Below are 69,725 nucleotides of genomic sequence, written 5' to 3' on the forward strand. Positions count from 1 at the left end.
GAAGCCAGTGAGCTCCCAAAAGGCCTTGTGCTAGGTAGGGATGAGAATATACATTTAAGGATCACTCCCCTGGGCGATGTGGGATGTCACACATCACAACAATTTCTTATTATTTAAAATTTCCTATTATTTTCAATTATCTAACTTAGTCTTTTTGCACCTGCCCATTGTACAGAAAAAATGAAACTTATGAATTGCACACTAACCATTCCACATTTTTTTTTGCTTGCTGATTATTATGGTGTCATTTTTTTTTTTTTTGTTGAGGACATGAACATCAATGCATAAGGGGAGTTGTAAGAGCAACTCCAGTGTTGCAAAGACCCCTAAGGGCAACTCACTATTGAATCCCCCCCAGTGAACAATAAATACCTTTAATGAACAGTAACTGTCTTTTGCATCTCCACTCTTAAACTGAATAGCCATAGCAATAGGCAATAAAATATTATTATTTTTTATTTTATAAAATAATAAAAAATAGTTTTATTTCAAATTTTGGATATGATTTTTAATCGGTCTCGTTGTACCATGTTTCATTAAATAAGAAATTACAACCCAAAGTATTTGAGAAAATATAAAATTGTGGTGTAAGATGGAAGATAATGATAAGATATTTATAGAAAAGTTATATCTTTTTTTTTTAATTTTTAAATATTTTTTGGATTTTTTATTAATTGTTTACATTTTTTATTTATTTTTTACATTTTTTATTAATTTTATAATGTGGCTGGCATCATCCTTGCATCATGTGGCCTCAGGCTCTCAGGCCACCAATTCGAGCCAGGCCACTCACTCGGGCCTCCTCGAGCCCCATTGCTCGAATGGGCTGGAGCAGATTGCTGGGGCTATTGGGTCATTTCTGTCGCTAGTCCATCAGGCTCTAGCTTCCGCTGGAGTTGCTCTAATGTGAAGCTTTTGATGGCAGAAGTAGGGGACCTTGGCCTTATACTTCTTCTAAAGCTTAATTTGATGGGCCTCAATCCCTAATCTCACTTTCCTAGAATTCAAGACTGCTGCTCAGCTGCAATGCAATATATTTCTACTCCAATCCAAACAACTTAAGTAAGGTCAAACCTAATAAGTTGCCACATTGCCCCACTCACTCTACTAAATGATGTAATTCAGGGTATGAACAACATGAAGGTTGGACCCAATAAGTGAAAATTAAAGGAAAAACACAAAATGGAGAACATAATAAATCTCTCTTCCTCTCTTTCTCATGCAAAATGTCAAATATCTACCCAAGTCCTTAAATCAAAATTTTCAGATTCATAAGTTTTCAGTCAAAGTTATAGGCTAGCTTGGGATGAACTCCTAATATATGAAGCAAAGCAAAATATGGACAACATGTGTGACAACCCATCCCGAATTATTTGTACTGTAGGTGTGAAATGATGATTTTGCCCTTGGTTATTAGTTGTCATTGTGGGGTGTTGTTTAGTTGTTTCTTTTTGGTTGTTGACTCATCTAGGACCACACACCCACACACACACACACCTGTGGACCTTTCTATTTCTCTTCTCTCTCAGACTTTCTTCCATTTCCGTCAAACCGTACGGACAACCTTCGAACACCATAAACCACTCACGGATCAAGGCTTTAATTGGTATCTTTGAGTTCTTGGCAAGCTCCTGAGTACATCCATACCATTTTTAGAGCTTGAAACACTCAAAAACCCTAGAACCCGAGATCCCAGTTCGAGGTACTGTTCATGCATACGTAATTACGAAGGTTTCAAAGGATTCTAAGGTTATAGTGAGCTTTAAGACACTCTCACGAAGCTCGGAGAAGTATTTTGGAAGAAATTGGACGTCAAGAAACTTGAGAATAGTGAGTTGCAGAGGTGACCAAAATATCGTGATTTTTTCCTGCGATATCCCATCATTTTTGGGGCTTCAAACAGGTAAGGGAATGTTTTACAAGTTATGAGCTTTAATTTGGTACTGATTTCATGAAATTTGGATGAAAAACGACTGAGATTTAAAGGTTTAAAGTTTTTCCCAGTTTCCGGTGATGGCGACGAAGTCCAGTGACTAGCCAGAGAAGAAAGTGGAAATATTTCGTTAAGATTAACGGAATATTCATAACGGCAGTTAACGGCGTCAGGTTAGTTTTAACGGTATATTCCATTTTTGGACGAAATATTCCCTAACGCCGTTAGGGTTTCCACACGTGTGCCAGGCATGTGCTCGTGCGTGGCCGGCACGTCTGGCCGTGCCTTAGTCGGCACGTGGGTGGTCAGAAAATTATTTTAAAAATATGGGGATGATCGTGAGGTTGAGTAGATCACATTGGTATATTCAAACACCCCATTTGAGCATTGTATGAGAAGTTGTTACCTAGTTTTGGTTATGTGCTTTAAATTGACATTTTTATAGTTGTTTCGCATATAGGTGAGACCTATTCTGAGGATTAGCGCAATCACTTAAGGCTCGGGGGTTACGACCCTTCCATATACTAGTGAGTGGGCTTTTGGTTTTCCGTATATACCTATATACTTGTGAATTTTCCCAGAAAATGAAATTGAATGCTAATACGTTTTTAAATGCCATGCATAGTGTTTGCCTATTTATTTATGCATTAGTAGTTGCCTATATTTATGTTTGGTGCTGCGGACGCACAGGTAAGTGCCAGGTAAGTTATAGTTTATGGTTGTGAATTAGTGGTTATGTGAGATGTATTGAGAGCTCATAAACCTGCACCCTGGTGTTAGTGCTCCTGCCCAGAGTTTGGGCACAGTCCTTCACGTGATGTTCACCTCCCGCACCACACGCTCATCTTGGATCCAAGTTAGGTGCACAGTCATGTCGTACATACCACTATAGGTGGTTCCGACATGTAGGTGATCAGCGATTATTCGTACAGTCTTCATGTGATCGTAGCCCTTGAGTGTATTTATTTACACGCAGTCCTGTCGTACAGACCACTTTAGGTGGTTCCAACTCGTATGCAGGTATAGTTGTTGAAATGTGGATTTCAGCTCTAGATTTAGCCGTACAGGTCATGTTAGGTGACTCCGGCTGAGATATCATTTGCATTGATTGACATTACCTGGATTACTTACATCTTATGTTGAGATATTCGATATGGCATATTTATGAATGTTGTTATTCTGAGCATGATTTCGATATATATATATATTCTATTTTCTGGGAAATTATACAGGTTTTACGGAGAGGGGTTAGAACTTTTGAGATTGAAATGATTTTGAAAAGCTTTGTTTTTGCCCACTCACACTTTCTGTTTTGCGCCCATCCAGGTTTTAGGTAGAAGTCCTTTGGTGGCTCACGAGGACTTTGACGGTGGTTCTGATAGAACAACATCAATGTAGGATCACCTTTGGGTGTTGTGTAATTAGTATTCGCCCTACTGGACTGCACTTAGGCTTTTTGTGCTCTGATTATGTTTATCACACTTAGTCTTACACTTGCGTATTACTTTAACTAGTTTTTCTAGTAGTTTGGTTTTTATTTATTTGTAATTGGTTTTATTATTTTGCTTCCACACTGTGCACATGGCTATGTCACCCTCACGTGATGGCCAGCACGCCTTGATTTCGGTCGGGGTGTGTCAACATGTACATATGTAAACATAGCGTCTATGTGTGAAATCAAAGCCATGATTGCCACGCATTTGCTTGCACTTGATACTTTAGATTTTCATGGTTATCTGCAAGTAATAATGATAAAATAAAAAGTCTAACTATAATGCACAATCCCAAATATAAAGGTTGTAAGCAATTTAACCTAAATACCTTTAACTTTGACAAATTTCTCATGGCAATATTTGTCACATCCCCGCCTGGGACGGATCACTTCCCGGGCCCGCTCCACCACCGTAGCACGATATTGTCCGCTTTGGGCTTACCATTCCCTCACAGTTTTGTTTCTGGGAACTCACACAAGAACTTCCCGATGGGTCACCCATCTTGGGAATGCTCTCGCGCGCTACTCGTTTAACTTCGGAGTTCCCATGGAACCCGAAGCCAGTGAGCTCCCAAAAGGCCTCGTGCTAGGTAGAGATGAGAATATACATATAAGGATCACTCCCCTGGGCGATGTGGGATGTCACAATCCACCCCTCTTAGGGGCCCAACGTCCTCGTCGGCACACACGCGGCCAGGGTTAGGCTCTGATACCAAATTGTCACATGTCGGCCGGGGGCTGATCACTTTCCGGGCCCGCTCCACCACCGTAGCATGATATTGTCCGCTTTAGGCTTACCATTCCCGACCCGGGGCGGATCACTTCCCGGGCCCGCTCCACTATCGTAGCACGATATTGTCCGCTTTGAGCTAGGATGTGACAATATTTTTACTCCAGTTACTTTTAGAATACTGAAAGATAAATAATTTGTCAAGTTTGAGGTAACAAATTGTAATCATGTTTACAAAATTAAATAATAAGAAATGTTATCTTAATCTTGTACTTCAACTTTATACTTTGAGACGGGTGTGATGCTTGTAAAACTAACAAAAATGCAATTTTATTTCTATTTGAAAATTGAATGCAATTTGAATTTATAGTATACTTCCGTATGAAAATAAGAGAAGACTTACCGTATTTAGAAAAGTTGTTTGGTCACTATTAATCTTTTTCCTGCAACCATAATTTATTTATTTATTTTTTATTTTTTATAATTTGAGATAATTAATTTGTAGATTTTTTTTTTAGTTTTATAATTTGAGATAATTAATTTGTAGAATGATATAGAGAATGACATTAAAAATAAATAGGTAAGAAATGGTGTTGTACCTAATTTGTTGGACTTTATTCCAAATACGTATAATGCGAGGAGTTGTTGAAGGTTTTAATTCTTCTACAGCCTTTTTCATGCGCCACATATATATTGAAGGTAAATATAATGTTAGAATTTCTTGTAACAAATTTAATAAAGAATTTAGAAAACATACTGCTCATGCTTTTTCTTTTTCCACTCTTTGACCACTCTTTGAGAAGCAATATAAATTTCTTAGATATTTTTTTAATATAATTTGGTTAGATTAATATTTTCTCTTAAAATGGAGGAGAAGTTATTCTGTTTGGGGCTCTCATTCCATATATCTATACTAGCCTTTCTGCATGCACTTTGAGCGTACAAAAGGCTTTTTTTACATCACGGCGCACTACGCACGACATTCAGAGTTTTTTTTCCTTTCGCATCTATGCATATGTAAGGACATCTTTACTACAAAAACAATTCATACTTGTTCTTCATGCCTTGTGTGACATCCCGTCCCGAAACTATTAGAACGTATTTGTGAAATGACCCTTTTACCCCTAGTTTGTTTTCGTTATGTTGTTTGGTTGTTTGTGTGGTGTTGGCATGTGTTGGGCCACACACACACACACTGTCACTCTCCCTCTCCCTCTGTCTTTTTCCCTGTCTCTCTCTCCCGTGCTCCCTTTCCTTTCCCTTTCAAACACATACGTACGGACACACCAATAACCCATCAAATCTTTGCAGATCGAGGGAACTAAACCTATATTCGAGCTCGTGAGGTTGAGAGGAGCACGATCGTACCATTTTCAGTAAGAACTCCGACATTTTCACGTCGATTTCACGAGGTCCGTTTGGAGTACTATTCATGCAAACGTAGTTTTTAATGTTTTAGGAAATTTGAAGCTCGTAGGTAGCTTGGTGGTGTCCCAAGGAGTCTCGGAGTACTTCGTTTGAAGAATTTGGACGTCGGAATCTTAGTTTTCGAAGTTGGCCGGATTTGAAGCTTGGTGACAAGTGAGATTCCATGATTTTTAGCCCTTGAAACTTGTATATCGTTGTTCTACTAGTTCTAGGCTTCAATTTGGTGTAAAAATCGTGGAAAATGGTTGAGAAACGAGTGAGAAAACACGGTTTTAAGATTTCCCAGTTTTCCGGCGCCGGCGACGGCGCCGGAGGTTCGCCGGAGAAGGAGACGGAATATTCCTAATGGCGTCAGTTGACGCCATCAGCGTGCCAAGCACGTGCCTGCGCGTGGCCGGCGCGTGTGGCCGTGCCTTGGCCGGCGCGTGGGGGCGCGCGCGGCGGTGGAAATTTTTTCTAAAAATTTGGGTGTGATCCTGAGGTTGTGTAGAGCACGTTGGTATATTCATTTGTCCAATTTGAGCAGTGTATGAGAAGTCATTACGAGAAGTTGGTTATGTGCTTTAAAATTAACGTTTTTATAGTTATTTCGCATATAGGTGATACGTACCCCGAGGACGAGCGTGGTCACTCAAGGCAGGGGGCTACGACCCTTCCACATACTAGTGAGTGGGCTTTTGGTTTTCCGTATATATCTATATACTATATTTTCCCAGAAATTGAATGAATGTTTATTAGTTTATGCCATGCATTACATTATCGTCATTCATGCATCGTTGGTTATGTTAGTAGATGCATGTATATATACATATGCATATTTGGTGCTGTGGACGCACAGGTAAGTGCCAGGTAAGTGGTATTCATGTTTATATTCAGTAGCAGTTTGAGATGCTTAGAGAGCTCATAACCTGCACCCCCGGTGTTAGTGCTGCCGCCCAGAGTAGGGCACAGTTCTTCACGTGATGTTCACCTCCTGCACCACACGCTCAGCTTGGATCCAAGTTAGGTGCACAGTCCTGTCGTACAGACCACATTAGGTGGTTCCGACTCGTAGGTGACCCGCGATTATTCGCACAGCCTTCACGTGATCGTAGCACTAGAGCGTATATATCTGTTACACCCAGGCCTGTCGTACAGACCACTTTAGGTGGTTCCGACTCGTGGGCAGGTTTAGTATTGAGATTGAGATTTGAGCTCTAGATGCAGCCGTACAGGTCACGTTAGGTGACTCCGGCTGCCGGATTATATGTTATTGATATGAGTTACACCTGAGCACTTGCATTTCATTATGAGGCTTTGACATGGCATATCCTTGAGCATGTTTGGCATTTATACTATACGTATATTTATTTTATGGGAAGTATACAGGTTTTTTCGGCGAGGGGTTAGAATGTATTTTACTAAATGGTTTTCGAAAAGCTTTGTTTTTGCCCATTCACGCTTTTGTTTTGCGCCCCTCCAGGTTCTAGTAGCTTAGCAGGTTCGGTGGTTTCCCAAAGGGTGTTCCCGGCATTTCTGACAGACACTCACCAGCGTAGGGTCACCTTCGGGTGTACTATCGTCGAGTCTTTTTCTTTGGACTGCTGTAGACTTAATGCTCTGAATTTAGCGTCTCACTTACGCTAGCACTTGTTTTATCACCTTATGTATGCTAGTTTTTAATTATTCGTACTTTTTATATTACTTTTCATTAGCTTCCGCACGTGCACATGGCTATGTCACCTCTGTATGACGGCCAGCACGCCCTGACCTCGGTCGGGGTGTGTCACCTTGTGTGTGCGAAAGTCCTTTTTTACATCACGCGTAGCTACGTACAAAGTTTCTTGCTCGAAGTCCCTTTATCTTTTAATTTAGATCAATCCATAATGTGTAATTTATCTATTGATTTCTTCATTTGTTAGGCTTTTATTTATTAAGGGGCTACGTGGCCCTAAAATCTTTTAAATATCCAATGTTTATATGTAATCTAGCTCTAACTTCCTCTATTTTTACTTTAGATTAATCCATAATGTGTAATTTCTCTGTTGATTTCTTCTTTTATTTTCTACTAGTAGCAAATTTTCACATTTATCTTCCTATCATATTATATTCTACACGTAAAAGCATAATTAAGATTATTAAAAAAAAAATTGGTAGAATGCCAATCATAGGTCTCTTGTGCCTAATAAAACAAACAATGATACAAACCAAATCAAATAGTCTGTAAAGAAAAGGAAAAACCACCCCAATTGAATACATTGAACAACAAAATTACATGAAAAAGCTAGCATATAAAAAATAACACACATCAACCAACGAAGAAAGGCTCACATTGTTTACAAAAAAGAGTCCTCGAGGGTGCTTTGGTGGATTCCGTATCCTTTTTTGCTGCTTCAAATCCTTGGTGAATTTTCACATTGTTTGCAATCAAACTACAAATTCTTTTTCAAATATAATTATATACATTAGTCTATTCAAGAATTGCTTTGTGCTTCATTAACATTTTCTTTTTAAACCAAGCTTTTTTTTTTTTAATCACGGGCGCTACGAGCCTCTTAAGATGTTTTACATGTGTTTAAAAATAGAAAATATAATATTTTAATAAACAGCTGATTGTATGATGATTTGATACAGTCATTGTAACTTTACATAGAGCTCTTATAAATTCAAAGAGTTGTACATGGCATCATTAATGAATCTATTATTGTGTGATAAAAAGAAAAAAAGAATCTAAAGAGTTAGACTGAAAGAATTGTACATGATCCATTGAATCGGTTACATAGTTACTCTAATGATAACTAATTGTCTCTACTTTCCTCTTTGAAGCATTATACAATAAGTCAAATAATACAGTAATTGTAGCAGCTCTTTCTTGATCAAAACGCTCATATGTCCTGCACCTATTTTTCAAACACTCAAGCGTCAGTGTATTAATAATTTCGACCCACAATCCAAAATAGAAAGAACCTTATTTGATGAAAATGCCATTTTTTTCTATTTAAAAATTGATAACATCAACCTCATGTTGGGACTTGGCTAAAATTATATTTTTAAGCATAAAAAAAAGTAAACTAACCATATATAGTTCTTTGTACCTTTGTATGAAGATCACACAGGAAAACATTAGTGTTCCTGCATGCTATGTTGGAATTTGGGGGCTTAGGTTAGAGCCACATTTGAGTTTGACATTGAAAGTGAGGAGAACCATCTATTAGTACCTGTTTGAGCCCAAAATAATATTATTGGGCCGAGCTTAGGTTTATATTCGGTCCAAAGCTCTTCCAAAATACTATGGGTCGTCCAGTGGTCATAAGTTGCCTAGTCAGGTTGACCGAGTCCTATTACAAGAAGGATTAATCTGGGTAGGAGTGAATGAGTCAAATCCCAGTAATATAAGAAGTCTCAATGGAATGACAATGCTGAGGTTTGAGAAGTGAATGTGGCCGGATAAAGAGGTTGGTTCAAAGTCCTAATGGAAGAAGGATTGGCTGAGATCTGTTTAGATTAGGAGGAATCCTAACCCAAGTATAGTTCTGTTTCGGCCATGACGAGGTTGGCTGCTATAAATAAGATGGGGGTGCATCATTCTAGCCCTTTCCAACTTAACACACTACAAACATTTTTTAGACATATAATAACCTTAAAAATTAAACTATAATTCCATCATTCATCTATACTATTATTAAGAGAACCCTCCTTGTCAACTTTTTGCCACTTTTTTTCCCTATTTTGCCCTCACTTTTTATACACACTATTGACAAAGGAGGGCAAAATAGTAATTTTGTACATTTTGACAAAATGACAATCATATCCCTATTTTTCCTATTTTACCCTCTTTTTATACTTATTTTTCCAATTTTACCCTCACTTTTGATACACAATATTTACATGAGAAGGACAAAATAGTAATTATGTAATATTAAAAGAAATATGCACTTATTAAGAGAAATTATTCACACACACAAAGTGTGTGCTCTCTGCTAGTAACTTATAGAACAAATAACACTACAAGTTACAATAGTCCCCGACGCGTTTTCATATTTTAAAAACGTTGCATTATAGATTCATTGTCAATAGAAGAAAAAACATTGCTCTCAATATAAACCATCATGCTATCACTTAACCATTGATCTCCCATTCGGTTACACAATGGAGTCTTCACAATATTCATATCGGAAAAAAGCTCTCTCCATTGAAGCAGTAGCAACTGGTAGAACCAAAGCCAATGTAATTAGCAAATACACATGATTATACACTCTATTCCTCCCCCTGTCCACCATTTTTTTTGCAAGGCAACCAATTCCTTTCAATTGAGAAAATTCACTACTCGAACGCATATCAAGAATATGATGCCTAATTTGATCTTCAAGTGCCAAGAGTTGACAAGTAGTAAATTCATTTGGATAAAATTGCGCAAAACATATTAGCTTTTGTTTATCAAAAGCCGAGAATGAATCATCCGGGCTCAAACTTGCCAAACAAAGAAGCAACTCTGTAATTACCTCATCAAAACGACTATTTAATTCCACAAGTTGCTTATCAACGATAGCAACAAAGAGCTCCACATGATAATGATGGAAGTTTATGATTCTTTGAGCTCCACGTCGTGATCTTCCTCGGGTAACATATCCATCATCCATGCGTTTATTTTATTGGCTCTTGGTGTTTATTTATTTTTTATTAAACTAAGGGTCCAAAACTATGTCATTTTGACAAAGTAATATTTATTAAAAAATAATAATAAGAAGCCACTCTTACAGTTGGAGGGCATGTATGAAGCCAACTCCAATCTTCAAAGGGGCACCACCAAAGTTATCAATAGACATTCATCGAAGTTCGAGGAGTCAGCACTCGAGTTATCTATGGAGATTCACCGATGTTCAGGGGTCAGTTGACCCCCCTGCCCCTCAATGCATCCACTTTTGCTAACACGTGAACAATTTTAACTGATCACGTGGAGTACATGTGGTTGTTGGCTTCATATATGAACAAACTTGCTCTAATATCATAAAAGATGAGATTCCACACCAAAACCAATTTGAAATGAGTAAAGCAGAAATTAGATTTTGAGAAAAGTAACAAGGGCTACCTCGAACGACCAGTAAAACAACACAAAATTCACAAGTAGCTCTTTGATCTAATCGATCAGTCGGAGGTGTCGAACAACCGGTGGGTTCTGCTCTGCAATTCAAAATTCTTCGTATACCCTTTTGAAAGTAAAGAGGCGCTCATTCGATTTTAAACTTTGTAACCCCTTATTTAATATGAAACACTTCAGAAACATATTCGACAAGCTATAGTTCGATTCATATATACAGACATGTTCCACCTGACGTGCCTCTTATTAAATGGGTGCAGCTGCAAACCAAGAGGTATATGGCTTGGCATGATTGTCGAACCATTTCAGAAATAGACACTTAAACCTCTATAAATAGAGGACGAATTCATTTACTACCCTATAAATCATATACAAGTGCTACAAGAAAAAGCTTTTAATTCTCTCCAACATTTCATTGATATCCAAAAGCACCAACAACAAAATTTTGCAACTTTTGTTCTTGTTTAACCTTGATGATCTTATTATTTTTGGTCCGGGTTTTGTATTAGGAGTGTGCACAACCTTAACTAAGCTTTGGATCCACAAAAATTCGTAACTTCCTTTGGCACACATGCTGTGGGGGTGAATTGTCTACAAATAGCATAAGCCTTTTTAAATACAAACGGTATTCTACACTAATCTACACTAAGGAGGAGGGAAAGAGTTTGAACTCGGGATGCAATGAGTTAAAAAGGAATGGCCGAACTACCATGACTCACTAGCCTTAAATATAAAATATTCAACAATAACTTTATGCAAGGTTTCTTAACCTCCAATATGGAACTTTAACTTCACATCCTCTAAACACTTAACATATGGACATTTGGTTTTGAGTGTATCTACAAAAACTTGTCAGCATCAAATAGTAAATTGCATGCATAGACTATTGATCTTTGACTACCTTGTTATTGAGATCATAATATTGGTCTTCTCAATGATAAAGAAATCGCCCAATAAACTATCCCCACCCTTAAGGACCTTAAATTATTTTCCTTCGATTTAATTTTGGCCCTATCTTGAATTCAAATTGGATTGGAGAATGGAAATCTGTTATATTGTATATAAATGGAACCGGATTCTCTAGTAAATTTAAATAACATTTTGTGGGATAAAGTTTTTTGAGTATTTAGGAAAAAATAATAATAATAAAATGTGGATGTTTGAGTAAACCCTCTGCAAGCAAATGAAAGAACGAAAACCCACCCAATCCACATTTGACATATTTGTAGGTATATGCTTTCTAAAAAATTAATTAGTGCCAATTTGAATATAAGGAGCCTTGCTTCTTTACCCAAGATGGTTTCAAAGTTTTAGTTTCTTTGAAACCATCCTTCTCTCTCTCTCTCTCTCTCTCTCTCTCTCTCTCTCTCTCTCTCTCTCTCTCTCTCTCTCTCTCTCTCTCTCTCTCTCTCTCTCTCTCTCTCTCTCTCTCTCTGGGACTCTAAAGCAGATATATATATTTTTATTTTATTTTATTTTATTTTAAACAGCATCAAACTATATATCTCTCTCTCTCTCGGGGACTCTAAAGCAGATATATATATTTTTATTTTATTTTATTTTATTTTATTTTAAACAGCATCAAACTATATATATTCGATAGTATCTCTCTCTCTCTCTCTCTCTCTCTCTCTCTCTCTCGGGGACTCTAAAGCAGATATATATATTTTTATTTTATTTTATTTTATTTTAAACAGCATCAAACTATATATCTCTCTCTCTCTCTCGGGGACTCTAAAGCAGATATATATATTTTTATTTTATTTTATTTTATTTTATTTTAAACAGCATCAAACTATATATATTCGATAGTATCATACATACATATATATTGTAAATCCAGTATTTACACTATTTTATTTTCTCTTATTGCACAGTTGCAAGGTTCCAAGAATTAAACTTTACAAGTATAGTATTCTCAGTTCTCACTACTTTTAGTAGCATCTACTGAAATATATATATACACACACACACACACGCACACATAATCAAACATCTCTTAATTCACTTACCAGAAGCTTGAATCAATAGTAGTCTTCCACCGTCTCAAAGCAAAGAGGGAGAAGCGAGGGAGGGAGATGGCCGGAAACGACTGGTTAAACGGTTATTTGGAAGCAATTTTGGATGCGGGAAATAACATGAGGAAGAGGGACGACGGGAGGCAGAAAATTTCAAAGTTTGAAGAGCAAGTAAAGGCCGGCAAGTTGTTCAATCGGACCAAGTACTTTGTGGAAGAAGTTGTCAATAGCTTTGATGAGTCTGAACTCCACAGGACATGGGTTAAGGTACCGATTGTTTTTAATTTCATGTAAAATTAACACTAATTTAATTAATTCAGTAACTAAGGTTTTGCAGTTCAGGCTGTCTTTCGTAAACTTATATCAGCGCCCTCCCGTACTAACTTTAGTTAACATTCGTTTTGTGGCCCTCAAAGTCTCACATCTCCTGCAAAACTTCAGGGTTTTTTTTTTTAATCTGAATTCATGAACAATGCATTTCCACGAAGAAATGAAGAAAGGCAGTGAATTGATTATTTCACTCGATGTATATATAATTGTAAGGATTTAGTGAATTGAGTGACATATAAAATAGAGAGAATCTGATTCACGAAAATGGTTTCAATATGGGATGGGGGATGTGATGAGCCATGAGTGATGAGCATATATTTGCGATTTGTGGGGGCCACAGATGGGTTAACACTGATTTTCTCCAAAGTTTAGTAGACCCCAAGTTAACAAATGGTTTTTGTATACTATTTGGGGCCCACACATGTACGTAAATATGACAATTTTTTTAAAGTGCCGGAAACATGGTCTAATACACTAACTCTATATATTTTCAACTAAGTATAATAATATAATCGGTTAGAAACTTGAAAAAAAAAATTCAAATAATTGTATTGATACACTTGGTGTACCAGGCCGTCTTCTCAGCACACTAAAGCATTTCTCATGTACATATATGTTCCCATTTTTTTGGTCCAATCCTAAAACTCTGATCTCATGAAAGGTGCAAGCAATATTCTGTACTTGTTTAGTGTTGATAAAAAACTAACTAGCTAATAAAACTCATGTTTTAAAAGTTAAATTAATGTGAGAGGTATTAAATTAATGGGTATGGTGGTGCAGGTAATAGCTACAAGGAATACCCGAGAACGCAGAAATAGGCTTGAGAATATGTGCTGGCGCATTTGGCATCTCGCCCGTAAAAAGAAACAGGTGAGTGAATCAAGTGCTCAACTAAAACTAGCTACTTAACGAAGGAAAAGAAGGAATCTGGTTCGAACTTGGTGTGTGGGTGAGTGAGTGCAGATAGCATGGGATGACGCTCGAAGGCTTGTCAAACGACGTCTGGACAGGGAGCAAGGGCGCCATGACGCGGAGGATGACCTTTCCGAGCTGTCTGAAGGCGAGAAGGAAAAGGGGGACGTGAGTTCTGCAGAACCAACCGTGAAGGATATTTTAAGAAGTAAATCCGACATGCCTGTGTGGTCCGATGATGTTAACAAATCTAGGCATTTTTACATTGTCCTGATCAGGTACGTATATATTTTTGCATATGCAGTTGAAAGTCAAAGTGTGTCGTACAATTTGATCACTCATAGTGCGTTTCTTGTTCTTGACATCAATGACATGTTGTAGTATGCATGGGTTGGTGCGTGGAGAAAACATGGAACTCGGAAGAGATTCCGATACAGGCGGCCAGGTAAGAACAATGATCTGTTGATTCAGAATGATAATATATTCATCAAGAAGTAATATCTTGTATGAAATTAACACTAATGGAATGTATATGGATTTACGTATGCATGGTACCTGCGATTTTCAGGTCAAGTATGTGATTGAACTTGCTCGTGCTCTGGCTAATACAAAGGGAGTCTACCGAGTTGATCTGCTAACGAGACAAATTACTTCATCGGAGGTAGACTCCAGCTACGGTGAACCCAATGAGATGCTCGTATGTCCACCTGATGGAAGTGGCAGTTGCGGAGCCTACATTGCCGCCTCCCCTGTGGACCCTGTGATAAGTAACTCTTCAATCCTTTTTTTCTTGATCCTACTGCCTTAGTATGTGTCTAGTAACCTAGTCCAACTCCAGATGTGAACATGATTTTGATTGAGGCATGCTGCCTGCAGGTATATACCCAAAGAGTCACTTTGGCCTCACATACCTGAATTCGTTGATGGGGCTCTTGGCCACATTGCGAACATGGCAAGAGCTCTTGGTGAAGAAGTCAACGGGGGAAAACCCACATGGCCTTATGTGATCCATGGCCACTATGCCGATGCTGGGGAGGTGGCTGCTCACTTGTCCGGGGCTTTGAATGTGCCAATGGTGCTAACTGCCTTAGGCCGAAACAAGTTTGAACAATTGCTCAAACAAGGGAGGTTGACAAAGGAGGACATCAACGCAACCTACAAAATCATGAGGAGGATTGAGGGTGAGGAGCTGGGGTTGGATTCTGCTGAAATGGTGGTCACCAGCACTAGGCAAGAAATCGAAGAGCAATGGGGACTCTATGATGGCTTTGACCTCAAGTTGGAGAGGAAACTTAGGGTTAGGAGACGTCGTGGAGTCAGTTGCCTTGGACGATACATGCCAAGAATGGTGGTAAGCAACACTTCACATTCTCTTCTCCTTCTCACTGTCAGTGATTGTGGATTTCCAAATGAAAGATTAATGACTTAACGTCATGTCTCATATTTCATTCTTTTCTTCCCAAAGTCTTGTACAGACTAATCACTACGTGGTGCCGACATTTAGGTTATACCGCCAGGCATGGACTTCAGCTATGTTACTGCCCATGATTCCGAAGGAGATGGAGATCTCAAATCCTTGATTGGCTCTGATAGAGGTCAAAGCAAAAGGCATCTGCCTCCAATCTGGTCTGAGGTTGCATATTCTTCCACCTGTTTCCCTTTCACATATTCCCATTCCCTTCAATTGGTTATACAGGTATATATGCATTTTGTCCACCGGAAATAAAACAATCTCCCATCTCCTCCATAGCATTTCCGATCCTCCATTGAAAGAGTGAATGGAGATCTTCCTATAAATAAACTAGGCTTAGACTGACTTACAATAGGCATGTTATTGCCTGCTGAGGCTGATTTCGTTTGTTGCAATGTAGGTAATGCGATTTTTTACCAACCCTCACAAGCCCACTATACTTGCATTGTCTCGTCCTGACCCCAAGAAAAATGTTACTACCTTGCTCAAGGCCTTTGGGGAATGCCGAGCTCTTCAGGAGCTAGCTAACTTGGTAAAGTTCATACTTTGATTTCCGATAACTGGATCATGTATTCTTAAACCAGACACTAATGCTAAGTTACACCTGTTGCTTATGCAGACACTAATACTTGGTAACAGAGATGACATTGAAGAAATGTCAAATAGTAGCTCGGTTGTTCTTACAACTGTACTCAGGCTCATTGACAAGTATGATCTGTATGGGCAAGTGGCCTATCCTAAGCATCACAAGCAATTAGATGTGCCAGACATTTATCGTCTAGCTGCAAAAACAAAGGTACACACACTGTATCATATAGGGCTTCAATTATTTCTTTAAAAATGAGTCTTGGTTGGCTTCACAAGGTCAGATGACCCTTGTATCATCGTCCCCAAATAATCTGTTTTCGTACTATGTTACCTGCTGGTCATTTATTTTCAACACTTCAATTTCTGAGACTAACAAATTACAGTGATTTCCATTGAAGGGAGTTTTCATCAACCCAGCTCTCGTGGAACCCTTCGGGCTCACAATTATAGAGGTGAGCTTTTCATGATCATCTGTTTCACTTCTAGGCTCTAGTGCAGATAATCTTATGAAACAGTAATTATTTGTCCTAAATTCCTCACTGCAAACAGTGTATATAATGTTCTTGTGGTTTTGTTTCCAGGCAGCTGCTTATGGTTTACCGGTGGTCGCCACCAAAAATGGAGGGCCTGTGGATATTCTGAAGGTAATTATATTATTTATACCGCATTTAGTTACCACATTATTTCCACAAACAGAGGTGAAGCTCACTTGTATTAGTGGTTCTCACGACTATCAGAGACGTGGAATACTTTATTGTTGCTTTTGTCTAATGAACTAACGGATAGTTGACTCTGTATTACCAGGCACTAAACAACGGCCTCCTAGTTGACCCACATGACCAGAAAGCCATAGAAGAGGCACTGCTCAAACTTGTCGGAGAAAAAAACCTCTGGCTTGAATGCAGAAATAACGGCCTGAAGAACATCCACCGCTTTTCGTGGCCAGAACACTGCCAAAACTACCTCTCCCCTGTTGAACATTCCAGAAACCGTCACCGCACTACCCGTCTTCAGATCACGCCAATTCCTGAAGAGCCATTGAATGAGTCTCTAAAAGATGTGGAAGACCTTTCTTTGAGATTCTCTGTGGAAGGAGACTTCAAGCATAATGGAGAGCTCGATGCAGCAACTAGACAGAGGGAACTGATTGAAGCCATAACTAGAATGTCGTCGTCCACTAGCAATGTAGGTGCTACTTATGGTCCTGGCAGAAGGCAGAGTCTATTTGTAATTGCCATCGACTGTTATGACCAGAATGGAGACGGCACCCAGGTATTTCAAGAAATTCTAGTGAATGTAAAGAAAGCAGCAGGTTTAGGCTATGGCCAGGGTCGAGTAGGCATTGTGTTGTTAACTGGTTCCAGCTTACAAGATATCATGAAAGAGTTTAAAGGGTGCCAAGTAAACATAGAAGATTTTGACGCGTTGGTCTGCAAAAGTGGGAGTGAAATGTACTACCCGTGGAGGGATCTAGCAGCTGATGCAGATTATGAAACCCATATCGAGTACAGATGGCCTGGGGAGAATGTGAGGTCCATGGTTCCAAGGCTAGCCAGGCTAGAAGTTGGAGCTGAGGATGATGTCGTGGAGTATGCCAGATCAAGTAGCTCGAGGTGCTACTCTTATAGTGTGAAACCAGGAGCCAAGGTGAGAAACTTGTATACTGTAGAGAAACTACCAACCTCAATGGAAAGTGGTTCCTTAAGACATATTTGTAGTTTCGTAGTAAAAAATATCTATGTTCTACTGTAACAATTGTAGACTCGATGGGTTGACGACCTGCGCCAATTGCTGCGGATGAGGGGCTTCCGATGCAACCTTGTCTACACTCGTGTAGCTTAAAGGTTAACTGTTGTACCCCTAGTTGCATCAAGAGTACAAGCACTAAGGTTGGGTTTCATTTGCTTACTATATTGTTATTATCCAACACTACACTGATGAAAGCATCAGAATATTTAGGTATTACTAAGCTGCTCTTCTATTCTCCTATGTAGATATCTTTCCGTCAGGTGGGCCATTGATCTTTTGAAAGTGGTTGTATTTGTCGGGGAAGAAGGAGATACAGACAATGAAGACTTGCTGACCGGCCTCCACAAGACCCTAGTTCTAAGAGGCTCTGTTGAGTATGGCAGTGAGAAGCTTATTCATGGTAAAGATAGTTTCAAAAGAGAAGATGTAGTCCCACAGGATAGCCCTAACATTGCCCTCGTGGAGAGCTACCAAGCCCATGAAATCTCAGCAGCACTTGAAGCACTTGGGATCAAGTGCTTTTAGTTTTTTCCATTATCTCTCCTTTACTTGTTTATATGGGGAATATATTTCGACAACTCAAGCAAAAGTCTGAGTGCCACATATAAGGGAATATACATCTCAACTACCTGTAAGTAATTTCTCTTTGTGCAAGCAAGCACATACATATAAAATAACTGAATTTTCCGTTTCCGCCCTTCCCTATATATCTTTTAATTTCATTACTGACTACTACAAAAAGGGCACCCTCCCGTTCATGAATGATGTCTACTGGACATTCAAACGCACCTTAAAGTGCCTTGTTTAAGCATTTGTTAGCCCATGTTAGCATGGAACATAAGAACTACCTAAGGTTACAGAACTAACCCATGTATATGTGGTGAGTTAGTGACAGATAGACTGCTATCCAAAACCAAGTTAGCTAGGTGAATGTCAAAGACATTTTTCCTTTAGTGTATATCTAAGAGAACTAATTTGTCACTTACACAAAGGCATTTTCACTTATTGTATAGTGTTTGTGACGGAAATTTGTACAATTTTAACCAACGCCAATGCACAAAAAGACAAATTAATTTCAAACTAAAGCAAATATCATTATGTCCCTGTTGCAAGAAAGGAACTAGATTTGGTTTCAGTTCTTGTTTGAACAGTTACCTGAAAAGCAAGCCAAGTATTCTAGGCTCTAGCCATTAGACAACTGATGATTTCATTCTCAGACTTCCATCTACCGCAATTCATGCATGTGTTTCAAGTTTTTTTTATGCACAGATGCCCACTTCCACTTTGTATTCCTCTCCGCAAGCACATTTAACCACATGAGATATTCCCTGTCAAAAGCATATTTCAATGAAAGGAAGGACACAGAATTTTTTCTTATTCAAATAAAATCATCTTCTTTCCAGAAAATATTCACTGAAGATAGACTTCAATTATCCTACATTTCAAAACCATCAAATTTCCTTGGAAACAAAGGCACCAAAGGCCAGATAATTCCTTTTCATGTCTATTTAAGTGAGAACCCTTTCTCCAACAAACCCAGCTTTGGCACTTTGATTGGCCATATCACCAAAAGGTCACATGGTTACAAATTTCTGTAAATCTGTAAACACCAAAGAAAAACCCGATAAACAGTTTACCCTCAGTTTCTCAATTTGGTCCTGCAGAGTCTTCAAGTACTCAGTTTCTCCAGCTTTGTCTGATAGAAGAGCACTGTATTCTTCTTCCAGGGTCTTTATATCCATTGCCCTTAGCTCTGGCTGGAATCACCCATCATGAGAAGAGAAATGAAAAATTAGTTCACTCAATTCAAAATCCACCAAAACTCCATATTCCGGACAGTAAAACCAAGGACACACACTAGCAGAAAATAAAGTAATCATGTGAGACCAACTTCCCAGACCATATCTTAGCTTCGAATTTTAAATCTTATGTTTCTGAAAGCACCCGCACAGGCATGTATACATCCACAAAGACATCAACCTATTTGTATTAGCAAACAACTGACCTTAAAATCATTTTCCCTCAAATTTACTTGCTCAATAGCCTGCTTCGTCTGAATCGGTACAAGAAAGCAGCATAAGAAACAATCACAACTCAAACTGTGAAGCAGATCTCAAAGAGAAGTCGAATAGTTGCAATATTAATTTAATAAAGGAAGTTGTTCTACAGGATGTGATGTGAAAAGCAGATTAAACTTAATATGATTCCTTTCAAGTCAAATTGTTTATCATATCAGTAGGTTCTCATGAAAATACATTGTCAGTTTTAGCTAAATATGTAAGCCTGAACATACCAAATAAAAAGAAAAAAACAGAAAACCAACAAAACTTTGTGCAAACAAGATCCACTCTAATCGACTCATGTATATAAACGGCCAAACCGGTCATAATCTCTGAGCAAAGAGTACAAAATATTCTGTTTTCAGAGTGTCAATCTGAATCATACATAGAACGAGAGTCCATCTAAATAAAGGTTCAAACAATCTGGCGACAAAGTATATCATACTGCCTTCCAGAGAATGTTTCCTACATATACATGTAGAGAGAGAGAAATTTCACTTGTCAGACTCTGACATGTGATGTTGCCAACCCGCAAGCCTAGACTGTTGTTTAGGTTGTCTAAATATCACCTCAATTGACTGTCTAAGAATGTAGCATGTCAAACTTTCTGGCAACATATACTTTATGTAACCCCACCTAAAAGAAAGAATCAATATATACTAATTTAATGGAAGTTGGAACCAAAAAAATCCTGTGGAGGCAACCTTGCAGTTCTCGATAACAAGTTCAGAGTTCATTTGTAAAATCTCATCAAGCTTGGCTTTAGCAGAATCCAACATGTTCATTAGGTTCTTCCTTGCATCATTGCCCTGTTATTACAAAATAAATCGAAAGGTTGCCACTACATAAAACTCCATACATCTTAAGGATCAACCAAAGTAGTTCCATACCTGGTTGTCCATGATGAGGTGGTTATCAAAACTAGCCTTCCCTGTATAAGACAAGTAAAAATAATAATATTACGAGTAAAATCACCATGTATCAGAGGCATGTCTTGAATTAAAGACACCTTGCTAGCATCATATGGAGCATGATATATTTTCCCTATCACTGGTGTATAACTAAGGCAAGTTGCTCTTACAATACCTAATTTGGTAGTGGCACAGCTTGTTCATAACCCATTTTATAGACTACAGTTTATATGCCAATTTAAAATAAAGAAACAGATCATCAATTATGATTGGCAAATTTGTTTTGGCAAGGAAGGCCTTGCTTCTTTCTTAAACAGAATGATTATTACATATTTTCAATTGGAAGGTAGGGTGCAAACTGCAAAGGCAGCACACGTAAAGAGGTTTCATCAGCTCCAGCATGATGCTTTTAGGTTCAACTGTGTTGCAAAATATTAACAATTTGAATGCAATAATTTCTAAATCACCAGCTTTCTTTCAGGACTTCACCTTAGAAGGCATAAATAACTTCACTAACAGATCACATTTTATTTGCTCTCATTGCCATTTTATTATATGCACAACAGAAAGTTGATGATAGAGACCCCAAACTCAGAAGAGCATCTAGTTAAGTAGTCTAGGGCCATACCTTGAAACTCACCTCTTTTCTCATCAAATCTATCCTTAACCTGCATAAAATCTAATTAGTCCTGTGACACAATAACTTCTATCTGCATTACTTTAAACTTTATGTCAGAAGCACAAGCAAGAAAGATGAAAAAGACCCAGCAATACATAATTACGCATGAGTTTCATATCTCCAAAAATCCAAATTTTTTATTTAGTCCAAGTCTGAAGAAATAAGCGGTTTTTATGAAGGAAGGGGGAAAAGGACTTGCCACAGTTGGAAACATAGATTCATGGGTTATTCTGGGGCTCCAGTTGAGTACTGGCTCACCCTTAAAATCTATTTCATTACTGTAGTGGGATTTTAAAGAAATGGGCTTCAATATTTAAGCTTCTCATTACCCACAGGAGTCCCACCTCCATAGCATAAAAATTACTCTTTCTTCAATCAAGAGTCAAGACATCAAGTCAAAGAAGTGAGGAAATTGTACACATATGTATTACAGTAAACTAGAAAGATAGCCAACAGCATTTAAGAAGCTATCACATGTGTAAATAAAGAAAGACAAAAAAGAATGAAGTTGTACCATTCCATGCTCTCCCAGTTCCATGTGAGTGCAGTGAGAATAGACCCATTCCTAACCAATATTGAAAAAGGGAACAATAAATGCAATGAACAAAGAGCACAATATAAATGAAGGTGACTCCAAAGCCAAACCTGTTGCTGCTGCAATTTGGCATTGACATCCTCTCTAACCTTCACGTAGTGAGTGCTGTTATGACAAACATGGAAAGTTGATAAGTATTTTTTTTTCTCGATTTATGTGTGTCCTCGCTGGGAATAATTTGATATATAATATCAGCTTCATGTTAAACAATTTAGCTTGCGTATTGAAATACCTCTTTTCTATAAGCTTGGAAGATAAGTTGATTCTTTCTTGTTCAATAAGCTCCAGAGTCTACATAGGTACCAAAATATTTGTTGTCATGACTCATGAGCAATTGAACATATGATAAACTTATTCATTTCTCTTTGAAAGTAAAATGGATACTAGTCAGGGATGTGAAATGATAAACACTACATGCATAATTCAACTCGCCTTTACTATTCCATTAAAGAGTCAAACGAAATATTTTTATGAAATAAATTTTGTCTTATACGAAACAGATAAACCCAGACTCCCAAATGAAGTGTACTCAGCAAAATAGTAATGTATATCAGAACTTTGAATTTTTTAACTTGTTAGATAGTCCCTGCGTTCTTAACTTCTTACAATCAGACATGCATGGCCGGAAAATAGAACTAAAAAACTTATCAACATGGTATTAACAAAATGTACAGAAAAGCATGGCTTATACGAACTTGAATATAAGCAAGGCTACCGCACATTATAGAGAAGAAAGGGCTTCTGATTATGAGTTATAAAGAAAACTAACGCAAAATAAATGACCCAAGTAAGTATTGACCTGAAAATGGAACACCAACACAAGTGTAATATCAAAAAGGCTTCTATTGGATAGAAGATAGTTATACCATTGACGTGAAGCTACTCAGAACAGGTCAATGTTTTTTATTTCAAGTAAAGTTTAAGCCATGTGTTTGGAACTTTGGTGGGCAATTAGAAATTCCATCTGAAACAGAAGACATAAGGAAGAAAATGACTTTTTCAAAAGTTAAAACCAAAGAAATGAGGAAGATGATGCAGCTGTCCACTTGGATCTAAAATGTTTCTACATTTTTCACTGTTTTACTTTATGAAAATTGATGATTATTACAATAATTTGCACACCTCACAACTTCCATTTGCAGATACTACATGTTGCCAAGTTGATTGCCTTAAGTTTTAACCTCATCTTGATTAGCATACACCAGCAGAGCCACACACAAACACACAATGGCTACCTGGATCAGTGTGGACGAATCAGACTCCAAAGAAGCCATCTTTCTCTGCTTTTCCAAAATTAGCGAGCATACTTGACCTTTCGCATTTTTCATCTGCTCAATGTCTTCCATGAATCGTTTTGTTTCTGATATTGCTGCAACAGAAAAGAGTCACAATTCAAAAGTGTAAAAGGCAACTAACTGAAGAACAAATGGCAAATAGAAAGTAGTTTCATATCTGGAACTCAATGCATTAAACTGCTCGAAATGTTCAAATGGAAGATGCTGGATTTTACTTTCCCAACTAACTACAAATTAAAAGGAAACCTTAATGACCAAAACATCTGGACCTGAATAAATTAAATTGCTCGAAATGTTGTAAAGGACTTATAATCAACAGAAATCCTTGAATAACTAGAATATTCAAACAAGTTGAACGCAGATCCAATCCAATTGAATACATCTCGTGCCTCAATCTCACTTCTCGCGGGTCTGAGAACCATAGGGTAGCAGCAAAGAGTCAAGATAGACTTGATTCAACAGTTTGAAGGCTGTCCTTTATAAATTGATGGCATTTTTGGTCATATAATTAGCATTAAATTTACATTTAAAACGAGTCTACTGTACGAGGAAGCTAGGAACAAAATTCGATGTTCCAACATTTGAGAAAAATACGGGTATTAGATTGAAGGGAAACGAATCAAAATTTTGCACTCATTAATTTTAAACACAGATTAAAAGAATGAGCAAACTGCCTGCACACATACAAAAATTGAGTCAAACTAAGCACGAAATGTAAATCCGAAGAAGAAGAGAAGAACCAGAATTGAGATCGTTCACCAATGTCTGAATGGTGGTCAACTGCATTTGCTCTTCCACTGAGACCTTTGCAGCTTGATCTTCCACATCTATACATTTTTCGAATTAAAAAGGAACAGATCAATCGGTCGAAATTTGCGTAATTAATTCAGAAAAAAAAAAAAAAAGGAAAATATTAACAAATTGAAAAGAGAGGGATTCGAAATGGAAATGCACCGTTCATCTGAGAGCGCAACGTCTTCATGTACTGCAAGTATTCCTCCATTTTCTTCTTCTTCTTCTTCTTCTTTACTTTCTTTCTCTCTTCACAGCTTTAGCTCACAGAGAGCGAGAGTGACATCCATCAACTGTGAAGTGAAGATTGGGATTTAGGAATCGCCGATTTTTGGAGGGAAAGTTGAGGAGAAGATCGAGGTTCTGGTCGCCTGATACATCCCCATACTTAACCCAGCCCAAACAGACATTGCTGATTTTTATTGGGCCCAAACAAATTTTGCTGATTTTTACTGGCCCAAACACAATTGACCGCTCACAATTTATTTCAGGTGGTGATTTTTACAAACCTCATTTTATGTCACATACACTTCTAATAAAGGAAAATTAATGAAAATGACTTGAAAATTTTGAATTTTAATCAAAATAACAAAAATGTGTTGTAAGTGAATAGTACCATAAGTGACTTTTTAGAGTAAAAATGTCATTAACGTTAAAAGTGAACAATACTATAAATGTTTCGTTACAACTCTCTTTTAATGATTTGATAACTTTGTATATAATTATTAATTATACATAGCGTCGTGGTTTGACACACCTCATTCACCTCACACAAAACCGGTCTTCTTCTCGGCCTTGTGGAAAAGTGCATTAGCACTGAACCCTATGGTTTCAAGCTAAAAGGCCGGTAAGTATTGCAGGGAGAACTGAAATATCATTTGGTAACTAGTTTTAATTTTTAGTTCGAAAATACTTATTTATTTATTTGTCCATCGAACTTGTATAAAGTTGACCATTTTTCTTTGGACTTTGATTTTAGCCAATAACCCTCTTAACTTTATAAATAGCCAAGTTTCCAAAAATCGACAAATACCTCTTTCAAAATAGTAAAAACTAAAAACCAAAACCAACAACTAGTTTCTCTAATTTTCAAAATTTCGCCTTGTGTTTTCACTTGTTATTATTAATTTTCAAAACAATAAAATTGAACTGTAAGATAAATTTATTGGAGCCTTATGATGACTATTTTGTTTTTTATTTTTAGTTTTAACTTTTTTAAAAAGTTCAACTTTTGTCGTTTTTAGTTTTCATTGGTGTTGGTGGTGTCCTCAGGATGGGGGCATGGGTTTCTGATTTTTGTGCTAATCTTGGTTGAGGTGAGATTCTATGCGTTGAAGTTCGACGTGTTTTTATTAGACTGCAACTTGCATGAAATTATGGAATTAAGAAGATTATGATGGAATTAGATTCTACTCTTGCAGTTCAATTGATTTCAAATGCAAAAGTGGATAATCACCCTCTAGGAAGTTTGGTACTAAGTTGTCGTGCCCTTATACACCAAAGTTGGTCTTGTGAAATTCATCATATCTATCATCAAAAGAATTTTGTTGGTGATGATTTGGCTCGTTTGAGTTTGTCAGTTTGGATCTAGTCTTTTTTGAGCAAGCTCCTCTTTTTTATTATCGGTTGCCAACTGCAGAAATAGCTGGAGTATTGTGACCTGGTGATATTCTTATATAATATTTCTTTCCTTTCAGGCTTATGCCCCTCGTCAACCAAAAAAACAAGTTCAACTTTCAATTTTTAAAATGTAAAATTAAAAGAAAAACAAAATAATTGAGAATTTATCTCACACTTTACCTTTATTCTTTTAATTTAAACTTTCAACTTTCAAAGTTTTAAACGTTGAAAACAAACTAGTTTTTAGTTTTCAAGAAAATGAAAAATGAAAATGGAATTAATTTATCAAATAAAAATTAGAAATTGGGAAATTAAAAATTGAAATAGCCTATTCTCCTATCATATATCATACATGTGGATGTTTCAGGTGAGTACGAGTCGTATGCCCAGAATGGCGATCTCAACGAGAGTTGGGAGGAGGCAAGCGTTGCTGCATCAGAGTCTTCAGAGACGGCAGCAGTGGAGATTTTCTTCAAAGAGAGTCTTGTTTCGCGCGATTCTCGTAAGCGTGGCCTTCATCGCTTTTGTCCCTCCCATTTTCTTCCTCTTCAGACTCAAACTCTTTCATCAGGTACTCTTTCCTTTTACATTTTCCACCTCCTTCCTCTTCTTTTATCTACTAACACAAAATACCCATCAATATCTTAATTTTGACATTTTTCATTCATATTATAAATTGAGAATGCCGGAATTGAATCGTAGGGCTGAGTGCCACCAGACAACAAACCGTAATATCTCATTAGGTTTAACTTGATTTGGGAGAATTCTTAAAGTTACTCACCGTTTTACAAAAGACAAGGAATTGTGTAATTTAGGCTTTATTGTACGGCATGGGTGCTTTTAGTTTGGCTGCCAACTGCTTAGATTATCAAGTGTTAAGAGTTTGATTGTAGCTACATAGAATCTGACGCCAGCGACAAACTTACTGATGCATATTTTCCCCATAAATATGCAAGTTGTGTATGCCCGTAATTCGGTATTTACAAAGGACGTAACATTTTTCATTCCGGAGGCTCAGATAATTTACCGTCTAAGTTTTTAATCTTTCTACAGATGCAGTCGAGAAAGTGTGGTTGGCTAAATGAGCCTCCTCTTGTATGTGCGCACGGAGGTGACTCTAGTAAGGCCTTTCCTAACACGGTAAGCTCCCAATCTTAATTAATTAGTTTCATCGGAACTTTTATATTAACTTAAAGCTCTGACTATTGAGTTCCCTATCCGGCTATCCCTGTCTCTCTCACACACTTTTATCCTTTTGTTCACTACTTCACAGATGGCTGCATATCGTTTTGCTCTTCACTCTCAAGTCGACTGCATTGAGATTGATGTTTCTCGTTCTTTAGATGGAGTTTTGCTTGCGCTCCATGACAGGTAGAGTGGGTCACAAACTTCACATAATTTTCCTAGTTTGACTCCATATCTGATTGTTGTCATCATGCACCACCTTAATATTAACAATGATTTTCACTGAGCTTTTCTTTTTCTAACAACAAAAAGTCTGCGATGAACTTCCCTTTATTACTTTACTATATTAAGACACTAGATGACCATCCTACTGTCCAAAACCTCACCAAAATATTATTCTATGTGATTTCATAAACATAAGAAAAATTATATTAATAAGACGTGCTTCAGTAATGAGCACAGTTTTTGCCCTTTGTGGGACATGATTTATCAAAGATATGCTATTGTATAAATTTTACATGTTCAATCGAGACATTATTAATTGATTTGGCATATACAAAAAGTTTCATATTTTATCCGTATGGTATTTCCAGCAATACAGGCAATTGCATCCTTGGAATACCTCTTACTAGTCAAATCCTCATCATTCCTCATATCAGAAGTCTAGACATAATTGTAACTAAACAAACATTGAAGCTTGGCTTTAAATGGTCCCAACCAAACTTGAATTATGTGGACTTGGTGTTATTGGATCTCTGATGCGACGTTGAAATACTATGTCAACTAAAAGTTTGATTTCAAGTTCTGAACTATCACTATGCCTTGCATTGTTAGAATTTTATTTGAAAGATTTGATTCTCAAATGCCACAGGCAGGGATTTGCAGAGGATAACTGGAAACAATACTTCTAAGGTTGGGTACTTAAGTATGAAAGAGGTGAGTTTGCTATCACGCTTTCGTTTGAACTATGTTAATAAATATCTCTATCCTGGATTTCTTGAGAACGCCATCTTGTCGTCATTTTTAATTATACTGTTAGGTAGTTGCGATAACGTTGATTGAGAATATACTTTTGGTTTGTGGTTGTAGATAAAAGATCTTGGTTCCATGGATCATTCTGGAAAGGTCCCTGATAAAAATATTCTTACAATTGAAGAGGCTTTGGAGGTATCTTTCATGATCTGCTTTTACATCAATGTAAATGATCCTTTTGGTGTGCCTTAGCAGCCCCCTCCCTCGAATTGCTCTTTGACTCTGGTTCTGATTGCTGTTTCAGTTAGTTTCAGGTTCAGTTCGGCAGGTGATTCTAGATGTAAAGGTCGGGCCTCCCTCATTTGAAAAAGGGCTTGCTAAGGATGTACTTTCTGTTGTAAGTTTGTCTGCTTCATCTTCTGCCCTTGTTATTCTTTATTTTTAAAATGTTACAATCACAATTTACACTTAGAAACCCCAAAGTAGTCAACATCTTCATGTTTACTGAAGTCATATGAAATATTTTTCATCACTTTTATAATTATTGTTATTGTTGTTATTATTCAGGTACATTTGTAATTTCAGTTAACATTATTATCCAAGTAACCTCAAGCTTCTCTAAAACTTTTTCCAGGTTAAGAGGGTGCAGTGTAAGAACTGCCTTGTATGGGCTAAAAGTGACAATTTAGCAAGGGATGTAATCAGACTCTCATCAGATGTCACGGTAACCAGCAACATGCGATTTTTCTTTTTCTGGTCTCTTGCATAATTTCTGCAGAAACACGTTTTGAATTAAAGGATATTATTGGTTTGTGTTCGTTTCTGAATTTGATAACTTGATTAGTTGGGGAATTTTATCTCAAGAGAGTGGTTTCTTTACATGCATAATTGTGGTCAAGTTGTAGGTTCCCATTTAACTGCAATCATCACATATCTTGAGTACCAGGGGTCTACATGTTAAATAAAGTTTCTTGTAAACATGTTTGTTTAAGAGCTAGAAGGTTTATTTCTCTGTTCTTTTATTTTTCTGCATTATTTCAACTCGTCAGGTGTACAGTTAGGGTCATCACTGCGCCATATGGCCTTTTGAGCGTGGGGAGACCTGCATTGAGTGAGTTAAACTAACCAACAAAGTATAAGTTGGTGTGTGATTTGTGTGCTAGGAAGAAAGCACGAAAACCATGATATGAAATATTGTTAGGCGTGGTTTACAAAAATATCATATTTTATTTACTTTGTAAGTTAGATAGTTTTGTTTCTCAAAACAGTAAATAGTAACGACAATAGTAACACTACTACCAAGAGTTGGGATTGATTGTCATTGCCCACAGCAAGTCACCACTTATGCTGACAAATGTAAACTCTTGTTGCAAGAGTTTGAGCAGATGTTGATAAATGTTTTAACACTTGCTGGCACAAGGAAGCGATTCTTCTATCTTTGTTTCTCCTTTCCGGTATTTGGATTTGATGAGGTCTCTAAGCTTCTGGACCTATCAAGTACTCTGAACCAGCCTTTTTCTTACTAACCAGGTCCATTCTATTTTTGTTTTCTTAGCGATAGAATGGCCTTTCTCTTACACAGATTGATGTTAATAATTATATATTAGTTTGTTTGTAGGTTGTCATTTGAAACCCTTTTCTTGCTCTTTGAACTGTTTTTGAGTATTAAAAGAACGAAAATTAAAAAAATCTGCAGATTGTGCACATCTGAGTGGCAAAACAACTTGCTTACTGTTTCTAGATCTTCAAAAACAAACCTGATGTACAGCACTATCCTGGCCCAAAACCTTCTTTTGTCCAGTGCAAATGCTAGTCTATGAACACCTTTATAGATTTAAGTATATTTTGTTTCAGTTTGTTGTTGCATGTCCCGGCAGGGCTTAGTCAATGAAATTGTTTGTAGTCACGCACTAGGGTAGTGGGAAAACATATTGATACTAATACCAGATGTTTCAGTTCAAAAGGCAGTTATGTTTTGAATGAGCATTTGGTGATATTACTGCAGGTCGGGTACATTGTTATGATGGATCCGTTGACCGGGGCCAGAAGCAACTTACTGAGGATGACGGGTGCTGGTGTTGTTGGTGTGTACCACCCATTGATTGATGAGAAGCTTGTGAGAATTCTGCATGGGTATGACTTCAACTTAGACGCTTTAGCATTGTAAGATACCTAGAGTGTATAGATGCATGTTAATGAGATTTCATGCTTTACGTCCGGGTTTCTAACAGGAGAAAGAAGAAAGTGTATGCGTGGACTGTCGATGATGTGGATTCCATGCAAGAAATGTTGTCTGAGCACATTGATGCCGTCGTAACGAGCAACCCAACTGTACTTCAAGGTATAATGCAAGATATCAAAAGAGAGTGTCTGGAGCACGGTTTTTCCTTATCAGAATAGCACCTGTTTATTTCAAGTAGCGGAACATTTGGGCCAAAAACAAAAAGGGAAATTGGTGTTGGACTGTTTTGAAAATCTCAAGATATCACCTGTACGTCCGTCCCTAGGAAAGTTGTTCAATACGCCAATGTATTTCACGTCATACATTGTGGTTTGGAATCGTTTTGTTTAGACAGGCAAATATGATGATTTCGTTTAAAATGTTTAAATCTTGCCCATCATTTGAACAATGCATGGCATAGATTTATACAATGTACTACCTAAAGTAAAAACAATTTACCGTCTCCTTTTTTGATGACTGAATACGATGCACTTACAATTAACTCTTTGTAATGCTATGAATTTTTGAAAAATCATTAGTGACACGTACGCAAAATGAAATGTGAGGATTGATGGGAGTCAATCAAACTGCTGCCAATAGATGAGGAGGTTGGGAAAACATGATTTCATACATCATGTGTCATAATATAAGTGGTTGAATACTTGAATTTTTTTTATAACTACTTATATTATAATACTTGATATACATATTTCTCCTTGAGATCTTATTAACTACCACATGTCTCATCTTCTAAACCTAAAAAACTTCCTCCTTTATTAAACATCCTAGTAAAATTCTTTTAATGCGGGTGATAATCTAACTCCATAGAATTGCTAATGGAACTCCATCAAAATAGGACTCTTGTAAATTCTCTACCACTTGTGTTTTTGATATAATTTATAATGTCGGCATGAAAATTATACAAAAAGCATAAGATAACAAAAAAATCCTTAGAGAGGCTTACTTTTTTAAAAAGAAGCATAGAGCATCAACTTGACGTTGGTTAATTTTAGCGGCATTCCAACGTCCACGTTGCTTTGCAGGTGATTATCCTCTGGTTCTGGGGCACATCCATACACCGTAGTGTTGTCCGCATTGGAATAAAACTCTCTTTGAGTTGTAATTCAAATTCACACCCAAGTACGGACCTCTCAATTCTCAACACAAGGACAAAGAAGGAAGGAAAAGGCAAGCCTAGAGCAGAAAATATCTCTCTGCTTTTCTGAAATTCAGAACCGAACGGAACCCAGTATTTTCAAAATTTCAATTTTGATTAAAACAAAAGCAAAAGTATCTACCGTGGGAGAAAGAATCAATCTGAATTCTGAATTATTTTTCAAATCTCTTGTTTTGTTTTTGTATTTCTTTCTTTGGCTTGTACTAGATCTGCCAGACAGACTAGAGGTTTTCTTTTCCTGAGCAAACCCTGAATCCATTCAATTTGTAAAGGGGTTGTGATGGCGGCAGCTGGTAATGGGGTGTCGATTTGGTTCAAGAACAAGGTGGTCGATCCCCTCCTCGAAATCCTCCGCAGGTACCCTGGCCTTTACGCTCTCTCTCTGATTTTCAGATTCACACTTTGTGGTTTTTTTTTTTTTTTTTGGTTTGGCGGTTGCTGAGAAAGAAAGAAAGTCGTAAAATTTGATTTGGATTTTGAAGGGGTGCAGAACCTAAGCTGTTGGCCTTCTCTGCAGCTCTTGGCCTTACCATTGGATTGTTTCCAATATGCGGTACGTATGCATCTTTCATCTTCTCAAATCCCATGCTGCGCTGCCTCTTTCAATACAATCTAGTAATTCTGCATACCATTATTCTTATTTTAGTTTAACACAGGTTGATTCCCCACCAGAACCAGAACAGATTTTTCTGTTATTCCTACACTCATCCGAACAGATTTATTTAGCCCCCAACAAAAACAATTTCACAATTCTATCGTGTCACACTTCACTTCTAAATGCCCAACATATCTCATTGTTAGTTGTTCATTACATCATTCATTAGTGAATATTTACGTGGCTCAGCAGTGTGGCAATAATATGCAATATAGGACCCTCCTTAAATAAAACTTACCAGCAGTAGTTGCCGCCTTTTTTCACTTCAGAGAACAGAAAGGAATTGCTATCTGAGAGTGGAAGGTTCGCGTAGGAAATTGTAGGCTGGATATAACTCGGCTGATGTTGATATGATTCCCCCTTTGTAGTTGTTGTAATGGATCTGGTATTTCTGGAGTTTTTTTTCAGAACTAGTGTTGGCTTCTCGAAATGTTCATAAGTATCTCATATTAACTGATGTTTCATTAATAGGGACAACTGTGGTTCTGTGTGGAATGGTAATTGCATTGCTGGGATCGCATTGCCATGCTCCAACTGTCATGCTGGCTAATGTCCTTGCTACACCAATAGAGCTGAGGTACTTGTGTTTTTATAGAAACAGCATATACAAAAGAACTTGTCTTGAAGCTTTCGGTTGCTCTTGTACCATGCCTGTTACATTTTATGCTACATATACGATTGTTATCTTATTGGTTTTTTTTTTTTTTTTTTTTTTTTTTTGTTTTTGTTTTTGTTTTGCTCCCAAGTTTGGTTGTACCTTTCTTGCGCTTTGGTGAACTTATCTCTGGTGGAGCTCATTTTCCTTTAACTTCTGACGCTTTCAAGAAAGTGTTAACTGGCCAAGCTTCATATGAGGTCTTAATAAGTATTGCGCATGCGGTAGGTTGCCAACATAACACCTTGTAGTCATAACCTCTCTCTCTATTTATGTTTATGAAACCATCACGTCTAACTTGTATCAATCTTTGCAGTTGTTGGGATGGCTTGTTGCAGCTCCCTTAATTTTTGCAGCTCTGTACATAGTCTTTTTACCATGTTTTAAGGTGCTGGTTCCCAAGTTCAGTGCTGTTCCTTTGAGCCCAAAGAAATCAATTTCACCCACAGAAGTCAGGCTTAAGGTAAGAGACGCCTGATTAACATTGTAATAACCATACAGTTATTTATCGTGGCATAAACAGGCTACTGTGTTCACATGTTTCTGACATTTATAGTACCCCATGTACATAGACCAGCACTGATGGCACTATGCTTACTTTGCTCTCTGCTCGTATACGTATGCTTTATGATGTTGCTGTTTCATATTTTAACCAAGGTGGCTTCTGGACAGCAGAAGTCCATCAAAGTCTGACGATGTGATTAACTAATTGACAGGGAAACTGATGCATTTCTCTCTATTGCTCTGCATCACCGGATATATTGCGGTGCAAGACATCTCATTCACGGAATGGGTATTAATGTATAATCACAGAGAGAGGGAGAGGGGGTTTCAGCGTTGGGCGCACAATAATGGAATATGGATGAATATATATATATATATATATATATATATATATATTTTTTTTTTTTTTTGCAAGTGAAAGTTTAGTTGATTACTTCCGAACTTCACAATACTGCCCGTTTTGTAGCCTGTTAACCTTTGTTTTTTTTTTTACCAACGTTGACAAATTACTGTGGGGAACAAATAAGTAAATACGAGACTGTTTGGCTATCTACAGTGTTGCTTGCAAGGAAGAGGAGAAGGAGATGGCAATGGATAAGTAGAAGGGGACATCTGTTTTATTATATTGTCAAACATGTTAGATTTTGCTGAATAATATATGCTGCTTGTGACATGACCAAGTAGCCCCAACTACCGAGCCAAAACTCATCCATTTCTATAATCTCTTAGAATCCTTCCTGCGCTAAGCTTAAGTTTAATTAACACCAAAAAATATCATCAAAACATTTTAGGCTTTTTATCCAAAATGGTTTTGGAGATTTGCACAACACATCACTTTGGTCTCTAAGACTGAAAATCAATAGAAATTGTCCCTAAGAGTGTCCACCATCATTATTTTGGTCATTTTGTTAAAAACTTCTTGAAGTATCCCGGAACTCTTGGTTGAAAATTTGGGTAATTTCAAATCTTTGTAACTTGATCATTTTTTAATCAAATTCGACCTATAATATATCAAAATGAAGATAGGAAAGTGTACAACAAGATTATATCTATTTGGAAGCCAATGGTTGCCGAAGATGGTCAGAAAATAGCCTCAAAGGTGACTGGTCCGCGAGGGAAAATTGGAAAACTCGTTGGAAACTAGGTAAATTTAAAACGTTCATAACTTTTTCTATACTCAATGAAATTGAGTGATTCAAAAATGAAAATCATACTTTTCAACCACACAAAGAGAATTGTACCTTTCTGGACGGCTAATTCGCCGTGGTTTGGCTGCAAAACGGTTCGAAAGTGGCTAACTTGAGACCAAGACAGCCACTTTCAAGACGTTTTTTGGCCAAACCAAGACGATCTAGCCGTTGAGAAATGTACCATTCTCTTCCTCTCGTCGAGAAGTATGATTTTCGTTCTTGAATCACTCGATTTCGTTGAGTATTGAAGAAGTTATGAACGTTTAAAGTTTACCCAATTTCCGGCGAGTTTTCCAGTTTTCCTCCGACCAGTCACCTTTCAGGCTATTTTCTGGCCATCTCCGGCAACCATTGGGCTTCCAAATAGGTATAATCTTGTTCTACACTTTCTTATCTTCTTTTTGATATATTATGAATCGAATTTGGTTAAAAAACGGTTGAGTTACGAAGCTTTGAAAATTGCCCAAACTTTCGGCCAAGAGCTCTGGGACACTTAATGGAAATGACCAAAATAATGGATGGTGGACAATCTCAATGACCATTTCTATTGATTTTCAATCTCATGGACCAAGGTGTTGTGTTATGCAAATCTCAAGGACCATTTTCGCTAAAAAACCAACATTTTAATAGCAAATAGTAGCACAATATGAATAAAAAGAGAGAATACAATAGTAAAATTATGTTAAATTGAATAAATATTATGTTTTAAATAAATTTCTAGTACAAGAGACAAATTCAGATTTCTAAATAATAAAAAATAAAAAAAAAACCCAAAATAGAATCTGGATGATATTTCATTAAAAATCCTTAAAAAATCCAAAATCGTACCAATGGTCCCTTAACTTTAACTCAATTAGAGCAATGGTCCTTCAACTAAAAATTCATTACCATTGGTCCCTCAACTCATCAAAACGTGCAATCATGGTCCCTCAACTAAAAATCCATTACCATTGGTCCCTCAACTTTAATCCAACTAGAGAAATCGTTCTTCAACTTTAACCCAATTGGAGCAATGGTCCCTCAATGATTTGGACATTCACAAAATTCATAAGCATATACCAAACTTTTATGATTTGTGTTAAGAGTTTTAGTTAAGTTTTAATTAAATAATTTTTAGTTAAGTTTTAATTAAATAATGTTGACTAATTATGTAGAGACTTAGTCAAGCACAAGTCCTAGTTTGTAGGAGTCGTGGATGAGGATGTTCACCACGATTAGGTTTGCTTCCGTTGCTTAGGGTTGAGATCTCCACGAAATCAACCTATGATTGGGGGAGAGAAGTTGTTATTTGTTTTCAGTATTTTCCCTTTAAAATTGTAATCTTCCTTCAACAAATTAATGAGAAGAACAGTTCAATATTTTACGTGAGCTTTCATACTTAAGAGCATTGCTAGGGTTCTTAAGTTCTGGTTATCAAAACCAACATTTGGTATCAGAGCCAGTTTTTAGGGATCTCAGAAAGAAACAAAGTGAGAAAGTGAACTTGCAAAGAAAGAAACAATGTCAAGTGAGAAGGCAACTGAAAGCTTCGTGCAGCCAGTCATTCCCAAGTTCGATGGTCATTACGACCATTGGAGCATACTGATGGAAAATTTCCTAAGGTTTATATAGTACTTTGACCTTGTGGAAACGGGAATTGACATACCTGAAGATATCTTGACAATGGCAAAACAAAAGAAGGTTGATGAACTGAAACTGAAAGATTTAAAGGTAAAAAATTACCTATTCCAGGTGATTGATAGATCCATTCTTGAAACCATTCTCGAGAAGAACACCTCCCACCAAATATGGGAGTCAATGAAGAAGAAGTACCAAGGATCGAGAAAGGTGAAGCGAGCACAACTTCAAGCCATAAGAAGAGACTTTGTGACTCTTCAAATGAAGAATGGAGAATCTGTGAATGAGTATATTGGAAAAGCTATGTCAATGGTTAACAAGATGAGAATCCATGGTCACAAGATTGAAGACAATGAAGTCATGGAGAAAATCTTAAGATCAATGGCTCCCAAGTTCGACTACGTGGTTTGCTCCATTACGGAGTCAAATGACATAGAGGATATGTCAATTGATGAGCTACAAAGCTCCTTGCTTGTTTATGAGCAGAAGCTCAACCGTGGAGGCTCCCAAGAGCAAGCTTTGAAGGCTTCCACCTTCACTGAATCTTCAAGTTCAAGAGGAGGAAGAGGACGTGGTCGTGGAAGAGGAGGTTGAGGAAATTGAGATGGTTGACGGTTTGGGAATATAGATGATAACAAATCATCTTATGTTTCCAAGAAAGAAGATGATCGTCAAGGCAAAGGCAAAGAGTAGTTTGACAAATCACAAGTTGAATGTTACATTTGAGGTAACTATAGGCACTACAAAAATGAGTGCTACACCAAGCTTCCTAAGGAGAAGGGAGAAAAGTCAAATTTTATTGAGAAAAAGGAGGAAGAAACACCGTTGATGGCATTTCATGTTATGGAGAACTTTGACCAGGAGACTTGGTATGTGGACACTGGTTGCAACAATCACATAAATGGGTGTAAAACATCCTTTGTGAATTTGGATGAAAGCTTTCGTACAACTGTAAGCTTTGGAGACAAGTCAATAGTGAACGTGATGAGAATGAAAGGTTCAAATCAGGATAAAAAATGATTTCATTGACAAATGTCTTTTTCATTCCTAATTTGAAAACAAACCTTCTAAGTGATGGACAACTTCAAGATAAAGGGTATAAGATCACCATATTTCAAGGAGAATGTGAAATATATGATACGAAGAGAAGCTCCATCACTGTGGTGAAGATGTTACCAAACAGGTTGTTCCTGTTGAAGCTTAAAAGTGTAAACACTTGTATGGTTGCAAAGGAAAATGATGAAAACATGGTTGTGGCATCACATGTTTGGTCATTTGCACTTCAATGGACTAAGAACACTCTATCAAAAGAAAATGGTGACTGGTTTGCCCAAAATCACAAACCAAACTAAGTCTGTGAGGGTCATAACAAAGCAGCCAAGAAAAACATTTCCAAGTAGGAAAGCAACAAGAGCTTGCTTAGTTTTGGAATTGGTTCACTCGGACCTATGTGGACCAATCAATCCACGTTCAAATGGAAGGAAAAGGTATTTTATCTCGTTTATTGATGATTTTAGCAGAAAACCATAGGTGTATTTCTTGCATGAGAAGTCAGAGGCATTTGATGCATTCAAGAGCTTCAAGGCTCTTGTCGAGAATGAATCTGAGAAGAAAATCAAGTGCTTGCGTATTGACCGTGGAGGAGAGTTTTGTTCAAAAGAATTTGAAGCCTTGTGTGATGAAAGTGGAATAAAAAGGTAGCTTACTGCAACCTACACACTGCAACAAAACGGGGTCTCGGAGAGGAAAAATAGAACCATATCAACATGGTTCAAACCTTGCTAGCAAAAGGAGAAGTTCCAAAATAGTTTTGGGCTGAAGCAGTTCTTTGGGAAATTCATGTTCTTAATAGAAGTCCTACATTTTTTGTTAAAAATGACACCCCAAGAGGCTTGGAATGGGAGAAAGGCATCCGTAAAGCATTTCAAGGTGTTTGGGTGCATAGCATATGCACACATTCCTGATGAGAAAAGGAAGAAACTGGACAACAAAGGTGAAAAATGTGTGTTTCTTGGTGTAAGCGATTTATCCAAAGCTTATAGGTTATGCAATCGTGAAACTGAGAAGATCATTATTAGTCTAGATGTGGTGCTTGATGAAAATGCAAAATGGAGTTAGTCTACAAACAAAACAACCATGCAACATATACAAGTTGATGATGACTTTGATGGTGAAAACACCACGGCTTAAACCTTACCTCAAATTGAAGAAGTACCATAACAAGTTGAAGAAGAGAGATACAATCTAAGGGGTAAATATTTGAGAAAGAGGTCAGCTTGGATGATGGATTACGATACAAGCTACATAAGCTCAGATGATGACAATGCTCATTTTGCACTGTTTGTAAATAGTGATCTGATCACTATTGAAGAGGCTTCAAAGGAGGTGAAGTAGAAAGATGCGACGGAAAGTGAAATAAGGTCTATTGAAAGGAACAATATATGGGAGCTAACACATTTGCCTAAGGGACACAAGACTATTGGCGTGAAATGGGTCTTCAGAACCAAAGTCAATGAGAAAGGAGAAATAAACAAGCACAAGGCTCGTTTGGTGGCAAAGGGATACAAGCAAAATCATGGCATTGATTACAAAGAAGTGTTTGTTTCTGTGGCTAAACAAGACTCAATAAGGTTGGTAATCTCACTTGCAGCTTAATATTCATGGTTGATTTATCAATTGGACGTAAAATCAATGTTCTTGCATGGAGAACTGCATGAGGAATTGTACGTCGATCAACCACAAGGATATGCGAAGAAGGGAGAAGAAGAAAAAGTATATAAGTATATAAACTGAAGAATGCACTTTATGGACTGAAACAAGCACCCCGTGCTTGGTACAGTCGAATTGATGATCATTTTGGAAGGCTAGGGTTTCAAAAATGTCCCTATGATCACTCACTCCATGTTAAGAGTGAAATTGGAGGTAAAATGTTAATTCTTTGCTTATATGTCGATGATTTGATATATACTGGTAACAATGTTGAGATGATGGAAGAGTTCAAGAAGTCTATGATGGAGGAATTTGAGATGACTGATCTCGGGCTTATGAATTATTTCCTAGGAGTTGAAGTCATTCAAAAGGCTGCTGGGAATTTTATTTTTCAGAAGAAATATGCACAGGAAATCCTTGAAAAGTTTAAAATGGCTGATTGCAAAGAGATTGGAACACCATTAGAGCCTGGAATGAAGTTATGTAAAGATATCAATGGAGTAACAGTGGATAGTTCATTCTACAAGCAACTCGTGGGAAGTCTTATGTATTTGACTTTCACACGACCTGATTTAATGTATGGTGTAAGTGTCATCAGTAGGTACATGGATATACCAACTAAAATGCATTTGAATGCAGCAAAACGAATTCTAAGATATGTAAAGGGAACAATCGATTATAGAGTGTTCTATAATAGTCAAGGAGGTTCAGATTTTGTTGGCTTCATTGACAGTGACTACGCTGGGGACATTGATGATAGGAAGGGTACTTCAGGACATGTTTTCATGCTAAATTATCGAGCAATTACATGGTCCTCAAAGAAGCAGCAAATCGTGACCCTATCCACTATTGAGGCTGAGTTTGTGGCAGCTGCCTCATGTGCATGTCAAGCTATTTGGCTGAGAAGGATGCTAGAAGCACTTGGTGACAAGCAAGAGGGTTCAACAATCATTTTCTGTGATAACATTTTTGCCATAAAGTTATTAAGAAATCCTGTAATGCATGGAAGGAGTAAGCACATTGATGTTCGCTTTCATTTTCTGAGAAATCTATGCAATGATGGTGTAGTTGAGCTCGAGTATTGCAAGAGTGGAAATCAATTGGCTGATATACTCACAAAGTCACTCAAGCAACCCTTTCCAAGAAATTGAGGAAGCTACTTGAAGTGCATTCACTCAAACATCTTGAGAATGAGTGGGTTGAAAACCTGGCAAGATATGTGATGGTTGAAGAAGCTGATGAAGATTTCGTGATGGTGTCTAAACCCTAAATTGTTTTCAATAGAAATCAGTTTAAGGGAGGGTGATATGAGTTTTAGTTAAGTTTTAATTAAGTTTTTTAATTAAATAATGTTGACTAATTATGTAGAGACTTAGTCAAGCACAACTCCTAATTTTTAGGAGTCGTGCCACAATTAGGTTTGCTTGCGTTGCTTAGGGTTGAGATCTCCACGAAATCAGCATGTGATTGTGGGAGAGAAGTTGTTATTTGTTTTCAGTATTTTCCCTTTAAAATTGTAATCTTCCTTCAACAAATTAATGAGAAGAACAGTTCAATAATTTACGTGAATTTTCATACTTAAGGGCATTGCTAGGGTTCTTCAGTTCTGGTTATCAAAACCAACAATTTGGACATAAATCTAAATTAATTAAACTAAGCAAATCAAATCAAATGAAATAGATGTCATTTAGTATTACGGTCTAGTAGTATTCCTCATTACTTATAAGTGAAAGATCTTAAGTTCGATTCTCGCAAAAGGAAAATTTGAATCACATTATTATGGCTCACTTATTGTGAGGCTTAGTCAACTCCCCTACCATAATATTGCTTGTTAAAAAAAAAAAAAAAAAAAATCAAATGAAGTAGGTGAGATATGGATGAAAGAATAAATGGTAAGTTTTATTTTTAAGTCATTCAATTGTTTTTCTTTTTCATAAAATATTTAATTAAATGCATAGGCAATTATGGATAGTTAAATTGACACATGACAATGACATGAAGAGGGTGATAATGATCACCTTGGGTTAGGTAACTAGGCTAGGGAGGGAGAGGTTGAATCAAAACTGGAGAAGGATTCTCTCTCTTCTTTTTTTTCCGTCCCCTTCTATTTGAATGGTCACGATTAAGCCACTTTAACATTTTATATTAATTTTTTATAGAAAGAGAAAGACAAAATAAAGAGTGTGAGAGGATGTAACATCCCACATCGCCCAGGGGAGTGGATCCTGTAAGTTTTATATGTATATTCCCATCTTTACCTAGCACGAGGTCTTTTGGGAGCTCACTGGCTTCAGGTTCCATCGGAACTCCGAAGTTAAGCAAGAAAGGGGCTAGAGCATTCCCAGGATGGGTGACCCACCGGGAAGTTCTGCTCGCGTGAGTTCCCAGAAAGAAAACCGTGAGGGTATGGTCAAGGCCCAAAGCGAACAATATCGTGCTACGGTGGAGTCAAGCTTAGGATGTGGTGGGGGCCCGGGCCGAGATGTGACATAGGAGGGGATAAAAGGAGATGGAAAGAGGAAGGGAGAGAATCCTAGTCCCATCAAAATTGATGAACACTTAAGTATGACAATTGCCCACCTATTGGATGGGCCTAACTCCCATGGACCAAACATTCGGGGTAAAATGGCTTGAGGCGATCTAATGTTATGCTGGCATTAGACACGCTTTATTTTATTTTGCGCTAGGCGCATGGCCTGCTCGTGTGATTAGGGGAGAGTGATTGACCAAAAAGTGCCTATAGGGCTCACATTGCAAGCCACATTAATCTGTGTTTCACGCGGGCCGTTGGATTTCTTAGATCTGATGGTCCATGTTAATCTACCTTTTTTAATTTGGAAAAAAAAAATCTAAAAAAGGGTTGAGCCCACGTGGCATAACTTGGGGTGTTGGATTGCAAAAACTTATAATCCAACGGTCTATGTTATTCATTTAGAAAAAAAAATTAAAAAAAAGCACAAAAAAGTGAGAAAATATCTAAACTTAAGAGAGTTTGAAATTATATATAATATTAATCTTTCTCAAATTTAAATTTTTTTTTTTTTTGGATGCCAATTGTTCGGATAATTCATTTACAGAGTAAAAATACCTTTTGACGATTAAGGTTCACTAAAGACAATAATTGCCGATTGCATGATAACCTGAACAATTACCGCCCTTAAGTGGAGTTGCTCGTACAGGAGCACTATCCCCACACCCACCCACCCACCCCGCCCTCTCCTCGCTCCTCATTCTTCTTTTTTTTTTTTTTTTTTTTGATACACTCTTTGTGTCTTGAATATTTTGAGTTTTGACCACCATCGTATCGTATCCGTAGATGAGATCTGCCAGCCTGCCTGCCTATTCACTTGCTACTTCTCACTTCCCACTTGCCTGCCTTTCTTTCTTTGCTTCTTTCCCTGTGAATCTGTAGACTGTCTGTGTACACTTCCATTAGACATCTTGGTCCCACTTGTATATATGCGTTCATTCTGCTTTTCAACAAACATTTCTCAAGATATTAGTAATAATTAGATTGGATTCGATTAGATTAAATTTGTAGTGAAGAAGAAGGAGGGATGTGTTATAATCATGTATAACCGAGGTCTTCTTCTGCTAATTCAGAATCTTGCAACAACAGTAAGTCATCATCATCAAAGGAGGAAAGTTGGTTCAAGATGTACCAATTCTTGGTGTTTTGCGTCCCCATCCTGTTCACTTTTATCCTCCTTTTCGTCTTCTACTTGTTCTATTTTCGCCCTCGACGCCTCAATTGGTCCTCCCGCGGAACGACAACATCTCTTCCGACTCCAGGGAATCACACTCACATATTTGCCACTGTAAGTGTTACCTCATTCTTTCATTCATTCATTCATCCATTTATATGTTTCATTCATTCATTCATCCATTTATATGTGTTTCTTAAATTGGCTTCCTGCCTGCAACTGTCAGGTTGAGTTGGGGTTGAAGAAAGAGCTCAGGGAGATGCTGCCCATTATTGTATATAAGGAGAGCTTCTCCGTCAGAGATACACAGTGAGTGGGGTTTCTTTTTCCTTCCTTAATTCTTAGTTAATATTGTTTTTTATTTTTTATTATTTAACTTGGAGGAATCGGAATGCAATTGATTGTTTCAGTATCCTGGAAACATGGAATGAATCAATGGAATTATCATTTTTATGATAAGGTAACTGAATTGTAGGCCAAGCTGATAAGAAAATTATCAGCTTGGCTTTCAACATGATATAATCAGTAAGAGCAATATAGATGATGAGTTCTAATATGATTAGAATTTGAAATTGACAGAAATGCTTTTCATTGAACATGGTAAAAGCAATATAGATGAGGTCAAGTTTGGTATTTTAAGTACAGTTTTTGGTGTGGGGATAATAGAAAGTTATAGCTTGCGTTTCGGTTCATCCTTCTTGACATATGCTATGTTTGGTAGTCGCCAAAAAGGAATATCATAGATTCATAGTGTAAATCTCATTCTTCAAGCTTGGAAGAACTTTACTGAAGCAAAGGGTCCATATTTGGATGTTTCCTGATGAGCATTAACAATTTGTCTTGTGTAATTCATAGAAAGAATCATATGGAGCTACTTCTTTTTATATTTTCTCATCTTTTAGTTTTCAGTTGATTATAACATTTTAAAAGCTACTGTTTTTACATTTCATTGATTTCAGTATGATAGCAATGAGTTATTGACATTTTTGTATGGAGATTTGACTCCAGTAGTGAGATCACTAGTCATTATGTTATTCTAAATAATCTCATATTATGCCACAGAAAGAGACCAAGAGTGATATAGTTAGTTGACAAGATGACTATCCACAAATTAGTCTTCAGAATTCCTAAGGATAATAATGCGAATCTTTCCAGATTCATGTACCAATTAGCCTATGAAGGGGGCTACTTTGTAAGCTTTTGAAATAAGTGTTAGAGAACGGAAATTCTAGGTTTCCTGCTTGTGTGTGAAGCACAACAACCTTGGAGTGATTCCAAGGCACCTTCCGTGTGAAGTTGAAGGCTGATGTGATGCCGGAATTTTTCTAACTTCTGTATTGGAGTGATTCAATACACCTTTGGTGTGATGCCACAGGCCTGAGTGAGTTCTGTTCTATTTCTCTATTCCTTCTTATTGTCCTACATCACAAGAGTTGTGAAACAATGAGCGTATAGGTACTTCATACAACAAAAACCAAACCTTATCCCACCAAGTGGGGTTGGCTGTATGAAAATCCATAAGAAGGAATATTGAAACAAACAATGCTATAGTAATGACTTATGTGAATGATTGTTTGTGCAAAATCAATAGTTGTTTGAGGCACAGGCTTTAGTTTCCAAATAAGTATGATTTAATTTCTCTGAATCATTTTCCTGCGATGCAATTATACCAACCAGCCAACCCCTCACCCCTACCTTGATTTCACATCGGTACTGAAACTTGATGATAAGGAATTATATTTTCAGGATATTACTATAAAACAAAACAAAATAGGAAAGTAACGGTGATGGTGACATCTTTTGGTTGTTTAGACTTTGGAATAATTTATCATATTTAAACTAGAACGCTTATTGTCCATAATTTTATATTTAGCATGATGTGTTTGCAGTAGTTTACAATAGCTTCAAATTTACTTCCAATATAGTGTGCTATTTTTAGATGAAAATAGTGCCTTCAAATCTTAGCTTTCTCTCAACAAATGAGGCACCTTTTGTATTTTTTTGCAGATGCTCAGTATGCCTGGGTGACTATGTAGCGGAGGATAGACTTCAACAGATACCATCCTGTGGCCATACATTTCACATTGATTGCATTGACAGCTGGCTTTCTACCCACAGCACTTGTCCACTGTGCCGCTCATCCCTCCTTTCTGCCCATAAATATCAAAATGAATCGCCTGATGTACTAGTGGAACCAAGTCATGAATCTTCTGTTGCGGTGAATAGGAGTGTAACATCTCTTCTACAGATGCCTCAGGCTTGTGAAGAAACAAAAGCTACAGAGTTTTCTGGGTTGAGGAATGGAGAACCAACAAACGCCCAAAACAGTTCCAAAGAAGATGCAAGTTCTGAGTGGGTTGATTGCAAGAGAGGATTGAGGGATGCAGGAAATGCAACTCAAGTGCATCAGCATACTGGTGGATCATCTGGTAATTTGTGATTTGCTGAAGATTAGCTTAACTGATTTTCTTTTTCCTGCCTTCTTGCCCCCCCTTTTCAGAACAGTTTGCTAAAATTAGGTTTTTCTGTTATTATTTAAATGCAATTAGCATAATTTGATTATTACATTTCCACTGAACGTCGTATGGTGATGCGCATTGTGCCTTTTTCTTATTTTTTGTCTTTAACTTTAAGATTATGAGACACAACTTCTTGTACTAACTCTCATTTGTGAATATGTTTAACAAATGCCTCTCATTTGCACTTGCAAGTAGTACAGAAAGTAATAAAGTAATTAATCTGTTGTATCCCCCAAGTCGAGTGAGTTTATCTAATTGAGCATCGGCCTCCACTGCTGATTGTTTGTCTGGGTAGATCGCCAGATAATAAAATCTGGTTTTAGTCATTTCCCAAACCAGTTGTCAGGAACATTGTCCAAATTGTCTCCTTCCCTGCCAGTGTACTAATTTTATTCCATATGATAAATTTTCAGCTAATGACATCTGGTTGTCTGTCTATCCATGCAGATGGACTTGAATTGAGGCATTAGAGCTGATGGAAGCATCAAGAATTCAATTGCTGCATTCTGCATGCTAGTATCCAAGTGAGATGCGGCGGTGAGTATAAAAGCTTCCAAACATGCGATATGTTGAGAGAATATTTGGCCATATGCTTCTGTATATAGAAGCCAAGAAGCAGCTAAAGTAAAACAAACAAGAAGATGTTGTTTCTTTTGATGTTGACATCCTAAACGTCCGCATCAGCAAGGAGGGAGGTACCAAGGACAACTGATGAATGCAGGAACAATCAAGTATATCGATGCTTTCAGACGGGAAACCACATCTTCGTTGTGGAGTTTCCAAATTGATCTGGCATTGGTCTTGCTTGGGTGGGAACGTAGTTAACAAATTTGGTTTGGTTGTAGGTAAGTTTATCCCCGTGCCCAAGAACATTGTGAGCGGGTACGATTCTCATTTGCTGAATGAACAGTATAAGCGACATCCACTGTTATGTGATTGTCAGTGGTTAGGAGTATGAGAATAAAGACGTGATTTGAACAAGGGTTTACCGTGCACTGAGAGCGAGCATTGTATGGTATTTTGCAAGGATTACGTAGTCTCACTAATTGAGAATATTGTCTTGTTTAAATCTTCCAATCGACAATCAGAAGATATATGTTTCTCTCAGACTCATGAGCATTAAGCATAGATTAGATTAGACACCCAAATAAGACCATTTAAATCTTCCAAACGAACAATTTCATCTCAAATTGTAATTACAAAATGTGAATATGGTCATTTCGTTCCTTTGTCTTTCTTTTATTTTTTTGTTAAATCATGAAAATGATTTTTACGGAGAATAGCAAAAATCAAACAAAAAACAACGGATATATTGAGTGTGAAAGGCTAGCATTTATCATGTCATTTTCAATTCGTAGTTACGCGTCCGTATTGTATTTGTGTTAGTAAGAAGACCCAACCAAAGTCGCCAAACCCAAAGAAGACGAACCAAAGCAAGACAGGTCAAATGTCAACCGGAGAGAACGCGTAGCATACTACATAACTTCACTTCTTCTGTAACTCGGATCGCATCGCATCGCATCGCATATTATAATCCTCTCAGATTGAACTTTGGAGTTTGGAGTTTGGCGTTTGAAGTTTGAACACCAGCAGCAGCAGCAGCAGCAGGAGGCACCAGGTGTCTGTCTCCTCAGTCAGCCGTCACGTGTCACCGTATCCTCAAGGCTTGTCTTGTTGGGAGGTAAATCTGAATCTCTGTGTTGTTAGAACCTTTTTTCGATCTGTTTGGTTGGTCGATGAGAAATCTGTTTCTAATCTTGTAAACTCACACCGCCCTGTGTTTGTACTATTTCTCCGTACCAATTACCAAACACTCATTGACTGCCATCTTGCTATATTGTTCTCAACCAATAACCAATTTGAATTTAGCATTGGATTCGATTTCGTATCATGCCTTTACTTAATTTGGGGTTTAGACTTGTGGAAAACCCCGAACCTGATGTCTTTGTTTAATTTGAAACCTTCCTTCCAATGTCCTGTCTTTGTTTAACTTGTACTGATAAGTTCAATTAGACTTTAGGGTCCTGTTTTGATTTCATTAGTAATTGTCTTTTGCTCTCTCTTCCTAGTACTCACGGATTAGGATTAGTGCCTTCGGAGACTAGTTTCTCATCTTGCTCCTGAGAGTCAGACAAGCCTACAACGACGCACCCTGAACTTCATTCCCGACGTCAACTACTTAGCTGAACAACAACCCTTGTTGCATTTTTCTGGATATGCTTTTGATTCTGTAGCGGATGTGTTGTTTGCATTTCATTTGGTCCTACTTCTTTGATGACGAAAATAGCTTATGGTCTTCGGATCCTTGAATTTGTGTTCAACATAAAATCATATCTTGCCCCCTTTAAGGAATCAAATTTTCAAATCATCGTCTGACACTAGGTAAAAAGAATGAAAGACCAGGGCGGTTTTGGTGATGCTGAGCATGAGGTTCTACTATACTTGCTTGCAGACTACAAGTGGAATTGAGTATCAACTCTAACGGTGTACTAGTGATGGGTTCCGTTCAAAATACAGTTTACTACTGTTGTGTGTCAAGGGGTGACCGGATCCTCTACGTGTATAGTGGCGGAGAAGGTGAAATTGAGAACTTGGCTTCCTTGTGTTTGGAAAAGACTCCTCCTTTTCATAGGTGGTATTTTGAGACGGTGGGTAAAAGGACTTATGGTTTCTTAATTGAAGATGCCTATGTTTATTTCACAATTGTTGATGATAGTCTGGGCAATACCGGGGTTCTTCAGTTTTTAGAGCATTTGAGAGATGAATTCAAGAAGGTAGCCAGGAAGGGTTTAAGGGGAAGTTTGTCAAGTGTTATGAGTTCTGTTGGCATACAAGAACAGCTAGTTCCTGTTATCCACCGCTTGATCACCTCCTTGGAGAATGTTTCTCATGGTGGTAGTAATTGGACAGCTGAAGCTTCTCCGTCACTTCATGCTGGTCTTTCTCCTTCACCAAGTAGTGCAAATGGTCAAATTGAAGTTGCCAATTCTACAAAAGCCCCTCTGTTGGGGAAGTCCAGCAAGCAAGACAAGAAGAAGGCTAAAGAGCATGTGATTGCAGTGAGAGACATCGAGTTGGAGGAACATAGGAAATCTACGGATAGAGGAGTCAGTATTGACTCAGCTAATTCGGGTTCCAATAACCAAGCTGGAGCAGGTTCTTCAATTGCATTACAAAAGGATTTGGGATCAATGAGGATTAGGTCTCAAAGCATTCGAAAGAAGTGGTGCCGCCAAGTGCGAATTGTCCTTGCCGTTGATGCAGCTGTTTGTGTTATACTGTTTGTGATTTGGTTACTTATTTGTCATGGTATCGAGTGCATCCGTTGAATATGTTGTGATCGGTGTCTAAAGTGGAGCTTGAGATCGTGACTGGAGAGGTGGAAAATCATGTCATCAAGAAACAGTTGTCGCAGAGAAGTCTACGGGAGTCACATGTTAACCTTCTGAATGATGTTTCTGCGTCTATTTGACTTGAAGGTACAGATGGTGGAGGAATTTGTTGTATAGTTGGTTCTACAGTTTCTGTGCTTCTTGTGCATATGCAGATTTAGAAAATTATAAACTTGTGAGTCAGTCGGGAGCGTTTGGATGCCTTTATGCAATTTCATAATATTCTCTTGTACTTGCTGCTGGGATTTTTGGTAGTGCTTTGTGTATCGTATCATCATCACCATGCAATGAATGAAGCGTTCTGTTGGAAAGTCGTTTGCTTAACCTTTTTCTTGTTTAATATTTGTTCATTTTAAAGCCATCTATGTTTCCTATTTCTTGGTTTCTTCCTTGACCTAACCGTCAGGGAAGAATGGATGGCTTCCAAGCAACAAGGCAAATACTTATAATCTTTGCATTCCGACCATTGCATTAACCGGTCATGTTCCTCGCCCCGAGAAGGGTGGCTGGCATGCACAACCGTTCGAGCAAACCGTTTCAAGGGGAACATTTGCTTACTATAATGATGATGCGGCATCGATAATATTGCAAATAAATTAAAAGAGTTGTTAAGAGGGAATCGGATTTTTTACGACATATTTTCAATGGAGAGGAATGCAAAGTAACACGAACCCATCAAACCATGAACTGAATATTTTAGATAAGAGCCGAGCCGGGCCGATCCGATCCAATCCACTTCAGTCCAGTCTGCTGAGAGTCAGTGGTTTGTAGCAGTGCTAAAATGGGGGAGTTGAAGTTTCAACCGTCCGTCCCTAATGAGACCCTGAAAACAGCATAGTGATGATTCAAGCTTCTTCGGCCTTGTAGTCTGTGGACACTCCCCATTGCTCCTGCTTTTGCATTTCGGCATGCGAAGAATATCCACATGATCCTCTGGTGTACAAGTGCCATTTCACACCTTCACACATTCACAATCACAGCAGCATCATCATCATTATTATTATTACTGAACCATATAGACAAAGGAATCTAAACTCAGGGCTCGATCAGTTTCAATAACTTACAATATGCATGGCTCCCAAACTAGGTACATGTGGAAACCTGTGCACAGGCAAGGCCTCGCTGATAATGACCTGCTACAACCTTCGCTATCTACATCCAGATTGTCGTCTCCATTAACCTGATGAATACGTGATAAGACGACTCTTTAAGAATAACTACTGTGAGGTAGCAATATCAGGGACATAAGAAATTAAATTATGTGAAGAAGAATGAAACAACTCACATTAGTACAGTTGGCCTTTTGTCTTTTTGCCAAAAAGCCTGCCGAAGAAGACTGCTGGGGAAAAGAAGTCTGTCCCTGGCAGCAGAAGATTCAATAGCAACAATGCAGTGTGACGCAAAGGGTGGCAATAATGCAAACTCGTGTCTGATTCTTGCTGAGACCATCCTCAAGGATTCAAACAAGAAACATCACTGTACAATTGTTCTGATTTATCTGGAAAGCCATTTGAATGCTCTTCACGGCTCAATACACCGTTCGTATTGCTATGACAAACACAAGTTTCCCGCTTTCCACTGCAGCTGGTGTCAAGGGTGATCTCCTTTTTGGGATTATAACAAGAACAAGTTTGATCATATGCTTTAGCGATTACCTGTTTATAACTGCAGCATTGACCTCAACAGTTATGACACAAGCACCGAGCAAAGACTCAGTGGTGTGCTGATAATGAGTTCTTAGTCTCCTTCCCTATCACTCAACCTAATGAACACTTGGCAGTCAACAATACAAGTGATACACCAGATGAGGACTCAAATGTAGGTCAGCTAGACGAAATTGAAACATAAAAACCTGTTCAAATGTTCCGACGACATTGTTTTTCATTTAATATCAAGAAAAAGTAGAGACATCCCCTGCAACCCCAGACTTAAGTTTCAGTGTAAGATTGAACCAAAAAACCATTCAGGAAAACCTGCTTATATGTCCAATCCAAAGCCAGAAGGGGTATCTGGAAATGAATACTCTTCTAAAAACTCCTAAAAGGACACTTAAAAAGTCAATAAGAAAAAGAAAAACTACACGAGGTGGCATTCTGTGTGCGTTGGGGGAGTGGGGGAGAGAGGGGGTGCCTCTGCCTGGGAGAATTTAAAACAAGTTTCAATTAATGTTAAATCCTATATCGAAAATTTAAGGCCTTGCATTGCACAAAATGAACTCCTTGGACCCTCCACCCATTGCTGTTTAGTTTTAGGTTGGATTGCTTAACTTTCACAAGATATGATATCAGGTAATCCATCCACGTGCTAAGACCAGTTTGGTCACACATGTTTTACATCACCCAATCCACGTGTTTTGCTTAGGGAAACCACTTGGGAACGGATGCGTCGGTAATAGGCCTAGCAAACGGGTCGTGTCTGTCGTGTTCGTATAACACATATTATCTTAATGGGTGCTTAACAGGTCGGGACCCGACCTGTTATGAAAAAATATTTGTTTTCTTAAATTTGCACATACCACACATTGCCACATAAATATTACTTCAAAATATTAAAACACATTTGTCGTTTAAGTACTACATCTACACTCGAAAATAAGAGCCTAATAAAAAAATATCCATACACTACTAGTCTATTACAAAATATTAAATGTGCAAGGTTATGCAAAATGAAATAGTTTTTATTTTCAAGGTTGTGACGTCTTTCTCAAAAGTTTAAACCTTGCCAATGGAATTCAAAGCTTGCATGTTATTCCTTTTACAAAATCCTCAATTTTCATCGATCATTATGAGGAAATTGTATTGGAACTTTGGCTTGATCTATTGCCTTCAACAGTTATGTTGATGATGTTTTCAGTAAGGTTTTCCACGTCAAAACTCTCTTCCGCATAAACTAAGTATAGAAAAACCAAACATTAAAAACCATATCCATATCCATATCCATTCAAATTCACATATCCATTTCAATTTCAATTTTACATATCCAATTCAATTTCACCTATCTATATCCATTTCAAATTCACATATCCAATTCAATTTCAAAATCCAATTCACATATCTACAAATCACAATCCAATTCAAATTTACTTTCAAATTCACAATTCAATTAAAAATACCTTGCACTTGGAGTTTGCAGCCTTGCTTGCTTTGCTTGTTCCAAATCTCCAAACCTGGAAAACAAATATAGACCCCACTTATTAATTTCAAGTAAATAGCCCCCAAATGAAACATAGATACAAATAAACTCGCGACGTTCACAATAAAAAAAAGGACCTTCCTACCAATTGTCAATATTTGGGACAAATAATTCCATACAAATAATTAAGACATTGCATCTACTACAGCAAAACAAAAATAGGTGGGGCGTCACTACTCTGTCATTACCTGCCTCACAGGCCACCTGAATTCTAACCTCCCCAATCCCCTGATAACATATCCCCAAAAATACAAAATTCATACCTTTAGCATGTGCTTGCTTGTGCGTGGTTCTCTTGTGGCTGCCGGAGTCGAGTTGAAGGAAGTGAACGGAGGAGGATGCGAGAGAGATGCGGATTAAGTAGACGGCGCATGAGTAAGTCTGGAATAGAGAGATTAGAGTGAATGAAAGAGAAGAGAAGGATAGCCTCCGACCTAATGCACAATGGACGACTGAGATTAAATCTCAGCCGATCTAATGGTCACCAAAATTTTAAATTTAATTATATATATAATTATTATAGTTTTTAGGGGTATAAAATTGTTAAATTAATATATATATATATATATATATAATTATTATAGTACTTTTTTAGGGGTATAAAATTATAAAATTAATATTTTGCTTATCGTGTATCGTGTTATCCACATATATACCCAAACAACCCGTTATCTTAACATGTGCTTATCGGGTTTATCCGATAACGATCCGATTTGTAATCGTGTCGACCCTTCATTTTGTGTTGTGTCGTGTCGGATTATTGGGTCGTGTCAGGAATTACCAGACTTAGTCGGTCAACATTTTGTTGTAAAGCGTTACATCAACTTTTACAAGTTTAGTATGAAAACATAGCGTAGAATAAACTAAGAATCAAGATTATGATCAACTCCTTTAAGGTCATTTATCTTTTATCATTATTCTTAAATGGAAAAGTAAATATCTCCTCAATTGTATGCTATTATTGTCCTCAAACTGATTCTGATCCATGCATGTCGAACAGCAGTAGCACTAAGACTACAACAGGGTACTGGCTGAAAAATAAGTAAATAACAAGACTGCAAGAGAGAACAACAATAAATTCATCCTAACCCTTCCATTTCATTTAGGAATTTTTAAAATAGTAGCGTCATTTTGAATATTTAAAAGCATATCAGAAAAGCATGACATAAATACTACTGAAAGCACATTGCTGATATGAGATCGAGCAAATATAATTGTGTGTGTGTGAGAGAGAGAGAGAGAGAGAGAGAGAGAGAGAGAGAGTAATACTTTACCGAATTATCACCAGACTTTGCCAACTGAATAGCATACTTCATGAAGCTGAAGACCGAATGTGAGTCCTCTTCACTGAATCCAGTAATGCCTTCGATATTACTGTATTTAAAAGGTAAAGGACAAACAAAAAAACGAGTCAGGACAATATTAAACAAATATGATTTGGCATTTGTGTGCTGGGAATGCAGAACGAGGAGCCCCCAGCAGAAAAAGGAAGTAACAAACCCACACTGCAGAGGTGCAGATAAAAAAGAACTTTTATCTAACTATCCCATATAATGCCTTATACTTGTGCCATAGCTTGCACTGTTCTTCCCACTCTTCTTTTGATGATGCTGCATACTTGCAGACCTAAATTTAGTGGATTTAGATGTTCGCCATATTCTTGTTCAACGATAAATTTGGAGACTACCAGAAGAATAGTAGTTTTCAGATACTATTATTAATAATAAACACTCAAGCAAATCAGATTCAATGTCCAAAATGGGATAGTAAGTTCATGCGGATGGGATCCAAATCATTGTATATACAAGACAAGGTCTACGAGGAATTGCACAAAAGTGAAGTATTAAGTAAAAAAAATGCTAAGACCAGATTGGAATTCAGTAAAACGCAATTAGCATAACAACAACAACAACAACAACAACAAATCCTCATCCCACAAAGTGGAACTCAGTAAAGTGGAATTAGAATGATGCCATTCAATTCTAAGATTATACCGAAGAATAATAATGGTCCTAATTAATATCTTACAAATCCACGGATTTGTCTCTTATGACTACCTTAGGGGAACACTTTGATCATACATCCCCAAAGCCCACTAACTGCTTATCCATGGCTTAACAGCAACTAAAGCCATACAACTACCAGTCCATCATCAAGAACGAGCAAATTCTTTCTAAGCATCTTGAGAAAGAAAAGAAAAGTTCTCAAGTAATCAAGTAGCCATACCTAATGTAAATTAACAGGAGGCCTAACTTCCATAAAGAAAACATAAGCAAGTAAACAAATTAATAGATGATTTATAAGTCATATAGTTTGACAACGAGCTAATTAACTTGTAATGTAAATTTATTGATTGTGCAATATTTTTAAAATTGAAACATTGAAGTTTACATTCTGAAATAAAACAACAACAACAATAACAAAACCTTATCCCACTAAGTGGGGTCATTATAATGTCTAAAATATTACACTAGATAATAAGAATGGACGATACAGTAGATAATCAAACTTAAAGAGCTAATTAATTAGTCGTTATAATGTATTGGATCATGAAAGAATAAAAAAATATTACACTTAGATAATAAGAATGGACGATACATTTGTTCAGATTATTTGTTAATTGTGCTTTTATTACTTTGAGAAAAAAAAAAGTAGTAATTAAACATGATTGAAAGAGAAAAAGGAAGACACACTTTTGTGATAAAGGGACTCAAACTGGTAGGAATTCATCAGCTCCCGTACATCATTTTGAATGCTGTCCAACTGATTACCATTCTGAGAAGCAAGACATAAGATCACAAACGACTGAATTTCTCCTGTAAAGTAAACTAATAGTCAACGGTGTATTTGATACACCCCAAAGATAAGATAGTAAGAACAATGTGGTCACCATGACCCCCCATATCAGGGCAATATCAAGTAGGAGTTGGAAATGTGCACAATTATTAGACAGATTTTTGTAGATATGGTAGGATAACAAGAGATTCATACCCCATTTGGTCAAGCTGATGATTATTGTGTTCTGATAGACACGTTTGCAAGGATATTAAAGGTAACGTAGGACATAACGCCCCAATCCACCATAGAGAGGAGTAGTTTTGTTTGACTAAGTGCTTTGAGCCTTGTGGTTAGGCAATCTTCTACGGCCCTTCCCTCAGTAAATAATCTTTTGTCTGACCAATGAAATGCAATGAAGAAAATCTTGTTCATTGGTTAAGAATATGAACATCTCCGATTTGCTACCGATGAACCCTTTTTAATCGAGTCCAGGTCACACTCAAACATAACATTTTAATAACTAACTAGCATAAATTTAAGATTTATCATTTTTATTCAAAATCATTAGAAAAGTTGCAGTGAATAAAATGAATACTTAATGAATCACAGAATAAACCGCATATGGTATAGACCGAAAAACACAATTCGCAGTAAAAAGATGTTCAATGCATCAACTATACTGAATTGGTTTCTTGTTTTTGTTGTTTGTAAAAATTGAATTGGAAAGGAATTAATTCTCATAAAAGGGGGTTTAGGGTTTAAGAGATAAAAGAGAGAGAGAGAGAGAGAGAGAGAGAGAGAGAGACCTCCTTGAACAAATTTCTTGTGCACCCTGCTTGAGGTGTCGGAGATTTTCCTGCGGCGCCATTTGGTTCAAACAATAGTAAGAAAGAATGTGAAGAATTGGGACATAGCCTGCCGGCAGTAAAGGAAACCAAGCTTACCAAACGAGAGTGTTGGCAAAGTTAGGGTGTATGATTGAAGCAATGGCATCCACCGTAGGCTGTTGGTCAGGAGGGATTGGGATTGGTGGGTTATCCGACGGGTCACTCAAACTAAAATCGTTGAAACATATTAGCAGTTTTGTTGTTTTCTTTCGATTGCTTAATGCATTGAGAGCTCAATTGACTCACAAGAATTCACTCCATCACTTTCTTGCTTCCTGTTGTTGGATATATAACAACAATTGGTGGCACTTGAACTATCAAAATTCAACAAGTACATAATATCATATAATTAGATACCAACCGAATCTATTAACTCACTTTAAACCCCCTACTTTTAGCTTTAAAGTTACATATATATATCATGCTGAAAATAATCACTTAAGCGTTCTAAGCCAAAAGAAAAGCCTACACCAGGTCAAATAAGCTTTTGGCAACACAGCAAAATACACCATACACCACCATAAGTCCATAACAGGTCCATCCTAGTAGGAACCCAAATTTGCAAGTCCAAGTTCCTTTAGCTTGTCATAAAGATGAGATTCGAGAGGCGGACTTCATCTATCCCACTCCTCCAAAAGCTGTGGAACCGCCTTTGATTCTTGCCCTCCTCCACCACCACCACCTGCTGGCATCTTGTTCGTCAATCTATCCCAACCCATGATGTGGGGCAATGCAAACTGCATGAGAAATATTCATTTTCTTACAAGCATTACAATTTTATTGAAATATTAAAGTGCATATCAATCATTGTTTTTCCAGTTATAGAAAACTTCAAATTTATAGTCATGTCATACACTGCAAGCAGTCTTCATAACAGCAAATTCAGCAGTCGTGACAGGAACTGAGAAACTCTCTCTGGTCTTTAGCAGGTTGTTGACAACAGCTGCCAATGAAAACGGGAGGAAAATGTCAACTCAGATAGCATCAATCCCCACATCAGCAAATGACTCAAAAACTTAATTTTATATTAAGTTTCAGTAACCAAAAAGCACACGTATGTGATAATCAATACATCAAAACTTCCAAGTCACTTGGTCAGATTTTAAGTCGATGCCTGGATATATCGCAACTTCAAATATTATTCTTATTATATATAAAGCACGTACAAAGTAACAAATACGAGAAGATAATCCACTTATTAGGGACTTCACATTCATTAAGTACACAAGAGAATATGAGAAGATATAACACGCTTACTTAAGGAAACAAAGTAGCCACTGCCATCCGCATGAGGCTTAATCGATAAGCTCTTCCTCACTTGACCAGCATTACTGTAGCACGGATTGCTCATTAAAGTCTAACTATCTATTTCCAAAAATAATAACAATTTTAGGAAAAAAAGAAAGGATAAAAAAGTGACGCTTTCATATTAAAGCACCATGATCGATATTATGCCATCTGAAAATTGGTTTGAACTTTGATCAAAATCCAGTTCTTTCCATGACGTATGAAAAAAGAAATAAACCCTTGTTACATATGTTTCCACAATAGTGGGAGGAAAATCAACCTTGATTTCATTGAGGGATCATGAAATAGTTCACAAGAATCATTGGGACCCAAGCTTATCAGAGCGCCGACCTCTGTAGCTGATAAAGCAAACATCTGGAAGCAAATGTCATTGAAATTATAAGTCAAGCAGCATGAAGAGAGAGAAGTTCGGGAAGTAAACAATATATAAATCTACATAATGTAAATAAGAAGAGGTACAGAAGTTACCTGTCTCTTTTCCCAGTCATACTTACGTTCACCAATGGCAGGAGTGAACTTCAACATGACAGAACCACGCCGATCAACTACAAGACTTCCAGACTATGCAATACAAAAGGAGACGAATGAGGAGATATGGTATTGTCTCCCTTCAAAAGACATGAGATCAATGAAATTACGAATGAAAAGAGACGTGCGTACTTCCAATTTAGTGAATGTTGGAAGAACAGGAGTCAAAGAGAGGGCAGCTTTGCCTTTGAAGATATCAAAAGAAGCATATACTTGATGAGAACTGGGACCTGAAGGTTCAGGATCAAAAGGTAAAACTTGATCTGTGAGGAGAAAACCATATAAGAGGTAAAACTCGAAATACTAACTGCATAAACTAATTACCTTTAACAGAAAATTTCTGAGTGGCAGTTGAAAATCTGGTGATATGAGTAAAAGCATACATTGATAAAGCATCTCTAGTGCAGATATGGCTCCTGGTTTCCACAAAGAAAATCAGAACAATAATAAGAGAGACGGAAGAATGGAGCGTAATCTTAGGAACGGGATTCAATGGAAGAACCATTCAAAAACCAACATTCTTAAGAAAGAATTATCGCATGATTTTCACCTTAAATTAAAACAATAGCAAAAAGGCTGGAGATGTTCTTCTATTACAAGAATTGGGTTTTACGGATTTACCAATGGGAACCAGAAATAACTGGAAGTAGATAGTATCTAGTATCAACACAGATAAACTGGCAGAATTTAATGATACCAGATTAAATTAGATTTTGAAATTTACAAAACATTGCCACTCAAAGTTTCAGCCTTCACATCCAATACACCTATCGATTTGCAAAAAGGAACCAAATTTTCATTTCTTGGCAGCCAGATTCGATCAATCATGCTTACATTTTTCAGGGTTTTAAAAACAGATAAATTGTAAGGGTTTTTCCTTTTTCTTTCAAAGTAAAACAGAAATTAGTACAAGAAAAAACGGGAAGAGAAATGGTACCTGAATTTCGCGGTGGAAGAGGACAAGACGCGCAACACCTTCAACATCTTTGTTGCTCGAGAGAGAGAGAGAGAGAGGGGGGGGGGGGGGGGGGTGGGGTGGGGAATGCCACTGCTCATGCTTCTGCACTTCTGCTTTGATACCTTTGGAATATCGAGACGACTTGCCGTTTTTCTCGACTCAACCGGTCCACACGAGCCAGGGCTTTTTGAGCTTGTTCGGGCCGGCCCGTGACAAGATGGACCGAGCCTTGACTCGCCCCTTTAATCCCTTATGTATTCTCCCAAAAGCAATAGGATTTACGATAACAACGAGGATTCCAAGGATTACAACTACATGGACTAGAAATTTCTGTTTTGCAAAGTAAATATCAATTTGCTGAAAAAAATATCAATTCTTCTATCTACAATAGGGCATCATTTGAAATTTTGATCCGGGCCTTAAAAAACTTAAGGCATATATTGAATTTGATTTGATTCGCTTTAGACTAAAATTGAACTTCTCACATACACATGAGAAGAAATTAATACCATTAAATCGTAAGGCCCTAAAAATGTGTTTTTTTAGTTGATTTTCGATATACTTCTTAAGAGTTTGTTTTACATATTATGCATGCGATGAGGAGCCATTTCATTACAGACTCGTCCACAAGTGTCAGCTTAGGTAGTAAATTAGGACATGCATGACATGAGTAATTAATTGGCAACCCTTTCTCTCACAAAATGTTTGTCAAACTCTATATGTTTTGTCCGTTGATGTTGAACAGGATTCAATGTTAAGACTATAGCTGAAAGATTGTCACAGTACAAAGTTGGCGTATCAGAAACTGAAACCTGCAGAAAATTCAATAACTGTTCAATCTAGTCAATCTCAATTGCAGTAGAAGATAATGCCCTATACTCGGCCTCTGTGGATGATCGAGAGACTGTTTGTTGTTTCTTGGAGGACCATGATATCAGATTCAACCCTAGAAAACAACCAAACCAGTGGTGGATCGTCTATCATTAGGATCCCCTGCCCAATCTGCATCACTAAAAGCTTTAAGATCCAAGTCTCCCTTAACATATTGAATACCACAGCCCTATGTTGCCCGAAGGTATCTAAGAATTCTCTTGACTACCAGAAAATGAGATTCCATTGGTGCCTGCATGAATTGACTCACTTGATGTATTGCAAAAGCAATATTAGGCCGTGTGAAAGTGAGATACTAAAGAGCACCCACTAAACTTCTATACAATGCTGGATTGTTATACGGTTTCCCATCATCCTTCAATGACCTATTGTAAGGTAAACAGGAAGTGGCACACGGCTTGGAAGACAACATGTCAGACTTGGTGAGAAGATCTGTGACATACTTATCTTGAGACAAAAATATCCCATTTGGTTGCTGTACAATCTGTATGCCTAGAAAGTAATACAATGGTCCTAAATCCTTGATATCAAACTCATTTGCCAAGGCATGAATAACCTCACTAACACATTGACTTGCACTGCCTGTGATGATGATATCATCAACATACAATAAAAGGATCACAATAGAACCACCACGATGCTTGACAATTAGGGAAGAATCATAGTAAGTGGACTGAAACCCTAATGATGGTAGAAACTTGGTAAATCTTTCATTCCATGCCCTAGGGGCTTGTTTCAAACCATATAATGACTTATGAAGCTTGCAAACATAATCACCATGTTTAGAATCAAGGAATCCAGGAGGTTAGGACATATATACCTCTTCTTGAAGAATGCCATGTAAAAAAGCATTTTTCACATCCAATTGTCTTAAAGACCAGCCATAGTGCGTAGCCAAAGCAATAACTAGTCTCACAGTTGTTGGTTTTACCATTGGATCGGAATTCTCCCCATAGTCTATTCCTTCTTCTTGATTGAATCCCTTTACAACTAATCTGGCCTTATATCTTCCTATAGATCCATCAACATTTTTCTTTATTTTGAACACCTATTTGCACCCCACTAAGTTTTTGTGAGGAGGAAGAGGTACCAAGGACCAAGTACCTTGATTATGTAGTGTTGTGAGTTATTTTTTCAATGCATCACACCACACATGAGATTTTAAAGCAAATTTATAGGTAACAGGTTCCATTTTGGTGAGATTAGCCCCTCCATGTTCATGTATCACAGACAGGAATGCAATTTTCTTAGAAATGCCACTCTTCGATTTAGTTTGCATGAGATGCAAATTGAATGTTGGAACAAGTATGACTACTTGGAGTTAGTCAGGCTGGAATTCAGGTACCACAAGGATAGAATAGGATAAGGATTGATCTGCAGTGCCATTAATGGTTGCAGCTTCATTGAGATCACCAGTGAGGTAATTGCTAACTGATATGGCAGATGACATAGACAGACTAGATTCATTTGACAGGTTGTTTGTAGGTATAGGGTGACTCCTAGTGTCCATGAAGGAAATATTTGTGAAAATAAGTTCATTTGAGCAATATCTATGCATGTTATTAACAATTAAAAGGCGGAATCATGCTTGTATGCACTAAAAAAACAAAACGTAACCCATGAAATTCAAAACCTAGTAGTTTTGGTGAACCAAGACTCAACTCAAAACAAAATGAGTTGAGAAATCTTATACCTTTGTTGATTCCTCTTTGCATAAGCAAAAGCTAATCACCCAAGAGAGAGGGTCTTCATTCCTTTCTTCTTATCTCCATGGATTTCTTGAAGGAGGATGGTAGAATGGATTCTCCAAGTTCCCTAAATGGAGAACCTTTAAGTCTTCACACCAAGGAGAGCATTGATGAAGAGACGAGTGATCTTGGATGAAATAGATGCTAGTAATTTCTCCAAGGTGGCCGGCCTCCTAGAGAGAAAATGAGAGCTCGTGTTCTCATCTTTTTCTCCTAAAGAAAACCTTAAGGATGAAATGGCTATAAAGTTGCCTAAACTTGCAATTAAGCCAAGTTTACTATCCCTCACTCTTATGGCCGGCCATATTGGGTTTTTTGGGCTTTGAGGCCCTTTGTGTTTCAGGTTGTCATACAACTTGAGTTAATGGGCTTGACATTCAAATCCCATTAGGCCTTGCGGCCCAAAACTAACCCAAGGTCTATAACGAACATATTTGTTTAATTAATTAACATATTAATTAATCTTAGGCATAAATAATTAAACCATTTAATTATCCTTACTCATCTCCGTTGTTTCTTCAATCTTTACCTTACTTGGTGTACGATCCATTAAGTTCCTTTTAGCGAGGCAGTGAACGATTAGAACTCTTCAAATTGATTGTGAATTGAAACTTACTTTCAATTCTCCCTTTAGTGATTATACACCTGTAGGGCTTCCACAAACCATGAGTGACACCTAATAGTATGTTATGGCTACCCAAGCTAATCAGAAGAGGTGGAGAACCTATTCAGTTTAGGATTATAATGCAATACGGTATTTCTCTAATACAATACTCTTGACCACATTGTTTGGTTTGATAGTTTATTCATGTCTATTATCTAATGTGATTCTCTTACTTATATGATTACCTTGAATGTGATTTGGAACAACTTCCTAAATCTCATTCATACTTTGGCCATAGATTCTCAATCATATCATAGAGTATTCTCCCTCAAACAGTTTGAATGTTAAAGATCCCTTGTTGCGCATTCACTTGCCTCCATGGCTAAGTGGCTTAACCCCAACTATGTCGTGGACATCCTCTGACGGAGTGACTTTGACATAGTCAAAGATCAAGGACCTAACCACAAGACAACTATGATGCCTCAAGTCAAATGACTACTTTGCATTATCCCAACCATGAGTTCTCATGTGACATGAATATGAGAACTCCTTGTTAATCGTGTTCAGTGGACTTATTCTCTATTGAGCACTTACATGCTTGTCTTGGTGTCAATCATACCAATGACTCGAGACCAATCACTCTCCCTAAGAGAAGACATAACACGTACTGATCTTAACAAACTGTTAATGCCCAATTGGCAATCCTATGATCAGGAACGTTTAAGATATGTACACAAAAGAGAATGGTCTCATGAATCTAACTTATTTAGATCACATTCTCCCAATTACATATTCCTTGGACTTATCGTTTAAGTATATAACATTTATATGAGACGACTTAAAACAATAATCTTTGCCCTTTATATTAAACTAGATTAGTTTAACATGTGAAATGTCCGTAAAGTATCATCATATGATTGGTTTTAGGGCACATTTCCAACAGTCCGTTGAACTATTTGAATCAAACTGTGAGGAACTAGACTGAACAAGACTAGGAGAAGAAGCAGAAGGCATAACCATCACATTATCATTGTTTGGCACCAAAACAGGATGATAAACTATTGAGGTAATTACTGGAGAAGTGACTGGTTAAACAGAAGACACTAGGTTGGAATAAGGAAAGTCAAATTCATCAAAGATCACATGCCTTGATATATAAACCCTTTTCTTAGTAACCTCAAAACATATGTACCCTTTAAACTTAGAAGCATACCCAAAGAAAATACACTTTGTAGTTCTAGGTTGGAGTTTGGTACTGTTATAAGGTTTAAGTTATGGGTAACAAGAGCAACCAAAAATTCTAAGATGTTGAATTTCTGGAATTACATGAAAGAGTAGCTCAAATGGAGATGTGTTATTCAATGTAGAAGATGGCATCCTATTGATAAGATAAACAGAGGTTTGAGCTGCATATGACCAAAATAAAGGTGGTAAGGAAGCTGTTTATAACAGTGTGATAGAGGTCTCAATGATGTGGCTATGTTTTGGCTCGGCTAAGCCGTTTTGCTCAAGGGTATAAGGACAAGACATATGATGAAGAATCCCTTTATTCAAAAGAAAAGCTTGAAAGGATTTCCCTATATACTCCCCTCCCCTATCTATTTGTAATATTTTCATAGAGACATCAAATTGATTTGTAATGTATTGATAAAAGGAGACAAAAGTAGGGTAAATATCACTTTCATTGCTTATTGGAAAAATCCAAGTATATCGTGTACACTCATCAATGAAGGTTACATAATATTTGAACCCTTCAATGGAAAAACAAGGAGCTGGGCCCCACACATCACTATGAACTATCTCAAAAGGTTTTACAAACTTAAACTGAGACACAGGAAAATGAAGTTTTGTAAACTTTCCTTCCAAACAGGTAGAACACAACATAGACAGTGAATCAGTACTACAACACACTTTGGACTTTCTTAAAATTTGAGATACTATAGGATTCGAGGGATGACCTAGTCTGTTATGCCATAATCTTGAATTGAGTTGCTGTCCAAGGTAAGCAACATCATAGGCACGTTTTGAAGAAGCACTGGATGTTGGTGAGATAATATGATACAACCCATTATTGCACAGTCCTTTGTAGATTATCCTCCCTATGGTTTTATCCTGAATCCAGAAACAAAATGCATCAAATATTAACCAACAATTATTATCCAAGAAGATTCGATGAACTGACAGCAGATTCTGTGTTAATTTGGGTACACATAGAACGAAATTTAATTTCAGAGAATGTAATGGAGTTTGAAGAACTGTGGAGCTAATATGAGATATGCCTAAACCTTCACCATTAGCAGCTTGCATAGTCTCATTTGATGGGTAAGGTGTTGCAAAAGACAAATTCTACAACTCAGTTGTCATGTGATTTGTTGCTCCCGAGTCGGTGAGCCATACTTGCTGAGATGAAACAGATGGCTGTGGAGAATGAGACTAAGGTCCATAGTTGGTGTGAGTATACATGGCATTCATTGAAACACTAGAATTCTTCTAGAAGAAAAAAACAGCACTATGATTAAAGTTCCCACATATTTGACAACCTGAATTAACCCCCAGCATTTCGAAAATGACAAATATTAGCAAAGTGATTATTTTTTCGACAGATTTGGCAGCCTTGAGAGACATGAGCATTTCTAAATCTACAAGTGTTTGCAAGATGATTATGCTTGCCACATATTTGACAAGTCATCAACGGAGAAGAACCAAACTGTTGTGGAGAGTTTCCCAAAATTCCAAGTCCAGAATTGGGAAAGAATGGCTTTTTATTTCCAAACCTGTTATTAGAATTAAACCTATCCCTGCCTTTATTCTTGTTATTGAAACCTCGATGACTGTTATACTAATAATTGGAGTTAGTATTCTGAGATGGAAAACCACCAGAGTTCTTTGAAGGAAAAGCAGAATGTTAAGCAACCAAAGCAGTAAACATAGGGGCAACATTCATAGTTTCAAGCATTACTTCTTCAGCAAGTAACTGGGAACGAAGATCTTTCAATGAAATAACAGTATCTCGACCCCTAATGACTGACCAAATGGTAATGAACTCAGAAGGTTAACCATTCAATGTAAGAATTACAATATGATCATCCTCAAAATAAACACTAGCAGCTGACAAATAATCTCTAGCTTCCTTAATCTTTTGAAGATACAAAGTGATGTAATCATTACCTTTTTTGATAGTTTGCAGCTTAGATTTCATTTGGAAAATACTGGTTCGAGTAACTATGGAAAATTGTTCCTTCAGACGGGTCCACAAATCCAAAGAATTGGTGTTCCCAATTGCACAAGAAATTGCAGGAGGCAAAAATGAGTTGCATCAAAGCTTTGTCATGCATTTTTCCAAATCTTGAAGGCATCAGATTCAACTCGAGCAGTAGTACTATCAGAAACAACTTCATAATCCCTAGATATCACATCGGAAAATCGAGGAGGACAAGGAGTAGACCCATCAACAAACCCCATAATTCCATAACTTTCCAACAAAAGCAGCATCTGAAAATGCTAGGTCAAGTAATTGGTATCATCCAACTTCATGATTACAGACGTAGAGACGGAGGAGATAAGAGATGTAATAGGCGATTGCAAGATTTGCAACTGAGAGATGGCAACCATTGTTGTAAATTTGCTTCACTGAAATTGACAGAGAACAAAGGTCGAACATTTGGTGTGCGTAAAACCAAACACGAATTCAAGAACCCTAATTTGAGCAGAAAAAACCCCAAATCAAGAAGCAAGATACAGAGGAAAGAATCGCATACATGTGTGAGTAGAAGCGGAAGCAGATACAGAATTCCCAGATCGATGAACCGTAAAACTTTATGCTTATTCCGGCAAAGATACCATATAAACCAAGCTACACATATATTAGAGAAGAAGAAGAAGAAGAAGATTGAGAGAAAGAGAGAGAGATGAGAGAAAGGACTTAGAGAGAAAGATATATCTCAATTGTATTGAAATGTTTTTCATCATCTATAACTGTTTCATTACAAGGCTACTTATACTATCTAAGGTAGCTTACTAACTAAGCTATCTTCTACCAACCTTATAACTGCAAGACTAAACTATTGACATTTGGCAACATCTTAGCCATTCACTTAAGACTCCTAACAAACAGCAGGCGCCTATGCAGACAACCATTTCAATCAAGTGCTTTTGTATTAAAATAATTAATTGAAAATTCACAATAAATTCATTAGGAACCAGAAAAACGTCCAATATTTTAATTTCTCTCTAAAAGGAACAACTATAAATTCCTTCTATGGGTGTCGAATTTGGTATATTTCCCTTGATATATATGCATGGTTAGAGCCATTTTGGTTTGCTAATTAGCTCTAATCCATATTATTTTGCATAGCCCCAAAAATCCATCTCTCCACGCAACGAGAGGTGCTGGGGGTTAATTTGGTTGACAGAAGAGGGTGCATTTGCATCCTCATACCTGGCTGCTCCTTTGGACGACGAATCTTGATCATTTCCAAGGTCATGAGAAGTAACCAGGCGGTCGAGCATAGCCCATTCACTCATCCCCTGGTGATCATGATTATTATCTCTTCCGCCAGCTGCTCCAGCTCCTCCTGCAACCGTATTCAGTTGATGGTTTGGTTCGCACGTGCCAACCTCTAACACTGGCTCACACGCTTGGTACCGGAGGCCCTCACTGCCACTTTCACAGTCTCTAGGGTTTGTCATGAGCTGCTTGACCATGCCGTGGCTAGGTGAATCATCGGAGGGGAGCTGGGATGAGTAGTCGTCGCAGGCGGAAAGGGGCTTGTGGGCGAAGGTCGGGATAAGGGCTTGGGATTGGAAAGGAGAGTAGTGAGGGGGTGGCTGCAGGTGGGCGTACTGAAGGCTTGGGTTGTTGTTTAGCTCGAATGCTTGGGTTGCTGCATGGAGTTGTTGGCGTAGTAAGTACTGGTTTTCTCCGTGGCTATGCATGAAGGAGCGAGCTTGCAATTGGCTGTTGCTTGATGTATTTTTGAGCTGCTGATGGTCTGAAGAGTTCATGCTAGAGCTTCCTCCATTTGCAACCTTGAATAAATTTTTCTTCTTGAAAACCCTGCAGATCACCCACCCATCTTCCTGCATGTGTTTGCAATATTTATCGTTACCAATTAAAATCTCCGAATTAAAGAAAGATATATTAGGTAACAAAAATCCTAAACCCTATCTAATTAATTTCCTTATTATATATAATATAACATAAGGTGACGATCGAGATAACATATAGACTGATGAAAATGAAATGGAGATGGAGATAGTAGTGCATACACTAGATAGGTTTCCATGAGGATCATCACTATCTTCCAGGCGGTACTCGTGCATAATCCAGTCAGTCTTTTGGCCGTGGGGAGCTCTGCCTCTGTAGAAAACAAGGGTTTTTCTCATGCCAATCTGCTTGAAGGTGTTTCTGATGCATTTGTCCCGCCCTGTTGCCTTCCAAAACCCAGCCTTTGTAGCCCTATTTGTCCTCGACCCTGTTGGGTACTTCCTGTCTTTGTGGCTGAAAAAATACCACTCGTTTTGTGGAGTCGACCCAATCCTACATCTCTCTGTGTACTTGCACCAAAAAAAAAAAAAAAAAAAAAAAAAAAATTACAGATTATATAGGATTTAGGGTTTTTATTGTGTGTGCATATATTATGTGTGTGTCATTAAGTTAAAAATGCATCAGAAACACCTTCAAGGAAGACCAGCTAATTATTTGTTTACAAGAAATGGTATATTTACGATTTATTTATACCATCATGTGTATTATCTCACTATTAGAGATGAGACTCATCAACATATATGGAATAGAGATAGTACAAATAAATAATGATATAAATAAATGGCAAAAATAATATTTTTGTTTACTAATTCCATCAGCTTTTCTAGCGTGTAAATTCCCGCTCATGAGTGTTAAGTTATATGATGCATTTGTTAATATTCCTTGGTTTATATTCATACATAAATTGTTCAACCAAACCAAGGTGTTCTTTGAATCTAATTGTCAAAGCCTATTAGTCAAGACTCAACCAATATTGATATAATTTAGCCTCCCTAACATTACTTTTTTTAAAATAAATTTGCAAATTAAATAATGTGCCACTAATAGAAAATAAACACGCTAGTCAACACTTAATAATAATCCAATAATTAATAATCACATCATTCGATTTACAAAATTTGGTTTAAGAATTTGATCTCTCTAGCATACCCTTTTACTTTTAATGGAGTTGCATAAATTGAGAAACTTGTTCAAATCTTTTAAACGTTATTTTTTTCCTCCTCTTTGTATCAAATTTTTTTCTACTCCAGCTACAATTATGTTAAAAAAATCTTGACCGAAACCAATTAAGATCGAGTAAAGACAATCTTAAAGAAAAACATTAACAAAGTTCAAAGTTGAATATATTAATCTCAATTAACTAGAAGCGAAGCTTATTAGGTGTTTCCGACCAGCTTATTAATTAGAAACGAAGCTCTTGAGCAAATTAACTAGATCGTAATTGAGCTCAAAGTAGAATTAATATAATTACAAAAACATAAACAAGTTTTCATACCTTGCAAGTCCCAAGGTTCCATCTTATTCAAGTCCACCTCTCTAATGACCTCCATGTCAAACTTCTGAAAGGACACCTTCTTCTTCAAATAGTAGTGAAGCAACTCTTCGTCCGTGGGGTGGAATCGGAATCCCGGAGGCACACCACCACTCGATGAATTAGCCATCAATCTTCACTTATACCAATCTCAAATATGTATATACGATTCAATCTCAATGTAAAATAGATATTTGCACTAAACAATTAAGTTAGCTAGCTCGTGCTATAGAGGTTTAGCCCTTCTCTCTCTCTCTCTTCCTTTCACTCTCTCTCTCTCTCTCTCTCTCTCTCTCTCTCTCTCTCTCTCTGTTTTGAGTTTGAGCAATGAATCAAATTTTATGTGGGGATGTTGTCATGGGGCTTAAATATCATTCTAATTGTCAACGGGGGCTATGATTTATGGGAAATGGTTGACGGCCGGTGACGACGCCAACGGAGATGGTTAAAGGTATCGTAAAGCTCAAGTCTACGGAATGAGACGACGAGGATGGCTTTTTCGCTATAATTTACACTTTGTGCGATCTTCTTCACCTGCTTAACTTGGAGCGTGGCTACACTCTCGTCCAATCTACTCATCAATAACAGCGCCATGCACCTTTGGAGATTTTACTTTGTATTATTTTTTTGTTGGAACACTTTGGATACGGTCTCTAACTATCAATATTTTTTGATTGAAACTTTGTCTATTTTTAGATTTTGATCGAAGTCCCTGACATTAATGTAATAATGTAAGTTACTATAGTTTTTAAATTAAAAATTAAAAATTGAAATGTGTACTTGTTTATATTAATGAGATTTTAAATAAAACGCATAATTTGTAGGATTAAAAATAATAAAATATAAATTATACTCTCTATTATATTGTGTGTACACACACACACACACATACACACACACACACACACACACATATAGGTACATTCATCAAATTAACAAAAAAAAAAAAAAAAAAAATTATTGTATCAAAACATGGTTACATTCTTCAAAAACCACAAGAAAAAAAAAGATATTAGGCTTAATATGACACACCCCGACCGAGATCAGGGCGTGCTGGCAATCACACGAAGGTGACGTAGCCATATGCACGTGCGGAAGCTAATAAGATAGTAATATAAAGTACGAATAATTAAAAACTAACTAGCATACAAGGTACTAATACAAGTGCTAGCGTGTGAGTCACAAATTCAGAGCAAGTCTACAGCAGTCCAAAAGAAAAGATACGACAATAGTACACCCGAAGGTGACCCTACTATGATGGGTGTCTGTCAGAAATGCCGAAAAAGCCCTCTGGGAAACCACCGAAACTGCTACTCAACTAGAACCTGGAGGGGCGCAAAACAAAAGTGTGAGTGGGCAAAAACAAATCTTTCGAAAACCATTCGTAAAAATACTTTTTAACCCTTCGCCGTAAAACCTGTATACTTCTCAGAAAATAAACATATAAACGTATGTATAGATATGCTAATCATGCTCAATTATATGTCATGTGCTCAATAATATGCCATGCCGAAATTTCATAATGATATGCAAGTGCTCAGGTATAATCATATCAATATCATGTAATCTGGCAGCCGGAGTCACCTAACGTGACCTGTACGGCTGCATCTAGAGCTCAAATCTCAATCTCAATATCTGAACCTGCCCACGAGTCGGAACCACCTAAAGTGGTCTGTACGACAGGCCTGGGTGTAATACATATATACGCTCTAGTGCTACGATCACGTGAAGGTTGTGCGAATAATCGCGGGTCACCTACGAGTCGGAACCACTTAAAGTGGTCTGTACGACAGGACTGTGCACCTAACTTGGATCCAAGCTGAGCGTGTGGTGCGGGAGGTGAACATCACGTGAAGGACTGTGCCCTACTCTGGGCGGGAGCACTAACACCGGGGGTGCAGGTTATGAGCTCTCTAACTATCTCAAACCACTGCTGAAACATAAACGAGAATAACGCTTACCTGGCACTTACCTGTGCGTCCACAACACCCGATATGCATATGTATTCATATGCCACTACTAATGCATGTGATGATGCATAACGATAATAATAATGTACATGGCATAAAACAA

At 37.5% G+C, this 69,725-nt stretch overlaps 8 protein-coding genes and 2 pseudogenes across 11 annotated transcripts; 6 read left to right on the top strand and 4 right to left on the bottom strand.

Annotated features, from left to right (window-relative positions):
* The first annotated feature begins 12,678 nt into the window (after nucleotides 1-12,678).
* On the top strand, nucleotides 12,679-18,334 carry LOC137726529 (sucrose-phosphate synthase 4-like; annotated as a pseudogene).
* A 453-nt stretch (nucleotides 18,335-18,787) lies between these two features.
* On the bottom strand, nucleotides 18,788-24,445 carry LOC137725117 (uncharacterized). The gene is made up of 12 exons (XM_068463708.1): nucleotides 24,223-24,445; nucleotides 24,009-24,095; nucleotides 23,209-23,342; nucleotides 22,206-22,264; nucleotides 22,024-22,078; nucleotides 21,893-21,943; nucleotides 21,328-21,367; nucleotides 20,679-20,719; nucleotides 20,493-20,597; nucleotides 19,734-19,781; nucleotides 19,366-19,485; nucleotides 18,788-19,056 (listed from the first exon to the last, which is right to left on the bottom strand). Exons 1-12 carry the CDS (start codon nucleotides 24,269-24,271, stop codon nucleotides 18,988-18,990), a joined length of 858 nt encoding a protein of 285 aa, XP_068319809.1. The 5' UTR covers nucleotides 24,272-24,445; the 3' UTR covers nucleotides 18,788-18,987.
* Nucleotides 24,446-25,977: 1,532 nt separating this feature from the next.
* On the top strand, nucleotides 25,978-30,484 carry LOC137726406 (glycerophosphodiester phosphodiesterase GDPD4). Its single transcript, XM_068465332.1, has 9 exons — nucleotides 25,978-26,251; nucleotides 26,734-26,820; nucleotides 26,954-27,051; nucleotides 27,741-27,801; nucleotides 27,955-28,032; nucleotides 28,142-28,234; nucleotides 28,472-28,561; nucleotides 29,843-29,970; nucleotides 30,069-30,484. Exons 1-9 carry the CDS (start codon nucleotides 26,033-26,035, stop codon nucleotides 30,235-30,237), a joined length of 1,023 nt encoding a protein of 340 aa, XP_068321433.1. The 5' UTR covers nucleotides 25,978-26,032; the 3' UTR covers nucleotides 30,238-30,484.
* Nucleotides 30,485-31,369: 885 nt separating this feature from the next.
* LOC137726204 (uncharacterized) lies at nucleotides 31,370-33,741 on the top strand. Of its 2 annotated transcripts, none has more exons than XM_068465091.1 (6): nucleotides 31,370-31,592; nucleotides 31,718-31,788; nucleotides 32,362-32,467; nucleotides 32,637-32,769; nucleotides 32,862-33,008; nucleotides 33,606-33,741. In XM_068465091.1, exons 1-6 carry the CDS (start codon nucleotides 31,516-31,518, stop codon nucleotides 33,645-33,647), a joined length of 576 nt encoding a protein of 191 aa, XP_068321192.1. In that variant the 5' UTR covers nucleotides 31,370-31,515; the 3' UTR covers nucleotides 33,648-33,741. The 2 variants fall into 2 exon arrangements, with proteins under 2 accessions (XP_068321192.1, XP_068321193.1); XM_068465092.1 differs by lacking the exon at nucleotides 33,606-33,741 and adding an exon at nucleotides 33,262-33,458.
* A 5,042-nt stretch (nucleotides 33,742-38,783) lies between these two features.
* LOC137725118 (uncharacterized mitochondrial protein AtMg00810-like) lies at nucleotides 38,784-39,716 on the top strand. The gene has a single exon (XM_068463709.1). The coding sequence runs from the start codon at nucleotides 38,784-38,786 to the stop codon at nucleotides 39,714-39,716; it is 933 nt and encodes a 310-aa protein (XP_068319810.1).
* Nucleotides 39,717-41,819: 2,103 nt separating this feature from the next.
* On the top strand, nucleotides 41,820-46,080 carry LOC137724306 (RING-H2 finger protein ATL58-like). The gene is made up of 4 exons (XM_068463051.1): nucleotides 41,820-42,383; nucleotides 42,496-42,578; nucleotides 44,277-44,698; nucleotides 45,236-46,080. The coding sequence occupies exons 1-4, from the start codon at nucleotides 42,222-42,224 to the stop codon at nucleotides 45,256-45,258; spliced, it is 690 nt and encodes a 229-aa protein (XP_068319152.1). The 5' UTR covers nucleotides 41,820-42,221; the 3' UTR covers nucleotides 45,259-46,080.
* Nucleotides 46,081-46,215: 135 nt separating this feature from the next.
* Nucleotides 46,216-48,557, top strand: LOC137724267 (phytolongin Phyl1.1-like). 3 transcript variants are annotated; one of them, XM_068463038.1, is made up of 2 exons: nucleotides 46,216-46,469; nucleotides 46,858-48,557. In XM_068463038.1, the coding sequence occupies exon 2, from the start codon at nucleotides 47,284-47,286 to the stop codon at nucleotides 48,115-48,117; it is 834 nt and encodes a 277-aa protein (XP_068319139.1). In that variant the 5' UTR covers nucleotides 46,216-46,469; nucleotides 46,858-47,283; the 3' UTR covers nucleotides 48,118-48,557. The 3 variants fall into 3 exon arrangements, with proteins under 3 accessions (XP_068319139.1, XP_068319138.1, XP_068319140.1); XM_068463037.1 differs by having other exon boundaries at nucleotides 47,171-48,557; XM_068463039.1 differs by having other exon boundaries at nucleotides 47,241-48,557.
* A 123-nt stretch (nucleotides 48,558-48,680) lies between these two features.
* LOC137725119 (tRNA-specific adenosine deaminase TAD3-like) lies at nucleotides 48,681-55,578 on the bottom strand (annotated as a pseudogene).
* Nucleotides 55,355-57,881, bottom strand: LOC137724295 (single-stranded DNA-binding protein WHY2, mitochondrial). The gene is made up of 8 exons (XM_068463041.1): nucleotides 57,811-57,881; nucleotides 57,198-57,289; nucleotides 57,006-57,103; nucleotides 56,814-56,906; nucleotides 56,605-56,699; nucleotides 56,295-56,368; nucleotides 55,892-55,980; nucleotides 55,355-55,774 (listed from the first exon to the last, which is right to left on the bottom strand). Exons 1-8 carry the CDS (start codon nucleotides 57,855-57,857, stop codon nucleotides 55,652-55,654), a joined length of 711 nt encoding a protein of 236 aa, XP_068319142.1. The 5' UTR covers nucleotides 57,858-57,881; the 3' UTR covers nucleotides 55,355-55,651.
* A 7,534-nt stretch (nucleotides 57,882-65,415) lies between these two features.
* Nucleotides 65,416-67,782, bottom strand: LOC137723596 (protein BEARSKIN2-like). Its single transcript, XM_068462797.1, has 3 exons — nucleotides 67,617-67,782; nucleotides 66,343-66,623; nucleotides 65,416-66,153 (listed from the first exon to the last, which is right to left on the bottom strand). The coding sequence occupies exons 1-3, from the start codon at nucleotides 67,780-67,782 to the stop codon at nucleotides 65,416-65,418; spliced, it is 1,185 nt and encodes a 394-aa protein (XP_068318898.1).
* Nucleotides 67,783-69,725: the final 1,943 nt, after the last annotated feature.

Source organism: Pyrus communis, chromosome 2 (assembly GCF_963583255.1).
Source record: "Pyrus communis chromosome 2, drPyrComm1.1, whole genome shotgun sequence".
Classification (NCBI taxonomy): Eukaryota; Viridiplantae; Streptophyta; class Magnoliopsida; order Rosales; family Rosaceae; genus Pyrus; species Pyrus communis.

Excerpts from the sequence above, each read along its gene's own strand:
- LOC137725118 (XM_068463709.1), top strand. The coding sequence starts at position 38,784 with ATGTTAATTCTTTGCTTATATGTCGATGATTTGATATATACTGGTAAC.
- LOC137724295 (XM_068463041.1), bottom strand. The coding sequence starts at position 57,857 with ATGTTGAAGGTGTTGCGCGTCTTGTCCTCTTCCACCGCGAAATTCAG. Across the intron at positions 57,104-57,197 it reads TCAGAAATTTTCTGTTAAAG|GTCCCAGTTCTCATCAAGTA; the intron begins GTAATTAGTTTA and ends CTGAACCTTCAG. Across the intron at positions 56,907-57,005 it reads CAACATTCACTAAATTGGAA|TCTGGAAGTCTTGTAGTTGA; the intron begins GTACGCACGTCT and ends TGTATTGCATAG.
- LOC137726204 (XM_068465091.1), top strand. The coding sequence starts at position 31,516 with ATGGCGGCAGCTGGTAATGGGGTGTCGATTTGGTTCAAGAACAAGGTG. Across the intron at positions 31,789-32,361 it reads TGGATTGTTTCCAATATGCG|GGACAACTGTGGTTCTGTGT; the intron begins GTACGTATGCAT and ends TTTCATTAATAG. Across the intron at positions 33,009-33,605 it reads CCACAGAAGTCAGGCTTAAG|TGTTGCTTGCAAGGAAGAGG; the intron begins GTAAGAGACGCC and ends GGCTATCTACAG.
- LOC137726406 (XM_068465332.1), top strand. The coding sequence starts at position 26,033 with ATGTGGATGTTTCAGGTGAGTACGAGTCGTATGCCCAGAATGGCGATC. Across the intron at positions 26,821-26,953 it reads GTAAGGCCTTTCCTAACACG|ATGGCTGCATATCGTTTTGC; the intron begins GTAAGCTCCCAA and ends ACTACTTCACAG. Across the intron at positions 28,033-28,141 it reads CAATTGAAGAGGCTTTGGAG|TTAGTTTCAGGTTCAGTTCG; the intron begins GTATCTTTCATG and ends TTGCTGTTTCAG.
- LOC137724267 (XM_068463038.1), top strand. The coding sequence starts at position 47,284 with ATGGGTTCCGTTCAAAATACAGTTTACTACTGTTGTGTGTCAAGGGGT.
- LOC137724306 (XM_068463051.1), top strand. The coding sequence starts at position 42,222 with ATGTACCAATTCTTGGTGTTTTGCGTCCCCATCCTGTTCACTTTTATC. Across the intron at positions 42,384-42,495 it reads ACACTCACATATTTGCCACT|GTTGAGTTGGGGTTGAAGAA; the intron begins GTAAGTGTTACC and ends TGCAACTGTCAG. Across the intron at positions 42,579-44,276 it reads TTCTCCGTCAGAGATACACA|ATGCTCAGTATGCCTGGGTG; the intron begins GTGAGTGGGGTT and ends ATTTTTTTGCAG.
- LOC137723596 (XM_068462797.1), bottom strand. The coding sequence starts at position 67,782 with ATGGCTAATTCATCGAGTGGTGGTGTGCCTCCGGGATTCCGATTCCAC. Across the intron at positions 66,624-67,616 it reads GGAACCTTGGGACTTGCAAG|AGAGATGTAGGATTGGGTCG; the intron begins GTATGAAAACTT and ends GCAAGTACACAG. Across the intron at positions 66,154-66,342 it reads CTCATGGAAACCTATCTAGT|GAAGATGGGTGGGTGATCTG; the intron begins GTATGCACTACT and ends AAACACATGCAG.
- LOC137725117 (XM_068463708.1), bottom strand. The coding sequence starts at position 24,271 with ATGGAGGAATACTTGCAGTACATGAAGACGTTGCGCTCTCAGATGAAC. Across the intron at positions 21,368-21,892 it reads AACTGGGAGAGCATGGAATG|GTTAAGGATAGATTTGATGA; the intron begins GTACAACTTCAT and ends GATTTTATGCAG. Across the intron at positions 19,057-19,365 it reads ACCAAATTGAGAAACTGAGG|GGAATATCTCATGTGGTTAA; the intron begins GTAAACTGTTTA and ends TGCTTTTGACAG.